The 59818-nt window shown below is 37.9% G+C and overlaps 4 protein-coding genes across 8 annotated transcripts; 2 read left to right on the top strand and 2 right to left on the bottom strand.

Annotated features, from left to right (window-relative positions):
* Nucleotides 1-5549: 5549 nt before the first annotated feature.
* On the top strand, nucleotides 5550-15527 carry LOC127643193 (macrophage-capping protein-like). Its single transcript, XM_052125819.1, has 8 exons — nucleotides 5550-5742; nucleotides 6213-6367; nucleotides 7534-7695; nucleotides 13080-13229; nucleotides 13486-13572; nucleotides 14289-14421; nucleotides 14508-14599; nucleotides 15410-15527. Exons 1-8 carry the CDS (start codon nucleotides 5550-5552, stop codon nucleotides 15473-15475), a joined length of 1038 nt encoding a protein of 345 aa, XP_051981779.1. The 3' UTR covers nucleotides 15476-15527.
* A 4377-nt stretch (nucleotides 15528-19904) lies between these two features.
* Nucleotides 19905-25515, top strand: si:ch211-114c12.5 (zinc-binding protein A33). Its single transcript, XM_052118302.1, has 10 exons — nucleotides 19905-19938; nucleotides 20055-20181; nucleotides 20301-20379; nucleotides 21388-21504; nucleotides 21874-22005; nucleotides 22094-22228; nucleotides 22591-22642; nucleotides 22820-22846; nucleotides 22944-22970; nucleotides 24977-25515. Exons 1-10 carry the CDS (start codon nucleotides 19905-19907, stop codon nucleotides 25513-25515), a joined length of 1269 nt encoding a protein of 422 aa, XP_051974262.1.
* A 968-nt stretch (nucleotides 25516-26483) lies between these two features.
* On the bottom strand, nucleotides 26484-40493 carry LOC127639063 (cellular tumor antigen p53-like). Its single transcript, XM_052120901.1, has 11 exons — nucleotides 40458-40493; nucleotides 39628-39692; nucleotides 39298-39355; nucleotides 39031-39204; nucleotides 32666-32849; nucleotides 32386-32498; nucleotides 30724-30833; nucleotides 29756-29895; nucleotides 29492-29592; nucleotides 27879-27982; nucleotides 26484-27780 (listed from the first exon to the last, which is right to left on the bottom strand). The coding sequence occupies exons 2-11, from the start codon at nucleotides 39681-39683 to the stop codon at nucleotides 27684-27686; spliced, it is 1137 nt and encodes a 378-aa protein (XP_051976861.1). The 5' UTR covers nucleotides 39684-39692; nucleotides 40458-40493; the 3' UTR covers nucleotides 26484-27683.
* Nucleotides 40494-46713: 6220 nt separating this feature from the next.
* Nucleotides 46714-58126, bottom strand: gps2 (G protein pathway suppressor 2). Of its 5 annotated transcripts, none has more exons than XM_052118910.1 (13): nucleotides 57942-58126; nucleotides 57523-57594; nucleotides 57088-57205; nucleotides 56786-56895; nucleotides 55765-55877; nucleotides 55526-55644; nucleotides 55333-55412; nucleotides 54821-54995; nucleotides 54591-54674; nucleotides 53074-53150; nucleotides 52838-52933; nucleotides 52030-52113; nucleotides 46714-50043 (listed from the first exon to the last, which is right to left on the bottom strand). In XM_052118910.1, the coding sequence occupies exons 2-13, from the start codon at nucleotides 57523-57525 to the stop codon at nucleotides 49951-49953; spliced, it is 1152 nt and encodes a 383-aa protein (XP_051974870.1). In that variant the 5' UTR covers nucleotides 57526-57594; nucleotides 57942-58126; the 3' UTR covers nucleotides 46714-49950. The 5 variants fall into 5 exon arrangements, with proteins under 5 accessions (XP_051974870.1, XP_051974879.1, XP_051974888.1 ...); XM_052118919.1 differs by having other exon boundaries at nucleotides 57523-57546; XM_052118928.1 differs by having other exon boundaries at nucleotides 46716-50043; nucleotides 55333-55409; nucleotides 57523-58123.
* Nucleotides 58127-59818: the final 1692 nt, after the last annotated feature.

The following is a 59818-nucleotide window of genomic DNA, read 5'->3' as shown; positions in this document are numbered from 1 at the left end:
TCAAAGTTGAGGCGGAGTATCTCCCTCATCATTGTCTGACTCCGGTTCAAACATATAGGGCTGAACACCACTATTTTCGCTGTCAGTCATAATGCTTATGTCTAGTTATCTAAAGCGGAGATGTCAAAATGCCGCCCTATTCTGGACACCAGCTCATTTGCATTTAAACACACACACACACAAAACAGCTAGTTTTTATTCCCACCCCAAAATTTGCATTTTCAACATGGTATAATAAATTATCTCTAGGGTATTTTTTAGCTGAAACTTCACAGACACATTCTGGGGACACCAAAGATTTAAATTACATCTTGTGAAAAGGGGCATAATAGGTGCCCTTTAAATCCTATTTTTTAGACCAGTACTTTCCAAGAAACTAATCAGTGCTGAGATTGTATTCTGGATTCAAAATATTCTTCAGTGTTAATCCTTGTTCTCCTATCCTCCTCATTTCCTCCAAAAACACTTCTCCCTACAATTAATTCCTACATGTTCCACTGTTTCTTTCAGTCCACACCATTGGCACAGCCCTGTTGGATGTTTGCATTTTATCTGCATTGTTTTATTTAGACCTGTATGCCCCTGTCTTAGTCCTGATATTATATGCTCATCCCTCCTACTACTTCCACTACATCTTCCCTACCCAACTTTGGCTTGTATTGAATATAAATGTCTTCCTTTATTGTCATTTTCGCAATGTTGTTGTTTCCCATTTGTGTTGCATCTCTTGTTTTCCAATGTCATCTTACTGTACTGTGTCTGTAATCAGGGGTGTAGAGTCCAGGGGGTATATGGGGGAGGTAACCCCCCAATAATCAAAACAAATAATCAACACACAATATTTAAACCATGATCAATGGAAGCATGCTTCACGTTGCAACCCCCCAAAGTTCAAGCCAAATCTACGCCCTTGTCTGTAATAAGCATTTAGCCACCATATTCCCTAACGTTTATAATCACTATTTGTAACCACATGACCAACAAAGGTATGGCATACAAAATCTTATTGGCATTTAAACAGTACAGAAAAGCATGTTGATCAGTACCTAAGCTGAGGCATTCTTTTCTTTTCTTCTCTCTCTCCCAGCCAGGATTAATCTCTACCTGTGATTGGTGTGGCCCAAGAGACAGGAATATAAAACAGACCTTCCCATCTACAGGGGAAGCTTTCCTGTTGTTTCCAATTCTGTTGTTAAACATAACTTTGTTGAAATAAACATATTGCATTCCATTTGCCCTGGGCTTTGATTGCCTTGCGGCTGCATCTGTGCATTATGATAGGAAGGTACTGCTGGTATAATATAAATGGACTATTACGTGGGAAACAAAATGCCAAAATTACAGTTTTAAATTATTAGTAATCATTTTAGAGTCAACCCTTCAAACCTTTTTGAAAAATGGTTTTCTTTTCATAAACTACCAACATCAGAAAAGGGAAAATGTGACACTTGATGACCTGATAAACCATCTAGATTGGATTGGTCAACATTTCTCTTTCTCTTGGGTCTCTTGTCTTTCACACATGACACCTGATGAATGTTACAAACCTGCAAATTTCACAATACATCCCAAACATCCACCATATGAGTAATGAGTATGTGTGGGGATTTAGAAAGAGGATGAGATCATCAGTCTAATGGTCCCTAAACCTTGACCAATTTGTCTTTCATATGAATCAACTTCCCTGCAATGTATTCATGTGTGACGTAGGCAGGCAGAGGTTGTGGATCTATGTGCAGCTTTATTAACAAAACAGGGAAAAACTCAGGACAGGGGGAACAAGGACACCTAGTACAGAGCATAACACATGCAAGAACTAACAAGGAAACAAAGAAACTAAAAGGGCTTATATACAAAAAGGAACAAACAAGGGAATAAGGAACACCTGGGGAAATAATCAGGGAAGGAGAACTAATCAGGGGAAAACCAATCATAAAATGAAACTACAAAGGACTACAAAAACCAAACAGAAAACAGGAACTAAACTAAACTTCAAAATAACAGTACAAAAACAAAAGACAACAGAGAACATGACATCATGAGTACTGAGTAAACAAGAGGAATCAATTTGGAGTAGATGTGAGTGTGATTTAGCATTTTCATTCTTTTTTCAATATGTTTTCAATTAATTATTCTTAAAATATGTAAATAAATGTTAGTTACAGACCATTTTAACAGAGAAAGCACTGCTTTCTAGGGGTGATCACTATGATTGAAACCATGTTTTGAAATCTCGAGAACTTAGCACTCAGTAGTTGCTTTTACAGACAAATATAAAGTTTACAGTCTTGTTTACTGTTTATCTCCATTAGAAAATTTGTTTATCAACCATTAATTGCTAATGTGTTGTCAGGTGAGGCCTCCTATTGAAATGTAGCTTTTTAAAGGGATAGTTCACACATAAATGAAAATTATCTCATCATTTACCATGCCATCCCAGATGTGTATGACTTTCTTTTTCTGCTGAACACAAACAAAGATTTTTGAAGAATATGTCAACTCTGTAGGTCCATACAATGCAAGTGAATGGTGATCAAATCTTTATAGCTCCAAAAGTCAAATATTGGAAACAAAAGGAATCCATAAGACGCCAGTGGTTAAATCAATATCTTCAGAAGCTATATGATAGGTGTGGGGGAGAAAAACTTCACAATTTAAATCCTTTATACCTTAAATCTCCACTTTAACTTTCACATCTGAATGTAAACGTGAAAGTAGAGATTTAGCATAAAAAAGGACTCAATATTGTTCTGTTTCTCACACAAACACCTATCATATTGCTTCAGGATTTGTGTAATTAACCACTGTAGCCATATGGATTACTTTTTTGTTTCCTTTATGTTATTTTTGGAGCTACAAAGGTCTGATCACCATTCATTTGCATTGTATGGACCAACAGAGTTTAGATATTCTTAAAAAAAAATCTTAATTTGTGTTCTGCAGGAGAAAGAAAGCTTAGCTTCTTCATAAGAAATGTAATAGTTTATCTGCCCTTAATTGCTATTGTGATGTCAGAGTAAATGCCATTTCAATGCTACGAACATGGGCTTACTTAGCATAAGCTGTTAAAATGATGTGTTGCCTGTGTAGCTAAGATGTTTGTTTACAGTGTGTTTGTGTGTCAAAGTTCTAAACCCTCACTAAAAACCTCCAACAGTGAAAATAATGACAATGGATCATAATGGGACTTATTGCCATATGTTGTGTTGATCTCACATATGAATCCTAAACAAGTGACCTCTGGTGGTTTACAGGTGACGATTATCATGGTCTCCTCATCACTTCATGAAAATAGAACATGGTGTAGTTCATTGGGTCACATTTTCAGACATTATATATAATAACATGGAGTGGTGGTGGTGTAGTGGCTAAAGCACAGGGCTGTTAATCAGAAGGTTGCTGGTTCGAACCCCACGGCCACCACCATGTGTCCTTGAGCAAGGCACTTAACTCCAGGTTGTTCTGGGGGAATTGTCCCTGTAATATGTGCTCTGTTAGTCGCTTTGGATAAAAGCGTCTGCCAAATGCATAAATGTAAATAACTATATACTGTAATTTCTTTCTTTCTTTTTTGCACCTTTTCTCTCACCTCTCACTCTTCCTCAAACTGCCATAAACACAAGCTCACGTTTGCTTATGCAGTTAAAGGGACGTGTTGCTTGTTTAGTCAAAAAGTGTTTGCGTTCATTGTGTACACAACAGATGTGAGATGATGATCAGAATCTCCATGCGGCTTATCATTTGGTTAGCACGCTTTTCCCCTTGTCTTCACACTAAGTGCTCCATACAATCTATGCCCCAATAAGGAGTGGTGGTGGTGGTGTAGTGGCTAAAGTACTGGGCTGTTAATCAGAAGGTCACAGGTTCTAACCTCATGGCCACCACCATTGTGTCCTTGAGCAAGGCACTTAACTCCAGGTTGCTCCGGGGGGATTGTCCCTGTAATAATTGCACTGTAAGTCGCTTTGGATAAAAGCGTCTGCCAAATGCGTAAATGTTTATTTTTATAAGTTAATAATCCTTTATAATCCTTTATTGTATAAGTTACTGAGGGGGAAATGTCAGGAAGTTGTGAGGCAAGTCACTCAACTGTATAGGCAGTAGACAAAACTCTTCAGGCAACTATGACATTTACAATAAGAGCTGTATATATTTACATATATTAACAATATCTCTTTCATTTAGGTATGTTCAGATTCAGAGGGAATTGACTGAAATTTCAATTAAAAATCCAGCCTATCTGAATCAAAGTAAACTGACAAGACACTGATCTTCTATAGATAGATAGATCTATCTATCTATCTATCTATAGAAGAGCATGTTGGCACGTGTGGAGGCATCATGCTATTCTCCTCGGCATCCACGCATAACTCACCACGTGCCCCACTAAGAGGGAACCACATTATAGCAACCACAATGTGGTTACCCCATGTGACTCTACCCTCCCTACGCCAATTTGGTTGCTTAGGAGACCTGGCTGAAGTCACTTAGCATGCACTGGATTCGAACTCGCGACTCCAGGGGTGGTAGTCAGGGTCTTTACTAGCTGAGCTACCCTTTGTTCTCACTTTCTTAGAATTCTGTTTTACTCTTAATACTAGATTTGATCATGGAAATATGGAATTGAAAGAAGGTGGAGTAGAAACTGCTACAACTTTTTGGATATTACCATCAATCATGTGAGACCACTTACAGTCGGATGATGCGTAACTCTCAAGTGGTTAGTTTCTATTTGTGACCTCACATCTGATCGGCTAATGTGATTATATAATCAGTGTAAACATAGTGACTGGGGGACAACCTCTTCTGTTGATCTGTCTGTCTGCCTTTAGTGTACGTGGCTGGCTGTATGTTGATGTGTGTCTTGAATGGCTGTGCAACAGTTGGCCTTATGAATTATTTGTATGGCATGATTGCATCTCATTTTACAGCTCTATTATTTGATCTCTCTGCTCTCACCTTCCCTCTGCATTCCTATTGTGTGTCTCTAATGGAGCATGCAATCCAGTGCTCTGCTTCCATATCTGACCCATGACCTGAAGGGTCCCGCCTCTGCTGTCTGGATCAGGCTTGCCCATCATCATTCTTGCTCTGTTCCACTGTCTACTGCTCTTCTTCTCTTTAATCCACTCCATCACACATATTTTTTTTTCCATATTTCCACTTTCTATATCCTTTCCCACAATCTCACTCCCTAAACTATCTTTCTTACTTTTGTACTTGTCTAACTTTCTCATCCAAATATCCTGTTTTTAAATGTTGTATAATTCTTCAACTACAATATCTAAGAATCTCCTCATATCATTTCCCCTTTTATTTATATCTTTTTGTTCTCTCTATCTCTTTCTCTATTTTGCTAATACATACACTCTCCCTTCTGTCGCTCTCTCTTATCCAGTCTTGCTTTCTCCTCGCTTCATTCCCCCTTTTCTTATTTCACCTCCTCCTCCTCTCTTCACCTGTTGACTTTCACATAATAAAGTCCTATCAGTCCCTCAACATCCATTTGCACACACTCATATCTCTTTTTCTTTCTTGCCCTCAGCAAGATGCTTAATCTGCGGGCAGCGACAAGACAGTTTACCCCAGAGGTGCGAGAGCCTGGGATGTGGATCTGGAGGGTGGAGAAGATGAAGGCTGTGCTTCTTGATTCATTGCAGCAGGGTATCTTCTACAACGGAGATGCATACATTGTCCTCAGCAACTGGGGCAAGAATGGAAGTGACCTGCACATGTGGATGGGTGTGTAATGTGTGTAATTGTAATTGTTATATGAGCTGTTTTGAGAATAAATGGGGATTTGTTATGTTCAATTACTATGTATTATGAACCTGTATGTGCTACATAGAAATTATCTATACTAAAATAGTGTACTAATCAAAGGAATTGTTCACACAAAAATGAAAATCCCGATGTTGTTCCAAACTGTATATTAAAGTCTTTCTTTGGTAGAACACAAAAGGAGATGTTAGGCAGAGTGTTAGCTGCAGTAACAGCCACATTCATTGCTTCCATTTTTCATAGCATGAAAGTTAATGGTGAATGAATATAACTTGCCAAACTTTGTGTTCGACAGAAGAAAAAATTATATGGGTTTGGAACAACATGAGACTAAGTAACTACTGTGTCCCTTTAAGTAACAGAGGGTCCTCGGGTGCTGTTTGTATACATGTTTTAACATTGGAATGTTATGGAATCACATGTTTTTAAAGGTGAAAAGTCATCACGGGATGAGCAGGGTGCTTGTGCCATGCTTGCCACTCAATTAGACAGCTACTTGGGTGGAGAGCCAGTACAACACCGACAGGTGCAAGGCTACGAGTCACCTGAATTCATGAGACTCTTTCCGAAAGGAGTCAGCTACAAGGTGAGAGAGAGAGGAGGGACAGCAATACTGATATACAAAGCCAAAATGCAGCAACAATGTCAAAACTGAATCAGAGAAAAATGGTGTCATAGTTTTCTGATGGCATGAGGTTATTTGCACTCTAGAGCAAATAGTGACAGATACTGTTACACCCCTGTTTAAATACTAATATACAGTATAGTGGCATCACTGCAGCATTTTTATTGTGTTTATTTAGATTCCCTCAGACACCATATGCCAACCAAAACCTAACCATACCTTACAAAAATTAACCATGGTTTTAATAACCATAGGATCATCATGGTATTTTGTAATAAAATCATAATAACCACAAAATTAAACATGGTTACTATATTTGAAACATATTACTGTTGAAACACCATGGTTCATTGCTTAAAAACTACAGTTTGTGCCAAAAAACCTGGTTACTACAATATTACTATAGGAAAACCAAGGTTAATTTTATCCAGATCAAACTCTTCTCTATACACCTCAACCTTTACTGTGACCAAATCACTGTGAATAATCACTTTTATTTCTTTTCATAAGTAGAACTACAGGAAAATTAAGAATGGAGACATGGGGAAAAGTATGTCAGAAAGCGAGATTTGAACCCGTATTGTCAGCATTACCAATCATCTTCAAAATAATTTTTCGGTATACTCTGAGCTACTGCAGCAACACAGACTATTCCACCAGATTATTGGAGTGAAAATAATCACTCTCCGTTCTCTATTTTCCTAACCAATGAAACGTTTAACCCGTTAACCTGTTCAATGTCTCTGCCCCATCGCTAAAAATTCAAATATGCCCGCCTTTATTTGACCAGCAGTTGACCCCTAAGAAATTTGTTGTGGCTGTCTTTAGCTTGGTCTCAACAATGGTGGGCGGAGTAGTGTTAATAGGCAGTTTTTTGATTGTCCAGTCAAATGTGGATTTAAAATAGTCTCAAGCCATTCGAGTCTGAGCATAGTTGAGCTAAACTCATCCGTCATGGGAAAGATCAGAGTCTAAGAGGCCTGAATTTGGTCATAACTCAATTTTGAAAAATTATATAGTTACTGCATTTTGCAACAGCACAATAGAAATAAAACAATAAAAAGGCCAAGGATGTAAGATTGTACACTATAGAAACACGCTCTCACTGGTTTCTCCTTCTATTTAAGGAGGGAGGGGTGGAGTCCGGATTCAAGAGTGCCAGGTCCAGGATTGGCCCAGTTACTCATCTGTATCAGGTCAAAGGAAAGAAAAACATTCGAGCCAGAGAGGTGGAGCTTAGCTGGGGGAGCTTCAACAAAGGAGACTGTTTTGTACTTGATATAGGAGAGGTGTGTGAGTATATGTGTGTGTGAATAATCAAAACAGTAAAAGGCCAATTACAAATTTTATGATGTTGTCTCTTACTCTGTAAAAAGTGGTAACCTGCAGTTTTGACCTTAAAGGGATAGTTCCCCCCAAAATGTAAGCTATCTCATTATTTACTCCCCCTCATGATATCCCAGATGTGTATGACTTTCTTTCTTCACCAGGACAGATTTGAAGAAAAATAGAAAATACCTAAGCTCAGTAGGTCCTTAAAATGCAAGTTTTGATGCTCAAAAACACATTCAGTCAGCATAAACATCATCCATTTGACACCCGCTAGTAAATTAATGTCTTCTAAAGCGACACGATCACATTTGGTGCGAAAAAGATAAATATTTAAGTACTTTTTAAACTCTAAATCATGCTTTTGTTCTGCAGCGTTATGCGTTTGTGACGTAATCACATTGGCATTTGAAACTAATGAGAACTGATACACGTGCGACACAGCCGGATGTGCAACGCTGTTTACAACTGTGTATGAGGAATACTGTACAGAAGTTCTTTGTTGGATTTAGTTTAAATCTGTACTTATCTTTTTAGACTTATGATGACAATGTTATGTCCTTCGCTGCATCAGGCGAGTGGTCAGTGGATGATGCTACCGCCCCTCCCCCCAGTGAGGGCAAGGAGTGTGTATACGACACTGACAAGGAGATGCTTCATGTCCTTTCAAAGGCGGTCGAAGAGCTTGACATCAAATGGTCTCCTCCAGAGGAACCTACACAATCTCGCCTTGATGAATGGTTCCTGCAGTCCGAATGCCATCAAGCGACCCCGTCTTGTAGATCTGCCCCATTCTTCCCTGAAGTTCATAACTAACTGTCAAAATCCTGGCGCTCCCAATTCAGCTCGCCCGCACAGCAATTACATCCTGTGCAATGTGGACTGAAGAGGCGGTAGTGGCACATTTATGCCCGGTGAGTAGTAGGGCATGGAACTCACTCTCCATTCATCTTTCTAAGTCATGTCGATTAACGTCCGCACTGGCTGGAAGAGCATACTCAGTGGCTGGTCCAAACTAGTTCAGCAATCCACGCAATGACGGTGTTCCAAGTTTTCCAAGCTAAGCTCCTCTAACAAATGGAGGAGCAAGGCTACAATCCAAAGCCGTTCAAAGAGCTCTGCACAGCTATGGACTTAGTGCTGCGAACCACAAAAGTCACTGCACAGGCCATTAGCAAGTTAATGAGCAACTTGGTGTTTTTGGATCGTCACATATGGCTGACCCTCACGGAAATGCATGACGTGGGAAAAGCTGCTCTATTTGATGCTCTGGTGTCTCCAGCCGGCCTTTTCAGAGGCTCTGTGAATAGAATTGCTGAGCGCTACATCACGACTCAGCAACAATCACAGGCTATGAGACATTTTATGCCAAAACAGAGCAGTAATTTATCACAACCGGCTCATTCTCACTCTGTCTTGGTCCAGTGCCCAGCTATAAAACCCATACCAGCTGCCTTTGCCCATTATGCACAACTGTGAGTGGTGCATTATATCATGTATGAACATACAAAGATTGCAAAAAGAGTACAGCGCTCACACGAGATGTTTCACACTATTTTCCAATAAGAGCTTTCCGATTCCAAAGCCCACACATCAGCTACTTTGCTGCTTCCAACTGCTTCCCAATGACAAAGATTGTAAAAAATAGTATAACGCTCGTACAAGATGCTCATACTTTTTCAATAAAGGCTTTCTCACTTCAAAGCCCACATATTTTGAACAACCTTGTAATGAATTAAAAAGATTGAAAAAAGATCACAGCGATCGTTACACATGCATGAGATGCTCACACTTTTCAATAAAGTGCTTTCCTACTTCAAAGCCTCACATTATGTGCAACCACATCCCAGTGGTGAGCGGTGCATTATATCATGTTATGAACATACTAATTTGCCCTCTGTCCCATTACGTGGACGCGTGGCGAGCTCTTACTGGCATTCCGACTGGGTGCTCAAAAAACAATCAACATGGTTATACGATCAAGTTTGCACGTCAGCCACCTCGTTTCAGTGGTGCTCTGTCTTCAACGGTTCTGTCCGAAGACGCGCCATTGTTATGAGCCAAAATGCACAATCTTCTTGCAAAGAACACGACAGAAGTTGTTTCATATTAATTAAGAAGCCAACTGTCCCACTGCAAGAATGCGTGGCAAGTCCACGCGGATGTGTCAGAGCTGGTTTTAACTACGATCGAGCACAGTCTGTGGTCTGACCACACAATAGGCCTATGCCAGTGTTGCATGCACAGACCATGACAGACACAGTGGGATTAACAGCTGTTAATTCCTCATTCTGGAGAGGGAAGGGTGGCTTCGGCCCATTCTAGTTCTGAGACGCTTCAATCTTGTGCTTGAAGCGTGTGCTTAAATAGTGTGCTCGCGACGCGCCTATTCAAAATGTTAACTCAGAAACAGATTTTATCGCTCATCCATCCTCAGGACTGATTTGCGTCAATAGATCTGAAGGACATGTGCTTCATGTACCAATTACACAGCGTTAGAGGCAGCTTTTTAGATTTGCGATCGAGGGAACTTCGTATCAAGTTAAAGTCCTTAATTTCAGTCTGTCTCTGGCTCCCCACATGTTCACGAAATGTATCGACGTGGCACTCGCCCTATTGAAGGTATGTTTTGAATTACCTCAGCGATTGGTTATTACTAGCCAATCAGAGGCACAACTGAGCAAACACAGACTTGCTGCTTTGCAATATAGAAAATCTGGTCTAATGTCAACTGGCGAAAAGCACACATTTCCCCAGCCAGTAAATCTCCTTTTTAGGAGTTCATGAGTGCTCACCTCATGAACGCCCATGTACAGACCATTCTTCGGTGTCTGTATCAGTTCAAACTGACGTTTTCATTCTGATATTGTCAATCACCACATTCTGATTTGTTCGGACAACACAACAGTAGTGACGCATATTACCATGACATGCTGGCCCACATATGGCCAGCGAAACGCAAGTATGTGCTTCCCCTGTGTGCCTCCTTTATTCTGTCATCAGCAAAGTCCAAGTGGACATGGACACATTTCTGTTAATTGTGCCGAAATGGCCCAATCAGCCATGGTTTCCAGAAATGATAGAGATGTTATACAGCTTGCCATGGGAAATACCGCTGAGGAGGGATCTCCTCTCTCAGGTGCAAGGCACAATCTGGCATCCAAAGCCCAAGCTGTGGAACCTGCATCTGTGGCCCTTACGCTAAACATATCAGAACTGATGCTTTCAGTCATGAACACCATTTTAAAGGTCAGAGCTCCATCCACGAGACACCTCTATGCTCTAAAATGGAATGTGTTCACTGATTGGTGTCTTTCCATGGCAAAGTTAACTGCCCTATACATGAAATTCTCATATTTCTTCAAGAGCAATTAGACGCAGGACCCACTCAATCAACACTCAAAGTTTATGTGGCGACTCTATCTGCGTATCATGCCTGAAGTCAGCACCCCTATATGCAAGCATGATTTAATCATAAAGTTTCATAGAGGAGCAAGATAATGAAATGCAGCTTGGCCGGCTACAGTCCCTACTTGGGACCTAACTTTGGTCCTAGAAGCACTTGCAGGGCCCCCCTTCGAGCCTTTGGATTCTGTTGATTTGCGCAGACTCTCCATTAAGACCACACTACTGCTGGCTTTGGCCTCAGTAAAACGGGTCAGTGACTTACATATACTTCATGGGTGGGTTCACCAATTTACAGTATCTTTTCCAGTGATTTATTTGATGTAGAGGTTGATGTAGAGGACACCTTAGCCTAGCAAACATACAAAATCAGGAGTTTGGCCTCTGTCTTTCAAAAGCAACTGTCAAACCCAAAAAAGTCTATGTGCCTAAGGTTCTAACCACGGCCTTCAGAGCGCAGGTGGTTCACCTTCAAGCTTTCTTCCCTCCTCCATTTATTTCGGATGAGGAACAATCCTGGCATTTGTTATGGATGCACGAAAGAAATGTCCACCTCCAAGCAAAGACATTCTAACTGGATTGTTGATACGATTGCCCTGTCTTACAAGTCATAGAGAAATATCTGCCCAATTGGTGTTAAAGCACACTCAACTAGAGGCATAGCCTCCTTATGGGCATGGAAAAATGGTGTGTCTTTACAAGATATGTTTTGCAACAGGATGGTCTTCTCAAAACACATTCGCAAGGTTTTACAACCTAGACGTAACGTCTCTCTCAAAAGTCCTCTGTTTAGAGCGCTTGCTATTTCATTTGCCAAACATATACTTATGCCTCTCCCCATAGGTACGGGCTCCCCATCAGTTAATACAACTGCCTGCACCGGCCCATTGTAATTTACCATTAAGTCACAAGCACTTTCATTATAAATAAGCTCCCTACCCAACTGGGTTCGTGAAGGGGTTAATTCATACTATAATACTGTAGTTCATATATTCATTCTGAGTGCTCCCCTCCTGGCCAAACATGAGGGTCACTCACTTGTGGCATGCTCCTGTCGGTCGCCATCCCACAGGACTGCAGCATCATGTTTCCTCTCTGGAAGGTTGTGTTGTGTAGTGCGGCATGATGGGATTCTGTTCTCCATATGTGTTAGCACGCATGCCAAGTGTACTGAGTCATAAGGTACATACAAAACCTTGGTTCCTTGAGATGAAGAGAACGAGACATTGCGAACGCTGGCCACACTACAAGAATCAGAGTTCTTCTGAGGTGCGAGCGATATGCTCCTTGTCCCTCAGTCACAAAATTCAGAGGAATGGTTTGTGGTGCACAAACTTCTGCTTTTATAGTGGACAGCTTGGAGATAGCCAATATTAGAATATTGCCGTTATTGTAGAAAGGTTTCAACAAGGTCGTGTGGAAGGACATTCCCATATGCGTTAGCACAAAATGTCTCGTTCCTTTCATCTCAGGGAATCAAGTTTAAGTACATAACCAAGATGTTTTCCCAGTCCACACTACAACGCGAAGACAGTGTTTTCAAATTTGGAGAGCGTTTTCAAAAAGCTCAGTTTTCGCTGACAAAAACGCTGCCTCAGTGTGGACATAAGGCCAAAACATAGAGAAAAGGATGCGTTTTCAAATGAAAATGTGTTAGTGTGGACGTAGCTTTCACAAAGCAAATAAAAGCTGAAAACACAACGTAATGAAACCACAACAACAAAATTAAGCCACAACATAATGGAAATTAACAACAGCAAAGCAGAAAAACCACATCATATAGTTTTGATGTGGTTTATTTTGTTGTTTTTTCAAGCTTTGTTTGCTTTGCTAATTTTGTTGTGTATTGAACCCACCATAGTTATTTCATGTGTATATTACATATATTACATTAAGTTATATGGTGAGAGGATATAACAAAATGTGTGTATATTCTCAGACCATAGTCGCATGGAGCGGTTCCAAAGCCAACATGTTTGAGCGACAGAAGGTCCGTGAGATTGCAATGCTGATCAGAGACACAGAAAGGAATGGAAAATCTCACATCATTGATGTGACGGAAGGAGAGGAACCACTAGAGATGGTTCAGGTGACACACACACACACAACATTCACACTAATGTACTTTCACCAGAAAGAAATGGCACTATTTGTACATTCATGCAAAGTTTCTTAGGTCTGTAAAAGTCCAAAAGTCTGTAAGGACATTGACAAATGTTGTATTAAATTAGAAAAGAATGCAAAACAGAAGCAGTTTATAGTGGGACTAGTGGTCTCAGACTTTTGGACTCCATTGTAAATGAATAACTAGAAAAGTTAACAGCATCTCTCTATCTACTTGAAAGGTGCTTGGTCCAATCCCAGCTCTGAAGGACAGCACAACAGAAGAAGACACTGAAGCAGACATTTCTAATTCTGCTTCACTTTTCAAGGTCAGGTCTCTCTTGTAGTGGCCCCTGTTTTAGAGATATTTCGACATGATCATGAGCAGAGGGTACTTAGAATAGCAAGTAATATGATTGGTGATAGCCACCGTGTGCTTCATGATGTGTATAAACTTATGTCCCGACACAGACTTTCAAGTCTATTTTCATTCCAAGGTTTTGTACTGTGAAACTGAGATGTTGCACTTAAAATAATGTTATGTGTTCCCTGTCTGTCGGTCACTTCGACGTGTGTGGAATAAGCGACACTAGGGGTCTCTCTTGAGAGCCTCGCGCACCTCTGAACTTGAGAAAAGGCCAATGAGAAATTGGCAGACAGAATTTGCATGTCCTGCCCCCAACGTCACAACGTCTTGTTCCCTCCATCAGGGAACAGAGGTTACAATAGTAACCTAGACAACTTGTATAGTAGACAACGATGACATGTTGTACTAATGTCTTGCACTGTATGATTACCTAGATGATTTATTTTGATATGTCGTATTAATGAACTGTGTATATGTTAATTTAGTTATTGTATGTTTGGATGAGAGGACAGTAATTCTGACGTAAAGGAAATTTCAGAGGAACTGGACAAAAAAAAAAATTATTATTATTGTGAGAATCAATAAAATGTGTTAATCGGAAAAAAAGATCATGTATTAGGCTTCAAATGTAATTCATATAAGGGGAAAGAATAATATCTCACAATGTTTCTTTCTCAGGTGTCTAATGCAACAGGCCAAATGACCTTGACAACACTGTGTGATAGAGGACCTTTCGGTCAAGAGCTGTTGGGGAAGGATGACTGCTTCATACTAGACAATGGGTCTAATGGGAAGATCTATGTTTGGAAAGGTAAATTGTGTCTCTGAGAGAAAACAGTGAGAAACACTGAAAAAGTCCCACATAAAAAGTCCTTGCCTTTATTTATTGATTGACAGGGAATGGCGCCAATGCAGAGGAGAAGAGAGTTGCCCTGAAGGTGGCAGATGAGTTTATCACAAAAATGAACTATCCCAGGATGAGAACACAGGTACACTAAGTAGCAGTAAAAAATTTTTTATAATAATTCTACTCTCGGTTACAGAACTATGATGTCATAGGGCATCTTTTACCATAGTGTGTCTGAGAACAAAAATGTCAATGTATCTTGTGTAATCTCAAAATATCATGGCAGCAGACTGCATGAGAAATTTGGACTTTTCTTAACAAATGTGCTCAGTACAAATGCTTTTGTTTAATCAATGCAATTTTTTTTTTCACCAACTGCAAAAATTCTTGTTAAGAGAACTACTGATTTTATGTTCACTCAACTATCAACTCACATTGCAAGAACTTTCATTTTGTCACCATTTAAGTAAAGTTAACTGCAATCTTTTGCAGAAGAGAGAATTATATTTTGCAAGGCAAGACAATACATTCAAATGTTTAGCATAAACACACAATAGAGCGCAACCCCTTTACACACAAACCTCAATAATGGTGACAATCAACAAATCTCATTAAGTCACAAGACTAGATACTTACATTACCACACAACAATTAACTAACAGTAACACCAAAAAACAACAACATCACCAAAAATGAAGTCAGTAAACAGCTAAAAGTAAGCCCATAACACTAACCGCATAATTTATTCATATTAAAATGCATGCTGGGAACTTGCAAATCAGCAACATTGTTCAATATGAAATTGTTTGTTCAAACAACTCTTGTTAGGCTAGCTGGGACAACAGTTGGGGGAATACTGTTGGTCTAACAAAAAAAAAAGAATCCCATAAGCTGCTTAAAATGCAGTTACATTTTTTACAGTGCAGTCTTCTGCTTTCCTTCTTGTCCTTAGGTGGAAATTCTTCCTCAAGGCCGTGAATCTGTCCTCTTCAAACAGTTTTTCAAGAGCTGGAGTTAAATACACATACCAAGATATGGGGTGCATAGAAACTGTGACTAATTTTGTATAACCACATAGCATATTAGCCATGTGTAATTTTACCTGCCTGTAAAGACTCTTTGCTGTTAGCCAAAAGATTGCTGTTTAATCCTAGGCAATGAGAAGGCCCTTTGTCATTTTGTATGCATTTCTATTAATTTTCTGGTACATACGTTACATCTTGCATTTAAAAAAAAAAGTCTATAACCCAACAGTCAGTTGTTGTTGTTTTTGATTATTTATTTTTTGAGTTCAAAATTCAGATTTTATTAAATCACATGACCTCCATCAACCACTTCTGTAGAATGAGCACCAAATTGGCCCTAATTCAAATACAATGCATACAGGACATCGCACACCAATGCTTATATAACCAAGTATGATCATCTGTGTGATCATCCTTTATCTAGGACAGGTGCATGTTTGCTAGGCTAAGGTGACCTCTACATCAACCTCTACATCAAATAAATCACTGGAAAGGATACTGTAAATTGGTGAACCCACCCATGAATGTGTGGAAAATTGCAGTCCTCCAGTCATTGACTAATTCAGCCAGTCCAGCAGTTCCCTTACTATTATTAGTCTAAGAAACAAATAGGTGGGTATCACATTCACTCACCCTCATGCTGTCCCAGATGTCTATGACTGTCTGCTGCAGAACAAAAGCGATTTTTGGCGATTCACATTCTGTGTACATAACGCCACCTACTGGTTGGGGCTGTTCAAAGGTGGAGATTTATAGTAAAAAAAAAATACTTAAATATTGATCTGTCACCCACACCTAACATGTTGCTTCAGTAAATATGGATTACTTTTATGTTGGCTTTATATGGTTTTTGGAGAATCAAAGTTCTGGTCACCATTCACTTGCATTGTATGGACATACACAGCTATATTTTTCTCAAAAACTTGATTTTTGTTCCGCAGAAGAAAGAAAGTCACACACATCTGGGGAGGCATTAGGGTGAATAAATTATGAGAGAATTTTAAATTTTGGGAAATTGTTTTAAATTTGGACATGAAATGTATTATTTTGCCAATTCAGCATATATTTGTATGCACTTACTCTACTGTAAGCTTCTGAAACAGCTTCTGAAACAACTGCAGTTTCAGGTCTCAGTTTAGGCTTAACGTTTCTTAAAGTTAATATCTACTGTATATAATTACAATGTTATCCTGGAAGCAAACTTGCTTCCTTCTGCTCAAACAATGTTCCCCAACTCTGAGGATTGGTGTTTCCAGCAGGACAATGCGCCAGCCACACAGCCAGAACAATCAAGGTGTGGATGGAGAACCACTGGATCAAGACTCTGTCAAGGCCAGCCCAATCTCCAGACCTAAACCCCATTGAAAACCTCTGGAATGTGATCAAGAGGAAGATGGATGGCCACAAGCCATCAGACAAAGTCGAGCTGCTTGAATTTTTGCACCAGGAGTGCCATAATGTCACCCAATAGCAATGTGAAAGACTGGTAAAGAGCATGCCAAGACACATGAAAGCTGTGATTGAAAATCAGGGTTATGCAAATAAATCCTCTAAATGACAATATTTTTATTTGGAATTTCAGAGAAAGGTTGTCAGTACTTTATAAAGTAAAACAAAAATGTTAATTTTACTCATACCTATAAATAGTAAATCCAGAGAAACTGATAATAAACTAACTTAATTTTTTCCAGAGCTGTATATATATATATAAATATATATACCACAGTTAGTTCCGGCCCTCGAATCTGAATAGATGAGAGATGTTCCATGAGCACTGATAGTGTGACACCATCAACACTCAGACGCTTCACAGTGTGTGTATCACTCCATTCATGCTGTTAGGAGTGTATCTGTTAGGAGTTACTGGTTTTATTTTTGAAATTACATATGTTATCCAGCAGGTGGTGCCAAAAGATAATTTTTGTGTGTAATATGAGCCAGTTGGTGATGTAAAGTGAATCCTTAGTCATTGTTTACATAGAACTGCACTCTGTGATTGCTCGAATTACTACTACATTACCAAAGCTAGGAAATAGCTTTAAATGGACAACTTCAGGATTAAGGCTCATGCTGAGAGACACAACAGACTGATTTATTACAGAACTCAAGTACTTACCTTTTATCGGAGTTTCCACATTGGATACAGACATCACTGTTTCTATAGTGAATGATTCTTACACACCGGCTACTGCGAAATACTCCATCAATGGAGCACCGGTAGAGAGAGTCAGCAGTTTCAAGTTCCTCGGTGTCCACATTACTGAGGAACTCACATGATCCGTCCACACTGAGGCCGTTGTGAAGGCTCACCAGCGCCTCTTACTGAGACGGCTGAGGAAGTTTGGAATGAACCACCACATCCTCACACGGTTCTACACTAGTACTGTAGAGAGCATCCTGACTGGCTGCATCACCGCCTGGTACGGCAATAGCACCACCCACAACCGCAAAGCCCTGCAAAGGGTGGTGCGAACTGCCAGAAACATCATCGGGGTGAGCGTCCTTCCCTCTAGGACATAAATACCAGGCTGTGTGTGAAAAAAGCTCGGAGGATCATCAGAGACTCCAGCCACCCGAGTCATGGTCTGTTCTCACTGCTACCATCAGGCAGGCGGTATCGCAGCATCAGGACCCGCACCAACCGACTACATGACAGCTTCTTTCCCCAAGCAGTCAGACTGTTGAACACTTGATCTATCACGATCAATAATTAGCACTGCACTTTATTCATCTATAATCTCACACTGGACTCTCAACATATTCTCCTATATGAAATATATATATATATATTTCATATACTCTTTACTTATTGTATTGTATATTGTGTATTCTATATTGTGTGTATTGTTTACTGTACATTGTATATAATTATCGTGTTGTGTAAGTATGTGTACATTTGATATGTAAATTGTGTTGTGTAAGTATGTTGTTTACTGTAATTGGTATATGTCTCGTCACTGTCATGACTGCTATGTTACTCGGAACTGCACACAAGAATTTCACCTACTGTTGCACTTGTGCATATGGTCGTGTGACAATAAAGTGATTTGATTTGATTTGATTTGATTTGAATACCCCTGCTTGGACGTCAATTTTTCACTGAGAAAGCTGACTGCATCTCTGATTGGGTGTGGCAACAGGTGATTGCACATGCTCCATCTCTCTCTCTCTCTCTCTCTCTCACTCACACACACACACACACACACACATCCAGCTGTCTATCCTTGTTTATCCAATAACTTGTTAGAAACAGCACAAGCCGTGATAGTATTTCTGAAGTGAACTTTTTGAATTACTAATGGGGGCTTGGACGCATCATTTGTTTTAAACCAGAGATTTAGACCAACGGCAGATTCTGATTTGTCGCGTAAGAAAGTAGTTCCATGCACAAATGCGTTTTTATAATCGTACTTGTTTTTTTCCCATTTTTTAAAAATGTACTTGTTCATTTAAATGTTGTATATAAGAATATACCCACAATACTCGCAATTGTGCAATATGGCCCTACATTGCTGATGTAGGGCGATATCGCACTCTTGCTCGTGTGATATTGCTTAAAAAAAAATATATATATATATATATATAGAGAGAGAGAGAGAGAGAGAGAGAGAGAGAGAGAGAGTACATATAGTATCTTTGCTTGTTTATGTTTTTCAGTCACATAATTTTATTTAAAGAAAAAACAAATTAAAATAATATTTTTAGCTTGCTGTTTGATGGAGAGTATTATCAAATCACACCAGCAAATTTGCACTCTTAATTCAAGCAGTAAACCATTTAATCATTGCAAATTAATTGAATATAAGGGTTTTACTTGAATGTTTTCTTGAACAGAGTTGAATATAGCCCAGAGAGCACAACATCAACACTAGATTCCCAGCCCATATTAATTGATTACATAAGCTCACAATAGTCATGTTCTTATCAGGTTCCCATAGTGCTACAAAACACCAAGAGTCATATATAAGTTAACAGATGAGAAATCATGCGAATATGACTGGGGCGGATTGAGGTGGCAAAGGTCGCTGTCTAGCCATTACAGATGAAATTATACTGCACAAGAGAATTGGTGTCCATGTGCTCTGGTTCCGCTGGTGTGCACCTCGACTCTCTGGACTAGAATGCTCCCTCAAAGGGTAAGGAGAGAAGTGTAAACTTTCTTTCATATTATTGATTTTTTTTTTATGTATTACTGTAATTTCTGTTTATATATTATTTTTGATTTATTTAACAATTATATTGTCGCTTGAGTGAAGAAGATATAGCTACAATATATTTAGCTGATTTATTAAATAAATTGTCATTTTACAGATTCATTTGTATTTTAGTAATTCATTAATTAATCAATCAATCTGTTACGTAATTAAAGTTTGTTCTTTGCTAGTCTGAGTGTCTCAAAAGGTAAATTTGTAAATCAACAACATGAAGAGTATCTTAAAGGACAAGACAAGACTCAGTAAGTTTAGATATCCTATGACTTTAACAATGACACTATAACTCTTAGAACATGAATAAAGTATAAGAAAAAAGTTTAGGCTAAGGGAAAGACGTGTTTGTTTTGATGTGTAACAGAATTTCAGGACCCTGAAGCTGGTCTGAGTAACTCCATAGGGGGTGTGCGCTGGATTCTACCTGATGAGGGTCTTCAGTCTCATAACTCAGTTCCCAGCAAAAGCAGTCAAATCCCCAGACAAAAGGTATAGACAGATCGCTAGATGGATTGATGTATGGATTAATGGATGTATGGATAAAGGGCAGACAGACAAACAGACAGTATTCACTATTCTTAATCGCTATTCTTCTGTTGAATTATAGGACCTTAAATATCTCTCGTAGCTTGCAGGAATGTGTGAAGTTTATCACTCAATGGAAACAGCAGGTGGAACATGTCTGCAAGGTAATATATACATGTAATGCTTAACTTCATGTATGTCAATGTTTGGCTAGTGAGATTTAATTAACAGTTCAACTATTATAGCAAAATCTGTTATACTTTTATATTTGCAACCCAAACTTTACCAATGCAAAGTCATTTGTCATCATTATGAGCACATCTGTGTATATGTGATGTACATACACGTGAGGATTTAAAAATAGTTTTATTCAATTATGGGCATACAGACCCCAAAACCTCTTTATTGAATTTATAGGCACTAGTAGGAACAAATGAAATCATGGTCAAATTAAATTACATGAAAAAAATACAGCATGCATCCGTAAATGCAGCAGTGCAATTTGATCTATTTGCTTATTGCTTTAAAAAGTTTTACTGTTCAAGATTAAGACGTTTCTCATGATACAATTAGTGGATGGATTTTACACAAACCAACTGCTGTTGAGAATGAGTCTTGATATAATGATTCTTTTATCCAAATCCCAAAACTAAGACCAATCTGTATGGTCTTAGTTTTATTCAACCATAAAGTTGGCAGACCATTAGAGCATTTGAAGCGAGCTAATGTGCTGAGACAGGATTTATTACTCATCCACAGAAAGGTATTGATAATACGATACAGATTTGATCAAACAGTGGTTTTAATATTAATGTTATTAAGGTTGCATGGAGACATCTTACACACAGTAACTGTTTATCAGTGTATCGTAAAGCTATTGATAACAAGAAACTAAACCTCTGTCACCCTATCATGATGGTTGAATCTGATTAGACTGTGTTGAAATGCACCATGGAAAGGTCAGGTAGGGTTTCTGTGTTGTGGAACTGGATAAACAGAACATTAACCTCTCTGAAATTGTGACTGCAAATTTGTTATGCATTGAATGCATTTTCAACAGAGCCCTGAGATAGTACTTTAGGTATTGTTTGGGGCAATGGGTGTTTGATTGATTTCATGAAATCACAAAAAAACACAATTGACTGTGTATGTGGGTGCGTGTGTGTTTTTAGCCTGGTACCAATGCAGACAAAGGCCAAAATATCGGTGCGAATGCAGAGCCTCGTAGTCTGGAACAATGCCGAAACCTCATCCTTGAGTGGGCACAGGAGCTCAGGAAAGTTGACATTGTAAGTGCATTGCAATATACAGTTCATTCACAAATTTGAAATATACCAATCCAAGTACACTTTTGCAGAATTTGTCTTTGTGGACATATGTGGGTGATAATGAATTATTTTTGTAAAATAATTTTTCAATTAGTTCTTTCGAAAAACTTGCATATCTACTACACCTAAAAACGAAAGAATACATGAAAGCTAAATTGTTCGAGTTTGGAAATCTAGTCATGAAACTACAGCATCATTATGAATTACTCATGGCAGTTAAATTTATCTGAGGATTTGATTTTTAATGGAAAACCCTTCCCCAAACAACTGATATGAGAATAACACACCATGCTTCATTGTATCAGTCTAATTTTTTAATCCCACTTAAAGTTGTTCAGTGAGAGCCCCTGGCGGCAAGAAACAGATGCATGCTGGGAGCAGAAAGAGAACAAGGTTGACTCTGCCAAGCATACAGAGCAGAAGATCATGGAATGGGCTAAAGAGTTACTGGCTGTGTCAAAGGTGAGGATTGTGGGTGTGACCCCATGGGACATATGTCATAATGTATGTGTATTAATAACCATTTGTATGTTCTTGTATATTTGTGCAGTGTTGTGGTGTAATGAGAGAAGAATTAGCTCAGTTTCTGAGGCTGTTGGAACTGAAGAAGAACAAGAACAAGGTTGCATCTTTGTTGCCTTTTCTGGAGTTCATAACTTGGTCTCTGCTGAAGGAGGACAGCAAGGTGAAACTGAGCCCATATTAGATAAGGGACAAATAATCTTCAACCTTTTATAATCTGAACATCCAGCTAAAGTTCATAGATTAGATTTTATGGTGACACATCAATGGCAATATTAGGACACGTTATAATAAACAGTGTATACATTACACGTTTTGTAAAAATGTATTTGTAGATGGAACATCTATGGCAAGTTGCTTTCCTTTTGCAGGACAATAAATACAGAAAACAAAAGAAAACAAAAACTCTGCCCATTACAAACAGGGGATATCATTCTGTAAATATTATTGAACCAATGAACTTATTCTGATGTAATACTGTTCTTGTTGTTTTCACTCAAATATTTATAATAATGGATTGTTTAGGGCGTTGTTCCACAGCTCTGGCTCCTCAGCAAACAACGTACCTGGAAAATAGGTGAGTCTTTTTCATAATTCAACAAACTGGAAAAACGACTGATTTGTCAAATTACAGTACATTGTATTTAGGAAAGAATTTTAGTTTTTTAATGATTTTGAAACTGCTCATATTTTTCATATAGTTCATATTCATTTCTGATGTGTACAATTCAGTGTTTATAATTTGTTTTGACAGAGACACCAAAGTACATTCCAAACTCAGGTACTGATTTTTGTATTTGTCTTGTTTGTCTAGAATGTCATTACTATAGTCAAAATACTACTTCTTTAATAATAATGTTTATCACTCTTTTCTAAAGTGTGGAGCTGGATCTGCAGTGCATCAGGTATCACTGATTCATAATATTATTCATTACTTTTACATTAGGAAAACGATAACACTACAATAATTTACCATAACTATTTGTTAACATAAGTTATTGCATTAGGTATCATGAACTAAAAATTTTTACAGCATATATTTATCTTAGTTAATGTTAATGAATCAAAATAGTTCACATTTCATTAACTCATCTTAACATATTTTACATTTAATGTAAAAAAAATTGAATATGTGGAAATCAACATTAATTTAGATTCATAAGTGATGTAAAAGTATTTTTTGTTGACTTTAAATGACCAAAAGTTCAGCCATGCAACTCTATGTGGCGCAAGCTGAAAAGTTATCTGAACTGGTATCTGTTTTGCCAATTGGCTTGCTCACATGTGACATGTTAAGCCTATCAGCTTGCATTGTGTAAACTGATTGGTCCTTTAAAGTGTAATTGGGTAGTCAATCAATTTGCATCTCTCTCTTTGTCTAACATTTAAACTGCTCGGTTTTGCAGATAAGCCCGTTTCAGTGCAGTACACTGCAAGAGTTTTTCTCTAAAACTGCCATTTGGTCAGGTGGTTGCTGGGCCTTTTCTTTTATTAGTTTACACAGTGAGGTGCTTTTGGCCATGTCACATAGAAGTGTGCCTTTAACAAGGTAAGCCTTAGCCAAATCTGGCTGGCACACATTGTTATCTTAGACCCTGTTTACACCTGGTATTAAGATGCATCTCGGGTGATCCGATCACGAAAAGCGTGTCCTGTGACCACAAAGTGATCAGATTTGGTGGGGAGGGACTCTGATTCACAATGACATACAATCACTTTGTCAGTGTGTTACTGCATACAATTAAAGCACAACAATTGCAGAAAAAATAAAGCGTGAGAAAAAGGCATGCTGTTTCTCCCAGATGCAGCTGAAAAGCACAAAAGCAACATTTCGAGAAGAATTGTGTTATTTTAGTGGATTACATGTATTAACCTGAGCTGCAGATGTTCGTGCTTCTCATAAGTCCCTGAATGTTGATTTCAGACACACTGTAGATGATCTGTTAAGTCCCTTTTTATATATTTTATTTCAGTTTGGACGGCGATTTCTTTTTAAAGCTGCTTGTAACTGACAAAGAATAAACTCTTGTTTTAGCACAGTGGTTGATTGACCGGAGGGGAGGCACTTCTCTGCTGCCGGGACGCATACAGGATGGATTAGTGTTTACATCTCAAATGTGATAAGGTCACATGCGTTAATGAGCACATTTGTATGTGGTTTTGTGATCTGATCACAAAACGTTTTAGACCCTGTTTAGACCTGTTTTTAGCGCTGACCACATGTGATCAGATCACCTAAAAACCCATCTAAATACCAGGTGTAAACGGGGTCTTTGGTCATTAGATTAAATAAATACACACACAGCTAGTCTACTGTAAATCACTAGTTAAATAAACTCTGGGGTTTCCTGGTTCAGATTTGGTTACTAGTTGTTAAGCCATTTGACTAAGCAGGCAGAGGCACACATAGAAATTCAGTCATTAGCGTTACTCCATTTGGCCAATGGCCAAAGGTACACCTAGCTAGCATACACTTGGTGCACATGGATCTTTGGAGCAGCAGCAGAATACAAGTCATGGCGATAGATTTGGTAGGTTGGCGGTTGTGTTTGTTTGATGTTTTATCCGTTTTGTATTCAACGGCCTGCATTGTTGGGGGATAGTTTGTAGTCTATTTGTGCAGCAGAATGCCATACATTCTCGATGCAGTTTGTCTTGCATTTTGTCTGATTGTACAGCAGCAGAAGCATGCCCACATGCTTAACTCATGTGTTTGTGTATTTTCTAGCATTAGCATGTCTCTTGAGTTGTCATGACTGAACTAATGTTAACAACTACAACCAGTTAAGTGTTTCAGAAAAGCAAATTAAATCATCAATCCATACAGCAAACCTGCCAATGAAACTTACTTATATTGATTAGTTTTGGGTTAAGAAAGATTTACCTTTTCACCTGTACAATTTCTGTTTAGCTGACATTACACTGGACCTCATGACTAACCACCCATGGTTAATGCTCTCAGAGGACAGGAAAAAGGTCCAGGAAGCTCTGAATGAAGCTGAAGTGTCATTTAGCACCCAACGCTTTGACAGCTGGCCTTGTGTTCTGGGCTGTGAAGGGCTCTCCTCCGGTCGTCACTATTGGGAAGTGGATATTGCCAACAAAGGCTACTGGCGCATTGGATTGACCACTGCCTCTTCCAAAAGGCATGGCCGCTTTCCCATGAACCCATCTGAGGGCTTTTGGACAATATGGAGAAGCACACGGCAGTTTTATGCTTGCACCATACCAGAGACTGAGATACCCATGCCACTTGTGCCCAGAAAACTGGGTGTCTACTTGGACTATGAGGAAGGTCAGGTGTCTTTCTACAATGTAGACACACGGTCACATATCTTCACATTTGCAACAAGTTTCCGTGAGAAGTTGTACCCTCTCTTTGCACCACTGGATGGACGTACACTTATCACATTGTCCTCCCCAGATTTCAAGCCAGAAATTTCTGAATAAATGAATGCACTCTCTAAATCTATGTACAATCCTTTCAACTTGACTATTGTCCTCATAAAGGGCTGTTGGGGAGAGTTAAGCTGACTGTTTGTGCAGACCTTAGACCATAGAGTGCATTTAGATATGGCACCCACAAAGTAAAGGTCAATTACTCATCATGTGCCATGCCCGATAAACGTATAAACCGATGTATCTGGACAAACTGACAGCTAGAATTCCAAGGATCTGCAAAGCTGTCGTTGCTGCACATGGAGGAATTTTTGATGAGAACTCTTTGAAGTAGTTTAAGAAAAAAGCCAAATTGTAATAGTAATTTTTCACATTATTAATGTCCTGACTATACATCAATTTTGTTATGGTTGAGGTCAATTAATCATTGTTGCCCACACCTAAAAAAAAAGTCCCTTAGATTATTCGCTAAATGTCCAAAAGCATGTGGACACCCCCTTCTAGGTAATGGATTTGGGCTTGTTCCCTTAATTCCAGTGAACACAAATGCTAATGCCATGACACATTCTTAACAATTGCGAGGAAAAGGTATTTTTTTTTTTTTTGGAAAGTGTTTCCAGAGGAGTGGAAGTCATTAAGGGGGTCCAAGTCCCTATTAATGCCCACTGCCCATGCTTTTGAAATCCAATGCTCAAGCAAATATGGTTGTGGGGTTTGGGTGTCTACATACATTTTGCCCTATTATTTAAAAAATGTTAAATGGAGACTTTTAAGCACAAATAAAAGTGTATATAACCATTTAAATTGTGGACACTGAAAGATTTAAAGGAAAAAGTTATTTTGATTCAGCCCATACAGTTCTGGATTATCTACAAAGAAACATTTACCCTAACACTTAATGTAATATTATGAAAGCATGTTTCATTATAAATCATTTACGCATGCAACTGAATACCATTTTTTTTTTATTACTAATCTCCATGATGTAAAACTGCCCTAATGGTCCCACCAAAAAGAAATCAAGACACATTTTTTTTCTTGTAAAAAGACTGTATTAACAAAGTTTTAGTTTTTTCTTCTTAAAAATACACCCCAAACTACAAACAAGAATAAATGCATATGTAATGGTAAATTTGTGTGTATAAAACAAGAATGGAAAAAAGACAAATAGTATAAAAAAAAATGTACAAGCACTGTACCTGGATCAAGATTAAAAGGAGGGACTTTGAATATGCCCGGAGTATAACAATTTAATAATGCTCATATTTAGGCATATAACCAATAACCACAAACAAAACAAGTCAATTGATTTGTAAACCATGAGTTCATGGTCATATTATTTAAAACAAGTGATCAATATCTACTTCAAATGGCAGGATGTTAGTGGTTGCACAACATTTTTAGACAATAACAACAGTTCCTCTAAAGGTTCATCAATGAAGTCAATCCATGGCATTCAAGTGGTGCTGTAAACAATTACAGATTGTGTATTCCACACCATACACTGCCTCAATGTAGAAATGAGAACAACCTGTATATGAATATAAATGACCTTAATAAAGACACTTTTCTCCAAATATGGAATTCAATGTTTCTTTGTGTGTTTCATTACAGTTAATAGCTAGTAACCAGTTCTAAAGGTTGCATCTAATTCAAAATCTAAACAAAACTTTAATCTGAAAGCAGGTTACAAAATACTGACAACAATTGGTACATTTTAAACAAAATGGCCATTAAATCCCAATTCAGACTGACTTAGTAGTCCTTGAAAATATTGAGAAACTGTTTTTCCAGTTACAAATCTACCAGATAATAGAAACTAAGTATTGGGAGGCAAGTGACCTGCACTGACCTACAGCAGGATAAATCCCACACACTGTGCTGACTGCATGAGTACATAGACAGGCCTTTTTATCTCATTACAATGCCCCATGGTCTACAGAGACATTCACTCATCAGGTCTGAAAAACTATGGGCCGGTATTGCTCCTTCAGTGCAGATGTAACACAATACACCCTCAGCACCCAGCAGTTCCAGCCTCATTCGCATGCTGCTTTTCTGTGTTAACGACTTATAAAGGTTCTGCTGAAGTGAACAATATAAACGATGACATATAGGATTGGGGGATCATATAGCTCTACTGTAAAGCAAACAAAGGCAAAAGGAAGGTAGTGGAGTAAAAACGTTTTCCCCCATTTGTTTCTCAGCATCCCTCAATCTTAATCAGAATCACTCTTCTCGTCCTTCACCATCAGTTTCTTTCCTCGCTTGGGCTCAGGAGCTTGGCCATCCTTCTCTTTCTTGGTCTTGGAGACACTGATGATCAAGTAAAGAATGTAGTTGAATTTAAAGTGTTACGTCAGATTTTAAATTGAAAAGCTCTGTGTGAGTGAGATTGTAGGATGACGACTCACGATTTTTGACGGTATTTGTCCAAGTCAGAAGGAGGCACTATGTCGCTCAATTCCAAACCATCATTGATCTTTTTAAGCATCTCGAATCTCTCCTTACCACGGATCTGCATTAAGAGAGAAGACATATTTTACAGTCATGCTAAAACAAATCAACAGTTGGAAAGTCAAAATGGACAGTTCTCTCAAAAGTCTCTCATGTACTGTAGTTTCTTGTCATTTCAAATTGTAAACATACTTTCTTTTGTGGACATTTTGAAAAATTGCATTGGTAATTTTTTCCATTCAATTAAAATGAATGACTACTGACTACTATTACACCATTAAAGTATAATAAAAGTGGCCCATTCGACTTGTGTACTATGTTCTAAGTCTAATGAAGTCATCTGATAAACTAGTATGAAATATGGACCAAAATTTAAGTCGTTATTCATCAACACTCCAGAGACCTTGAAATTGAATCAGTGATTTGAACTTGAGGTGGATCAGTCAGAATTGTAAATAAATAATTCAAACATCTTGTAAACTGTATCAACATTTATTGAAAAGAACGATTTGTTCACAAATTGAATATTGCTACTTTTTCCATAAACGTGCCAAATGAGAGCTAAAGCAGATTTTCAGTGAAATGTTGTCGGTTTCTCAAAGAATTCTATCGAATGCCTTCAGAAGACATGTGACGAGTTCTGACAAACCATCAGGTTTGGGTCAGTTTTTCAAGTATAGGGCGAGTTAGGGGCTGTTCAAACTTGCTCTTCTGTGCATCTGCGCTGTTTTTCTGTGTACTGTAAACACGCAGGAGAGGCATCTTTGACTGTTTCGTTGAATCTCATCATTTTCTCTTTCAGCGTCTCACGCAGATCGACACATTTTTAGACACCAAGTTAAAAATAACTTTTTTTTTTTTTTTACAAACATATCACAAAACATCTGTGTGACCTTTACACCATTAATCATGATTCCAGGTTGTTTTTCCCCAAGGATAGTTTCAGCGCATTATAAACAGTAAAACAGCATTTTCCTTTTGCTCTAATGTGCACATTTCCATACAGTAGTTCGACAAGTTCAATGCCATTTGATTTTAAACCACTTAAAAATCAAAGCACCCGAAAGAGACTATTTAACTGCAGCACGTACATGAGAATACTTGCGTTCACTGCCTCGAAGGAATGTCAGCCTGCCCGGGCAGAGCGCATAATACATGCTGAGGCAATTTGATTATTTTTGTTTAAGTTTCATGTGAGATTTTAACATTTGAATATCTACGTATTTCTCTATTTAGGCTTATAGCTCACAATGCACTTTATTTGCTGCTATTTTGAGTGAGGAAATTACATTGCAATAAACATTCTTTATTCCAGAGTCTCAACGAAAACAGATCAACCATTCATGAAACCTAGCGGTTAACCGAATGTTAAAAACAGTAACAGTGCACATCCCTAATTAGTACATGAAATATTTTCCAATGTTTGGGTGAACAACTTCTTTAATCTCTTTCATTTAAAATCCTAATAACCTTCAAAACCTCACTATGATATCTATGAAACCACATAAAAATCATATAGATAAAAAGGCTGTTTTGTGCTGTCAATACGTGTTTACACACATGCAATCACCTGCAGGTAATAGATCTCTTCATCGCTGCTGTTACACAGTGTTACTTTGGACTTCTTACTGCCCTCAGGGCGTGGAGTAGATGAGGATGACTCCTTAAAGCCTGCAAGAACAAAGGTCATGATAGCAGTTCAAGATTACAGTAGGATAATGGTGTTACAAAACACTAAACCCACAGACACGCACATCTAAAGCAAACGATACTCATAACCTATAGTATAGAAGGGAGTCTTATGCAGAATTCCACAGCACACATTTAAACTTACTTCGTTTGGTGGCAGAGGAGGTCTTTCCCATGGTTTTGGCCTCCTGCTCTTTTCTAAAGTTGCTCTCCTCACTTTTTCTGTCTCTGCCTGGGCATGCACACACTCGTACCTCAAAAGACCTACGGCCCAGCAACTGGCCACTGTTGGACAACAGTAAAGGCAGATTTGATTATCCTTGGCCTTCACAAGGACCACGTTTACACCTGGTTTTAACATGCGTCTCAGGTGATCCAATCACATGTGGTCAGGTGAGACACATCACTGTTTACACCTGGTCACTCAAATACGTCTCCTATGACCAATTGTTATCAGATTTGGAGGGGAGGGACTCTGCTTCATGACGACATCAATGACAATGTCAGTATGTTACTGCATGATAATACAATCACAATAAAAGACAGAAAAGACAAAGAAAGCATGAAAAAAAACAGCACCATTTCTCTCGGATGCAGACTAAATTTAATCTAAGCACAAGAGCAAAATTCTGAGCAGAATTGTCTGTTGTTTTAGTGGATTACCTTTTTTAACCTGAGCTGCAGAAGTTCGTGCTTCTCAAAAGTCCCTGAATGTTGATTTCAGACACACTAAAGATCTGTTAGTTCTCGTGTTTGTATTCGCTTTTTTAATTTTTCCGATTGAACTGTTATTTCCTTTTAAAGCTGCTCATAACAGACAAAGTTTAAACTCTTGTTGTATCGCAGTGGATGATTGACAGATGAGGGGTGGTGCTTCGCTGCTGCCATGACACATACAGGACGGATTAGCGTTTACACCTCAAATGTGATGTGGTTATAGGTGTTTTTCACCACATTCGTAAGTAGTTTTTATGATCCGATCACAAAACATTTAGACCCCCTTTAGACCTGTATTTAGCGCCAACCACATTGACTGGATCATGAAAAATCTTAATACCAGGTGATCAAAGATATGCAATGCACTACCAGAAGACACAAGCACACGGTACTTACTCCTGAGACTCCAAAGTGATAATGGTCAGAATGGGTCGGCGGTTCATTCCTCCCATGCAGCTACTGTTGCACATGTAATTATAAAGGACAGTAGTGCACTCTGCACCCAACTACATAAAATGAGAGAGAGAGAGAGAGAGAGAGAGACACACACACACTCTAAATCTAAATTGAGACACACAAAGCCTCACAGTTGTGTCAGGAACAATCTTTAAACTGATTTTTACTTGATTAGTCCAGAACTTGTAGTATGCCATGAATTATATTTGGAAAACATAGCTGCAAGCAGCAATGCGATTCCTCCTCAAAATAGCAAATCATTTAAATTGATCAGTAGAGGGTTGAGGTTAAACCCTCCCAATGGAAGAATCCAAAAAAACATCTTTTCAAAAACACGCTACAAATTATGTGTCTTTTCATTTTCTAATTTAGATTTTAGAAGAAAACTATTTTTACTTTGTAATTATTCAATGTTTGGTTAAAATTATATCTGGCATTGAATGATGACAGGCACATTCCCTGTAAGAACAATATCATGGAAATAAGATAACACAACAAACCTTCAGTGCTTTCATTGTAGAGGGCCTCAACAAAACAAACCTGTAACACACTAGTGATGACATGTAGCCATGGAGGGAAAGCCTCCTCACCTACAGTTAAGAGCAGGGCCTCCAGTTCACTACCTTCATGAGAACTAAAGAAGATTGTCTGACTTTATGCATTGCAACTATATGAAAAGAAGAAAGAAGAAATTTTTTTTTTTTTTTTTAAATCTATATTAAACATTACAGAGTCAAATCCAGAATCTATATAATTGTTTTCATGCTCTGAATTGCATGGATCTCTGCCTGGAGTTATCTTCATGATATTTTTATGTGCCCCTAATATCAATTTCTTTCAGAGCCTTTTGCCTCTTTTGCAGTTTCACAGTTTCCCAAGCAGAGCATGCTATCTGTTCCATCAGTGTTTTTGATGGTAGTAGCTCTTCCATGTAAAACTCCCTCTTCACCATATCCTGAGCTGCTTCTTTTTGCCATGTAAAGAGTTTGGAAACAAATTAATTTCTCTTTCAGCACTTCTGAATATTTCTTAAATTTCTGAAGAGCTGCTGGAGGGTAGTTGTGATCCAAGTAAACGTTTTGCTTTCCAGCTGGGACTGTAGTTTTATCATCTTACACTTCACCTGTTCCACATTTTGCACTTGCATTTCTTCTATGCAATTTTGGCATTGTTGATTTGTCTTCTTAATGTTTTGATTTCATCCAGCTGACAATTGTTCTCTTCACGAGAGTTTTGAATTCCCTCCAAAATTCACTCTTGGTTGATTTGCATGGTGTACGGGTGAGATTACTGGTGATTACCATACTGTTTTGAAAGTCTGAGTCATGCAATTCTGTCTGTGCTGTTTCAGGTACACAGAAAGTAGTTTTCTTTCTTCTCTCTCTGGTCTCCATTGTCCCACTTTTACATGTTGACCTTATAAATAACTATTTTGTTACTCAAAGTTTCACTAATTACCACTTTGCTGCGTGCGATTCCTAAAGTGGCCGGAACTGGAAGCCCATACTCAATTTACATATTAATTAACATGTAATCCATCACTTCTTTGTTTTACTGTACTACAAAAATACTTGATAATCCCCATCCCCAATTTAGATTTACCTGTGGAGGTTCATAGGGTACAACTACACTGTGTCTGGAGGTGACACGATCTTCCCTGTAATCAGCACGAGAGTTTCCTTCCACTCGGATTAGGTGTGCAGCAGGAGCCAGTCCTGGGGAAGGAGAAGGAAAGAAAAAAGAAAAAAAGAAAAACAAAAAACTGTTATGGCCTTCAGTGGAACATAAGTAATTGTTTTCCTCTTGACTTCCAGTGGTATACAATGGTGTATGACAGACAATGAATGTGTGTGCATGCATGCATGAGTGCGTGTGTTCTTACCATCACTATCTGGGGTCCTCTCATGGTGGGGGCATCGGCGGACCACCTCAGCCACATGCTCAGACTTTTTGTATATGGCAGTAGCCCTGAGCATTGCGCCCTGGGGAGGGAGCGAGTCCACCACCATCTGAACGGGACAAGTTTTTGCCAACTGGCAAAAGAGCTTTTTCAGGTCTGGAGAGTACTGAATTTAGAGGGTAAAAGAGAGAAACAGGAGAGATGCTTTAACACTAGAAGCACGGAGCAACTGTAACCTACACTTAGCACGATTTAAGTGGTCAGAAGACCACCTAGTCTTCAGACAGGGACACTGCTACTGACACATAATGATCGCTAGATGCCACCTCTTGCGTGTAGCCGATGGATTGGTCTTAAAAATGGCACTGCGAGTTAGGCAGTGGTTGGCCTATAAATACTTATAGACTGAATTTATCGACATTCTGTCTACGGTTGATCCAGATACATTTGTCCTGGTAACGTTGTCTTATATTTATTTTAGGAAATGCTCGTATATTTAGTTTGTATAATTTCGTTCTCGTTTGGCATAAATTACGTTGTGATCGAAGGCCTGTAGCTGGAAGAGTCCATTTCCATGTTTCTACGCCAAGAGGTCTAAATATCAACGAGCGGATGGGAGACATTTTTGTGCAGTGTGATCCAACCTACCATGATATTATCACGTGAGTGATATGCTCTCAACCTATTCTTTTGACAGCGCATGGACGCATATACCCACATTTGTTTTATTGGATAAAATAGTGATTTTTAAAATGTGTACACTTAATTATCAGCTTAATATTTGCAAATGTACCACATGTTTCGATTCGTCGTTCATTAGTTTCAATATGGTGAGGGTGTGAATGAAGCTATAGGTGAAAGTATTTATGTTTGACTGCTTGAGTTATAAAAATTGTGAGAAAGCAATTTACCAAAAAATACCCAGTACATTTCAGAGGGTAAGATTACATAAAAATTTGGCTTTTCACTTATCCATATGGTTTGAAATTTGAAAGCATTGAGGAGATCTGATATGCAGAGTTTAATCCAAACAGCGTTCAGGATATTTTACTGCCAAAGAAGCTATCGAATCAGTAATTTGAACTGTGAATGTTGAGATGTTTGTAACCATATACATTTTCAACATCCCAACCCCCTCTTCGACACACACAAAATTGAATGCTAATTTGGGCATTCAGGTTTCTGGGCACCATCATCTCACAGGACCTTAAGTGGGAGACACACATTGACTCCATTGTGAAAACGGCACATGGTGTAAAAGTGTTGTTGTTTTGTGTGTGTAGTTTACAATAAAGACACGAGAGAGGCTGCATTTTTACCATTTATTGAACTTGAAAAACAACTGTAAAAAAGGAGGCGAAACTTTAAATTGTTCGTGCATTTCTGGCTTTTTGTTAAATAGTAAATATTTAGTAAATGGGGATATAGGCTACAAAAATATATGAATTTTCCAATATACTATACATTCTGCTATAATACGTGAGAAAATACAAATATATTCTACCCAGATAAAAATATATATATATATATATATTTTTTAAATATATGTATTCTATGTGACAGTTTACTCAACAGACAGCCGAAATCTGGAGCACACTACCCCTCCTCAATGACCACATCATGCGTCATTTTCCAAACTAACCAACTTTGTCAACATTCCAAACACACCATTGGTGGCTTCTAGAAGCATGTGCAAGTCGCTTACATGCCTGGCAGATCTCAAAAGTTTAGTTCCCTGAACATCTGCTGACTTGACATTGTCTCCTTTTTGGCAAGCGGGGAAGGGGTTAGAGGAAAAAGTTGCTTCTGTGCTTCTACACCCGCTGCCTTTGCCATTTTTGGATGCACGCAAAGCTCCTTTACCAGCTCAAGAATAAATTGCTTTCTGCTGATGGTTACGTTCATGCACTGTTTGTACACAATGTGTGCATTAATTGCAGCCAGGTCCAAGATGTTTTAAAACACAGCTACAGGCCAGCGACGGGATCCACCCATTACGGAGTACAGTCGTGCCATCTGGTCCATTACATCAACGCCAACTTTTTGCGTTCAACATATATTTTGTTTCAAAATCAGCGGCCACCTAGAATTTGATGCCAAATTTGTCCGGTTTATTGGCCATGTATTGTGTGAAACGACAGCGCACCTTGGTAAGGAACTGTTGTTGTTCAATTGTTATGTTCTCACCGGGCGTGTATGAAGCAATGCTGTTTTTCACATATTTGTCATATCTCAGATATCATGGCAAATCTATCGGTCACAACGCGGACAGCTCGTGTTCTTGTCAAAGCACAGATAGCGCATGATATCATGTAATTTCTGTCGCGACATTGTCTCTTTGAAAAAAAAGTGTCCAAATTCATTAGACCAAAAGTCACCTAATCTAATGCTTTTACCTCCCGTAACATCTCTCACATAAACGAGACCAACAAATGCTTTTAGTTCATCATCTGTCAGTTTGAACTTTTCAACATGATTCCGCATCAGTGTACTTTAGTATATTTTGCCATATTTCTGTGTCAATCTAACACAGTAAGCTGTACAATGGACTTGAAATATTGTGCTTAGCATAAGATTTTGGCCCTGGTGGTTCTCTCGCTATATTGGCCTCTTGGGCTCTACCCTGAGGCTTAACAGGATTTTTGAGTGAGCTCCAGGCAATCTGTGGCTACTTTATAGCTCTCGATACAGTGATCATAATAGCGCAGCCCATTTATCAGCTTACTTGTCAATTGCCCTCAAATAATTTGATGCGTCATTATATATTGAATAGGTGAAATTTGCATGCATATTTTTCACCTTAGCATGTTTGCTAATTGACCTCATATTTCAATTTGTGGTTCATTAGTATGCATTTTATATATTATATATATATATATATATATATATATATATATATATATATATGCACTAAGCATTTATAGGCCAATTTTGTTTTATTAAACATGAAACCTGTTCATTTTATTTTATTATTAAAATTATTGTTTTAATTAATGTTTTATTATTAATTACAGTCAAGGTAATGACTCACAGATGTAGGGCCATATCGCACTCTTGCTCGGTGTGATATTGCTTAAATATAAACTATAGGCCTACTGTCTATATTTTCAATGTATATATATATATATATATATATATATATATATATATATATATATATATATATATATATATATATATATATGTATCTATTGTATATGCTACACACATACAAAATTATTGTAGGACTACAAGTGAGCCCCTGCGCCATCTGCTGAGAGAAAAGAGAACCTTGAACAGCACAAAACAAACATGATGTGGATGCAAGGCTGCCGTCTATTCACAGATTTAGAAGCAAAATGCTTTTAAAATAGATTTTCCTGGTGCGATTTTGAAAATGTAAGCGACTGGGCGATAAAACTCAAATATCTAGGAAAAGTCAAGAAAGTAGGGCCCTGGAATTTGATTGAGTGCAAAGATTTATTTTTTAATTAAAGCACAACGGTCAGATGACCGCATGCTCAGCCATTCTATTGTTAAACACACTAAGTTACAGATCCACCTAAAGATAGCTAGCCTTTGTTTTACAAACTAGAACAGCCTGAGAGATGTTCAGAGGTTTACATGGTATCACACACACGCACACAGCAGACAATAATGAACTTGCACAAATGTTACTGAAGCCTGACACACACAGCAGTTAAAAACTTATTATGATCTCAATGAAAAATTATTAGTATGGAAAAAAACACAAACAAATAGAGCATTCAATTTTTATGTCAAAATTCATGAAAATGCAGATTAACACTTGAGATGGGTCAGGATGGCTAATTTAGTCATCCAACAACTATGACTACTCGATTAGAGCAGCTGACAAGGCTATCTAGACTTTTGTACAAATATTAAGGTAAAAACAACGTATTAGTTTTTAATATGCTGACATCATGCTTGCCAACATTAACTGTAAGAATGCTAAAACTCTTTACATTGCATCTCTAAATTGCTACAGCCATTAAAGCACTGATTAATTGAAAATTCAATGCCTTCAACAATACATTTCAAGACAATTAATGTCAAACTTCAAATCACCTGTTGTAAGCAATATTACCAGTAGCAAGCATAAAATATCTAAATTCTTCTAACTATGATAGCTTAGTAGCCTAATATAAAAAGCTTTTTAAAGACCAACTAGTCATTCAGACAACCCCATTGACAAGTCAGTTTTGAAAGTGTAAGTTTTTTAATAGCCCTTATTAACCCTTAAAAAATGTAGTCACATGTTATGCCAGTAAAACAAAACTAATCAAGCCTATTTGGTCATGGCTAAGGCAGCAAAACCCAATTTATTAATTGGTTAAAAAACAGGATAGCCAAGCATCAACAAATGTCTCAAAATCCAAGCCACCACACAGCTCAGAGATCTTGAATAAAATGCACACTTATTAAATTCAGACACAGATTATTTAGAGTTGAGCTTTTAAAATTCTATTTTTGTCTTACCCTCCAGAGCTTATCCTGACATGTAGATTCTCACAGGATCTGAAACACACCAGTGTGACTGTCTCTCACCAAATCAATCTTTAAACTGTAACTCGCTCTCTTAAAACTCTAGTGGTGGGTTATAGTACCCACTTCTCCCTCCAACACACTCTGGGTTTTGGAACATATAAGTAAACGTTTGCAGGGTAAACTTTGATGGTGTTAAATGGGAGTTCACAGCAAATATTATTTTCACTTACCTATGTGCTTCAAGACCAAAAGAAAAAATCCACTATTACGTTTGAATGACTTTCCAGAAGAAGCAAAAAAGAGAGCAGTGGATTAAGACAGTCAGATTGGAGAAGATGCCAAATTTACTGTCACTCTCTCAGCAGCTGTAATCGAAACCCCCTCGCAGCTGTGGTAATTCCTTTTTTTAAACTAATTCCAGGGTAATATAACACAAAGCATAATGTTATAAATTTACACTCAATATTTAAAAAATTTAAAACATAAAAAAAATTGTGAGATTTACGTTGATAAATAAGGCAGAAATGCTTCAGTCTGTGAAAAAGGTCTATTGTAAGGTTGAAAATTTTGAATGCTAAAAGTCTCTGTTCTGATTGTCTAGTAGACTGCAGTTTGGGTTTGTATATCAGGACACTCCCCTCCCCCACTCCTCTATGAGGACAAGTTCAGACATGTTCAAACTCCACAGCTACATGCTTACTAATAAAAACTGCTGCTCATCTTAAAATTTAAATCAAGGCACCAACAGAAGACACTGAAGTTTAGAGTAAAACCTTACACTGGGTTCCATTTCATCGAAAAAATTGATCTACTGTTTTATCTCATGTCAGATCACTAAAACCAACAGAGATGGATGCATGACTCATTACTAAGGTAATATACATAATTAAGACAGTGTAATCAAGAACACATCCAATATGCAAATAAACTAGCTAAAAAAATTGTTCTGTTTTAACGCTCAGCTTCATCCAAACTAATGTGTGTTGAGCTTTCTGTTCACTTCTTGTAACTATACAGAGTTAAAAACCATCCATCAAGTTCACTGGCTAAACATTCTAAGTAAAATGTGAATATTTGAAAAATCTACACCCAAAAGTACAACAAGAGAAAGAAGAAAAAGAATCAGATTGGGGTGGGGCGGCAGTTCTTTAACCCAATCTCTGCTGATTTTTTTAAGAGCTACACATCAGAACATGCCCATTCATGTCTTCAGACAATGGCGTAAGAAAACGGCAAAGCCAATTTTTTTATTTGCGCTCTCCAGATGTTAAATCGACAAGTCAAATGACAATGGCTATCTTGAACTTGAGTGCCGAATACACAAAATGGGAGGTCTTAAATATTATTCAGGAGAGGAGCGAAGGCAGCAGTGAAGAATGAATGAAGTCTCGTGGTATCCTGGCAACATTTAGATTCAGCGCGCACCAGAAAGAACAATTAGGTTCTCAACATTTCTTCAGGTACATGGGCATCCATAACCCACTTAAGCTACTTGTATACTGTATCCTGAAGTTAGCAGCAATGTAATACTAGGTAATACCAGAGATTCTTTTTTTTTCTCAGATTACACTGTAAATGTAAAACTAACCACCCAACCCCCCCAAGAAAGTACAAATTTGAAACAGACTGAATTTGATGCTGTTTTCTAAAGATGCTAGAAAGTGTAAATATAGTGACTATATGAACTCAGGTGTAAGGTATAATAGGGGTGATCAAACACACTTTCTTTGTAATGTTTTGATGTATTTTTGAGTGTTTTACATTGAGCAATCTATGCATGTATATATATATATATATATATATATATATATATATATATATATATGTACATACATGTTTCAGTGTATTTTTCAACTCACTGTGCAAGTAACCGATTTGGCAGTGCCGGATTGCGGGAATCCCAGTTTGAAGCCATGATCTCCAGGGTAGTCAGTGGCAACCGGGACGGTGGAGGTTGGTGGGGAAGTGGATGGCTGAGGCTGCTCAGTGATGCCATCAAAAATATTTAGGTCAAATGAGTCCCGAAGGTACTGCTAAAAACACACAGGACATAAATGATATACAATTATTACATCAGCACAATTCAAAACAATTGTGTGTACATGCCATTCTTTTTAAAAAAATACCTCATCATAGACTGATGAGTAACAATGGCCACCTTCTGGTGTTTGTATAGGCTCCAACCTAAGAACCAAATGGGAAAGGAAAAAGGATAAGTGAAAGAAATTGTTTAGCTTTTAAACCACACATACAATGCACACATCTGTGTAATGATGTGCAGACACATTAAAAATTGGTGTCTCAAAAAAATAAAAAAAATAAAATTCCCACAAAGTGCACAATAACAGTGACCTCACACTAAACTGCTTGCACCCACATAATACAGAGGACATGGCCAACTCCAGGACACAGAGAGAGGTGGGAAGTTTTATCCTCAGCAGGTGTTGCAAACTTACATGAGGTTCTGCTCCCAGAGCTCAGCAAATTCTTGGCTTGCTGTACTGTCTGCCATGGTCTCTCTCTGTTTCAGGTTCGCAAGATTACAAACAAGACACAAAACCTTAGGTCAGATATACAAAAGAGAACAAGAAAATGTAACGTAGTGTAACGCATCAAGTTTATTGGCAATTTGGAGACGTGTAGCTCGCGCTCGTTTCCTTTTAGTCAAAATAATTTCTAGGTTAAATACCGATTCACGTAGGTAAACATTACGAAGAGATTTGAGGACATATACATGAATAACAACACCGTGAGAATTGTCTTCGAAGCTATAGTCAATATACGCAAAGTTATCGCCAGGCTAGTTAGCTACTTAGCGGCATTAGCTAATGCGCACATTGGCTGTTCCCTTTAAAGTGGGTAAAAGTTTATGTTTGGACACTTGCACAAAATCGAACATCCAAAAACACACTGACTGATGCAGCGAAAACTGTACATGTCAAATCGCGGATTTTCGCCAATTAGTTAGGTAGCCTACCCGCTCCTCTGCTACCCTTGACGTTTCAGTAACGTTTAAAGTGCAGGCCTTCCGAGTATACTTTGCTGTTATTTCATTCGTTTATTTCTAAAATGTAGGGTCGCTCGAAATAAATTTAAAACCCGTTTCATTGCTGACGATCTCATCTCGTTAAAATGCGACCCTAACCCGACAAAAATTTTGAGCGTCAAACTATTTTGTACGTAATGCACGATAACAGTGTAACTGTCTAAAAGCAAACACTTAATAAAACACGAATTTCTGCTCTGACATTTTGCAAATCAACGCCAGATAACTGTCTCTTTTTACCTTGTAATAATGTAATTTGCCGACCTCCTCTCCCCAATTGATAATCTTGCTGCGATGTGCTTCAAGTCTCACACACCTGACCAAAACAACAAAACAAAACGCGGATTTTCAGCAAAGCTAAAATCCCAATGCAAAGAACGCGTGGAGTTTGAGGGGATTCCCCTACAGGAGGAGTCTGTTGCGTTAGTGTGACGTGACTGACAACCGGGCCCACATCATGAATTAAATAAGATCTATAAAATATAATATAACAGAATGTACATTTTATAATACACCTTGAGATTTTTCTCCAATCGTCAATTTTGTATTTATGTGGTATTAACGAATATCGGAACTGTCGTTATAAAACGCGCGGAATCTGGTTAACCAGGAAGTTGTTTTGAAACGTCACTTTCGGCGTCGCTCCTAGTTCGAGCGCGCGCTCACGGTAACTGTAATGGAATCGATTTTTACAAACTCTTTAATGCATATTATGTTTCGTAAATCTAATCTATCGTTTTGGTGCAGAAAATGAATATTTTGTACGGTTATAATGCGCACGAAGTGGTGGAGAGAGCTACCGGTATTGATGTGAGACAGATAACTGATTTTAATGGTTATAAAAACTCACGCGAGCATCTCCAGAGAGCGAATGACAAAATGATGTGGCAGGCATCAAATCCATCTGAATCTCACAGAGCGTAAACTGTAGGCAACTCTTAGATGTACATTGCTTTGTTTAAGATGTGTCTTAATATGATTTATTCTTGGCTTGCAAGACTTACTAAATTATAAGACGAACTGTTCACACACACCACAGCCACTGAATTTCTGTGATTGCTACCTATGAGTTATAAAAGCAGACTTGAAACTTTGGACCAGTCAGTTGAGTTCCCACATCAGTTGCATAATGGAAGATGAGACCTTTCATAATTGAATCATCAGTCAGAGTGAAAGTAGTGTTATGATAACATGAGAGTTACATTTCAGAAACAATATTATAACCAGGGCTGCAATAATGCATGGGATTAATGATCATGGAGTGAAAAGTAGCATCGGCCAGAGGGCAACAGTTCAAAGAGGGAGTGAGCAGGATGCGTGGGGTCCAGAGTGATTCTACCTGCACATTTCCTCACAATGGAGATGTACCGGTTTTGAAGGGTGGGCAGGGGGGCACCAATAATCCTCTCAACGTTCCTGACTGTCCGTTGTAGTTTCCTTCTGTCTGATTTGGTGGCTGAACCAAACCAGAGAGTTACAGATGTACACAGGTCTGACTCAAAGATGGCCGAGTAGAACTGTGACAGCAGCTCCTGTGGCAGGTTGAACTTCCTCAGTTGATGAAGGAAGTACAACCTCTGCTGAGCCATCTTCACAATGGAGTCTATGTGAGTGTCACACTTCAGGTCCTGAGAGATGGTAAAGCCCAGGAACCTGAATGACTCCACTGTTCAGGATGGGGGACGGGGGTGGTTGGTGAGTGCAGGGTGATTTCTCCTGAAGTCCAATATCATCTCCACTGTTTTGAGCATGTTCAGCTCAAGGTTGTTGTGACTATACCAGACAGCTAGCTGATCAACCTCCCTTCTGTATGCCGACTCGTCACCGTTGCGGATGACGCAGATGGTGTCGACTGCAAACTTCAGGAGCTTGAAAGTGAGGTCTTTTTCAGTGCAGTCATTCGTGTACAGGGAGAAGAGCAGTGGAGAGAGAATGCATCCCTGAGGAGCACCAGTGCTAATAGTAAGGGTCCCGGATGTGAGTTTCCCCAGTCTCACTAGCTGCTGCCTATCTGTCAGAAAGCTGGTGATCCATCGACAGATTGGGGTGGGAACTGAGAGCTAATTCAGTTTGGTCAGTTTGGTTGAGAAAAGATAGTTGATAGTCAATAATTGAGTCTTATGTTTTTGCATCCTAAATATGTGGCAACTGTTACTATAAAGAATATTAGGCTATGTTAAAGCCTATCCCTGATTTGCTCAACGTGCTTCTTTCAGAAGAGATCACAAAAGGTAGGCTGTCATTTTAATATTATTTAAATGTTATACTACATATGAAATGGCTAATTGAACTTTACATGTATGTCCAATATTCTTGGATACAGGGGTGTAACATACTTGAGTAATTTTACTTTACTCTACTTAAGTATTATTTTTGGGGATTTACTTTCCTCAAGTGCATTTTACACTGAGTACTTTTACTTAATTACATTTCCAATAAAAAAAATAGTACTTTTTCTCCTAACAGTTATTTAGACTTCAAAAGTATTAGTTACATTTTTGCAGATTATTCCCTTACCGGACAAACCAACAGAAATTTGCTCTTGTGCAATTTAATTTAAATGTTATTTAATCCGCTAATGAAATCCATTTAACATACAATGGCCACAACATCCTCACTCTATTTCATTCCAGCTACGAAAATAAGGACAAGTTAATGTGAATACTTTTTTACTTTCACTCGGGTATGTTTTTGGTTAGATACGTTGAGTTAAATTGTCACTTTAGTATCCAAACTTTCACTTCAGTATAATTTCGGAGTAGGGTACAGCAGGGCTAAAGGCACACCTTAAGGAAAATTAGCTGTATTTCTGGTCATCAGTATTCAAGAAATTCATTTATTTCTATTGAATATTGATTGAGCAAAATCATTTGTGTGAAAAGAAATGACAATAGAAGGTTATTTTGAATCATTCTTTTAATTTTTTTTAAAGGTGGAGAGGGGGATCCCTTACTTGGGGTAAAAGGCCCCCAGAGGGGTTATACTGATATAGTGTAGATAATGGGGCAATAGTTATAGGACACAATTTGTCAACTTATGCAAATACTTTATTACTCATTAATTTCAATCACATTTAACATTTCATTACACCTCAAGAATTCCATAAACAAATTAATATCTGTTATGATTGGATCAGTCAATGTGAGCCCATTTTGAACATTCTTTATAACAAATTTATTCCCCCCATCTGTTTAATGGGGGCCTTTAACAGAGTCTTTTTACCCCAAATACTATCCTTTCATTTATTGGACAAGTATTGATTTTTTTTTATATATATATATATCTCACCTTAGACAAAACTGAAAATGACTATTAAGTATTTAGTCTCAAAATAAATGTGATAATTTCCTGGATATTCATAAGCTACATAAATTTGCAATATTTGGATTAAATATTAGATCATATTGCCTCAAAATCAACCTTTAGATCTAACATGCAATGATCTCATGGAACAGGTATTTAGGAAAGTCCTGTGGAAGTTTTTTCTCTTTGGTGTGTTGGGAGACAATAAAATCAAAGGAGCCTTTTGTCCTGTTGTACCCTACTTTTTACACATCTGCTTGGAGATAAAAAGGACAAATTAGCCACATGTGAAAATGTAATGTAATGCATGTCATTTCTCTTAAGAAGTCAAAACCACTTAATTTTATCTTGGGAGTCGATCATAATTGGTAAGTGTGAAAATATAAATGATTCCACACATATGTAATGGGCAGCCTGTATTGCTAAATGCAGTGGATCAAGTTTTCATATTTTTCTAGGGCAACATTTTCTTTGTAACATGTTTGATACACCCATCACAGTGTAAACAAAAAATTTTTTTACAAAAAAATCTATACATTTTTCTTTATATATATACACGTTACACTTTTCCTGCTAATTGAGTATTGATTTAAATACAAATTAATGACATTATGAGCAATTCATTAATTTGATGTCATCTTTGCCTTTACATTACTCAGAACATCATTCCAGCTGACAAAGTCAGACACATTTCTATGTGTGCTATAATTAAATATGAAAAATGGAAGATTTGATGAGAGATGTGATAAACAATTGAAACAAATGCAAAAAAACTAAACGTCAAATATCATCTTATCTTCTAATGCTGCTTTTATATAGTGCCGATAAAGGGGAGCACATGAGTGCACGCGTGTGTGTGTGTGTGTGTGTGAGGGAAAATTCGAGAACAGCTCTTAAGGCTGCACCTAGGAATCACTCAATTTTAATGTGCTGTCTTTGTCAAAAGAAAAGTCTGCTAAAACTATGCAAAATTCACAACCTTAATGTCCTCTATTCAAATAAAAATAAAACCAACAAATAAACTCTTGGTCAGTAGGCTATTTGGACTTTGCCAGCCCCTTAACCAACTTTTTTTCTGTATAAAAGGCTCTCAAACATCAGAAAACACATCGTACATGTTTTTTTCTTTGGGTAGACATGTTGTGTGATGTTAGTTCTATCCTATATTTTGAATGAATAGGATGAACCTTGTATGCTTAGTTGCAGTACATTTAGAAAAATGTATGTGGCTTGTCAGTATTAATTGTGATACATTTGTCAATATTTATATGCTTAAACATTTAAATGTACAATTTTAATAATTGTTTTTTTTAATGATGGTTAAAACAAGAGTAACACCACCACGTTAGCATGTCCTCATTATTTGTCTCCTCTAAAGTGCAATTTGTAACATGCAAATGACATACTATCATAAAGTTTACCACTGATAAGTTCGAACAATGTTAAAATATGAGGAAAAAATAATCGATTGTATGTTTAAATCAAACGGGAAAGAGAAATAAACTCAGCAGATCTTCTGCATACTCCTAAAATGGCTGACTCTGATACAAGGCATCCCTGGAATTCACAAATCTTCTATAGTGCATTTCAAATAATACATTCATAACAAAACTGATATAAATAATTGTTTATCATAATATTTTTGCGATTAATACAAAGATTCAGTTTTGTTTACTCGTGTATCATAACAGTTCTTATCAAGCACATGTTACTTAGCATTTAGCAGACAGGAACCTGTGCACAGGATAACAACATTTAAAACAGGGCTACATTCGAAATATCTCCAAAATCGCCTAAAGAAATGTCAAAGTAAAAAATGCTACACTCGATTTAGTAATATAGAACACATTTATGTAGTGCTATTACAGGTCAATTACCTTGACACCTACCTGTTGTCACAGTTTGAAGCTTCAGTCCCATAACTTGGAATAAAATTCTCAAATCCTGAAAATGAAGTTGAAGGATATACAGGTTCCATGCTGTAAATTAGTCGTCGATTTAAAATGCGTGTTTATTGTTAATATTGATCAGTTTGAGACCGAAAAAGGTGGCTACATTAATTTATGCTGTGAACTTGCCAAATAAGAACCAAAAACGTCATTAAAGGGGGGTCAAGGGACAACCAATAGATTTTCGTACGCCTTTTTAAATACACGGATGGACTACATACCCTCTAGAATACGCAGTCATATTTTTGTGCCCTATAACATAAATTAATGTAACATTTCCAGCACAAGCCTCTGAAAAGATGTATATCCAAAATACTGTTAAAAGACATGACAAGTAAAATATAAAGACAAAAATATATGTACTCTGATTCTATCTCTTACCTGAGTTAAAGGAAGATCAAACTCTGAAAAAGAAAAACAAACCAAAAAACAAACCATCAATACCCAGTGATGCGGTACTTTCCAGCCAAGAGCCGAAGAGTCAAACCCATTCATTGGTTGCCTCTGCTGTACTTTCAGTTTGACACGTCTTGTATCAAATAAATAAAATGCAATCACAAGCAATATATATAGAATTATCGATTTCAGCAGATGTATTTTTCGTGTTTTTCAAAGTGAGAATCAACTCCATGAGTCATAAGAGGTTAGTTTTCTCTCTCTCTCTCTCTCTCTCTCTCTCTCTCCTCCCTCCCTCCCTCCCTCCCTTCTCTCTCTCTCATAACGGCTCAAACTGCATCGTCAACTTCCGCCCTGCTGTCTCAGTGGCTGGTCTGCATACAAAACCTCCCAGCCATTTCAGTCTGATACGTTTCTCCATTCAAAATAATAATGGAGATCAAACGTGTTCTTTATACTTTTGGTTTGTAGTATGTTGTTCTCATATTTTAAAGCTCACACAGTCTCTTCCGATGAGCTGAATCTTCCCGCCTGTTTAGTCACATGTTGCCTCTCACGTCACTGTCTTTATTTGACTAACTGACCCAGCATCACCCTGTACACACTACATTAAACACACACAGAACAAACACAACACTGAGTGATATGACAACCAACTGTCTTTCACTCAGAGCCTGATTCAACAGCTGAGGAAGTGCTAAGCAGTTTCACTTTGGACTTTTTTCATTCCCTTGAGTTGATTAAAACAAATTTTTGTAAAAGGTTTGGTTTTACTGCAGATTAAAGGGGATCAATGACCGCACTGCTCATTCGTGGGTTAGACAACAAGTGCTAAGTGGCAATAGGATTTAAGCCACTGACTAATTGGTTCATTGTTATTCACTAAGCAAATACAAAGTTAACAGAGATTAAATAAGCATTCAATGTATTTTATAGCCTTTTAAAAAAAAAAAAATAAATAAAAAAAAACTTGCTTTGCTTTATTGTTCAACGTGAGTCACTCAAAGATAATCGCCATATTCATTCAATTTACTTTTGATGGTTGGAGATAGAGAACATATTGAGAAGGAAAACAGCTGACACCAACTGTATGTGGGCGGGCAGGAGGTGATTCAACAGCTAAATTTGTATTCTTTCTTTCACTCACACTCACACCACATTCCCGCTCTATTTCCACAAGCATACTGTATGTGCATAAGATATTGTACCACTAAATTAACAAATACATTTGAATTCTGTTTCTCTCACTCACACAAACATTCTCACAAAACACAAACAGGCAGACACATAGATAAGAGGCATTAAGTACCCAAAGAAATCAGGCAGGTGGTGAAAATCATTCAAATTTTATCCACACATTAAGCACAAACATTTCTGAGTTATCATTAAAATGCATATTTTGTTGCAATCAAATGTAAAATGTGTGTTATACAAATTATTGTATATTTTAGAAATAGAGGAAGTTAAAGATTCTCTTAATATTTTCACTTAATGCCATCTTTGATCTGCAACCACAAAAATGTCACCCAGACACCCCTCAACAAATTTAATGTTGGCAATTACAAAAAGAGGGAGTGGTACGGAAAAGGAGGCAAAGCTGCTTAAACCTACATGATATCTTATAAAAATACACAACTTCCTTCCCAACTTCCTGCCAAGTTTTGTGAGCTTTGATAAACCATTTGGAAGACACTGATGACTAACCACATTCTGGTACTTTCCCCATAGTCACCCATGCCAGGGGATGTCATACCTTGACAAAACTACAGCCAAGATTTTATAGTCTTTATGACAATGCATTTTATTTTTTCTTATGAATGAGAACTTAATGTATATGTGACAAAGAGGAGGGCGTGGCCAGGCAGTGATGATGCAGGACTGGTGCTGAATCAGTGGAAGAGTGAGATAAAGGGGAGTCGGAGGCGATGCACGCAGGCGCATTGCATGTGTTTTTGTCTTATGGTTTATGTTGTTTTATGTTCATTTATATCATTAAACCTTTATTTTGACTGTTCAGCCTGTTCCCACCTCCTCCTTGCCCGTCCTTATGCTGTTATACTGGTGTCGAAACCTGGGAGGGAGAAGGGTTGGGCTGTCGCGGAGTCTTTGCCGCTGCCATCTGCCAGGGGAGCAGCTGTGGCCGTCTGCCTGGGGACGGAGGGGTCGCTGCTGGCCGCCAAGAGCCGGAGGACACACTGCCGTCCGCCGGGGGAGGAGCGAGCTGGCTACCGCTAAAGGGCGAAGGAGCGGTTGAGGACCATTCTTCTATCTGTCTCCGCTCGCCCTTTCCCTCTCCCCACGCCTCCCCTCGTCTCTTCCCCCAGGTTCACAGTAGGCGGGGTGGACCACTGATTGACAGAACGTCCGGAAGGGCAGCGTCTTCCATCCAGAGATGGGGATGGGGGAGTGGAGAGAGTTGATCAGACCAGGCGCCCCAGCCTGAATCCAAAATTCCAAGATGTGTATGACTTTCTTTTTTTAGAAGAAAATCTTAGCTCTGTAGGTCCTCACAATGCTCCAAAAGCATATAAAAGCAGCATAAAGTACGACTCCAGTGGTTAAATCCATATCTTCAGAAGCTAAATTAGTTTGGGTGAGAAACGGATCAATATTTAGGTCCTTTTTTTTTTACTATCAATTATTTTAACTATTTATTTGGTACCATTCACTTGCATTGGTGTGGGATCTACTGAAATATTCTTCTAAAAATCTTAATTTGTGTTCAGAAGAAGAAAGAAAGTCATATACATCTGGGATGGCATGAAGGCAAGTAAATAATGAGAGTTTTAATTTTTGGGTGAACTATCCATTTAACATAAACATTTTTTCCTTGAATTTATTTTTTAATAAAAAGTAATATTGGTTTGTATCTGTGACAGGGCAGAGGGTGGGGCTGGGTCTTGATTCTACACACCCGGCCCCTAATTAGGCTAATCAAGCCTCAAAGAGGGATAAAGGCCACCTGGAAGCTGCAGTGCGAGGGAGAGAGAGATTTACAGGCAGCTGTCTGACACCTTTGTGTGTTTGTCTTTTTGTTTAGTTCTTCATTAAACTATTATTTATATCGTCAAGCCGGTTCTCGCCTCCACCTTTTCAATAATCCCTTTACAGGATCATTGATAAAAGTGATGGAAAATGTTACCATACAATATTCTGTTATTGGGTACTTCTCTTTAGGTTAGGTGGTTTCAATATATCACAGTCTGCCTTATTGCTTAAACTTTAGAGAAATGGGGGCTCTAAAAATAAAACAGAAAAAAATTGCATGCTTTAAAGATGAAGTGGAGTAATATGTGGCCAGTGTGCAGCTGAATACTGTGGAATCCCCCAGTTATTACATAATGCTTTACACAAAAACATAAAAGACAAGTAATTGAACTGAATTGTCTTCATCAAGTTGTTTTACATAGGTCAAAATAAACCCGTCAACCTTTCACTCTACCAAACAATTAGGTTAAAGCCTAATATAAGCCATAGATTCCAAATAAGATGTAAAACAAATCTACACAACTATTTATTAACATTAATATTGTTAACAAGCTCTTTTTAACAGATTAATAATACAATTTCAAGTGCAATTTTTGTGATATTCTGTTGGTCAGCTAAAATGTTACATTTACAATTTAAAATCATATGAAAATATTACTTTCCTGTGACAGCTTGCCTTTTTGAACAAGGGAAAAAGGTGCATACATCAACATTAATGCAAGTTATAAACAGTCCTGAGTGGGAGGCCTGTTACAGAACTTGAGATTAATTGTTTTAAACAATCAGATTTACCTCTAGTTTTGTCATGTATGGTTGCTGTTTTGATGGAACAAATGTTGGTACAGCTGTTATTGTGTTTTTAAAATGAATAAAAAATTTACATTCAGACACATCCCACTGTAATATTTAAGTAAATTGCATACCCTGTTGCAAAGGGAGGTCTTTTAGTTGAAAGATAACAGAGAAAACAACTTGATTGTGACAGAAATACAGTCATGTGTTCTAAATCATAACATGCCAAGCTTGTGTGCTGTGCAAGTGATGGATCTTTTCTTCCTTCCCTAAAATCTTGCATATGGTTAATCTGAACTGGATGGCTATTTGCCATGGTGATAAAACCTCTGCCCTGACTGGCTGTGAGAGAGGTAGGTGTGGCGAGGGGCTGGTTGAGAAGAGCTTTGAAATGTAGCCTGTTCAAGAAAAGGGGAAAAAACATTACAAGCTGGCGCTCTTATGTCACTCTTCATTAGGGTTGCAACGGTTATCATACAATGTACATTTGCATATCTACGGTACTGAAAAAAAAGAAAGAAAAAAAGCTACAGAAGAATATCACCTCTCCTTTCCTCCTCAACTGCAGATACCGATGGGAAGTTCGGACCATTTTACTGACTTTGATCTTTGAGTCTTGTTCAGCAAAATGAACAAATCTTTTTTTCAAGTCATTTCGTTCATCGTGTGACAGTCACAAAGGCTCTACAGGAAACAGAATTTATTAGTTCACCTCCCGAGTCGGTCTTCAGAGTCTTTCGTTCATTTAACACGTGAATTCCAGGCTCAGCACTTGTTCACAATTGACAATTACTGATCTTTTTTCATCATTTTTTCTTGTTGCAGTTGTTTGTAGCTTGACCAGTACGTGTCAGTATGGCAATAAATTAATTTTTAAAATCATAAAAATTGTCATGATGCATTTTTTCATGTATTTAATGCAGGAAGTGTTGACATGATATTTTATCCCAGTTGTAAAATTAGTTAATAAATAATGAATGCTTGTTTGGGTCCATTCCCAACAAGAACATAAGAATAAATAAATACAATGCAGGGGATGCAACATGGAGGAAAAATAAATGACAGTTTATTTAAAATTGTAGTCTATATTTTCTGACCAGAAGAAGATAAAAGTCATACAAAGTTTAAAACATTACTCTTTATTCAATGGGATGGGAAAAAAACAACATGCCAGAAATATTCCCAAAGTTATCAATGGCAAGAAATAAAGAAGCTAAAGGAAGTGAGCTAATCATTTCTGTTTCCTGTACAGAGCTGCTCCAATCGAATGGAACACGAGCACGGATTTTGCGCGTGCGTGGCTGCAACAAAATAAATCACTCTCTGAGACGACTCGTTTTCCCGAGTCATAACATTGAAATGTGTTCATGAACGACCCATCAGTACTGTCAGACTCGTCAACTTGCCCCCCACACACACACATGCAGCGGACAAAATGTCAGAGAGAAGTGAGGCTGATATCACCAATCCCACCAGTGTGGGATAACTTTGGAAATCCCAAAAATGAACAGGGATTGGTCCTCGAGTATAGATATCCAATTTTACAAAATGTGGACGCAAAGTGGCTGCCAAAAGAGGAAACGCATCAAACATGTTCGACAATTTTCGAGAACACCATCAGTCCATCCAGATCAAGGTATGTGTCCCGTTTATAACTTTAAACACTAACAAAAAAATGGCATTGAAATATTTTTCCACATCCAGGCTCCATCTGCGTTGTCTGTCTGTTCGTTAACCTCGTACAAACACACACACACACACACACACACACACTGACCCTGATATGAGAGTGGGTGCTAACATAAGTGAGCGTGTGTGTGTGTTAAAGTTACAGATGGGAGCAGTCTGGCTGCGCTACATTTTTCGCTCCCATTTATATTGTTCAAAAGGAAGTACAGTTTGATTTATTTATTTATAAAGGGATATTACTTTTTTAAAGGTCCTGCTCCTTTTTTCCTCCTAATTTCTTTTGTTCAAACAGGAGATGTACAGCTTTCTTATTTATTAGATTTTTTTTTTTTTTACACGTACTTCCATTAATACATAATTTTTTCAATTATAATAAAGTGTTTGTTCGACCAAAAAAAAAAAACCTTCAGTTTTCATTTGTTTAAGGGTCATTGTAACTGATAATAATAATAGTCGTGTAATACCATATACCATGATATTTTCTGAGACGGTTATCGTACCGTAAAAATCTCATACCGTTGCAACCCTCTTCTTATACAGACTTCTTATTCAGATATCAGATAATTGCAACTATTAATAACTTTAACGTTACTGCACAATTGTATTAATATATGGAGCTTCTTCTTAGTCAGATGCTAAGATATGATGAATATAATATATATATAAACAGTATACTTAGTTCTGACAGAACTCACTGCATGTGTTTGTTGTGTGGCCGTTCCATGCGTGAATGCACCTGGGGAAGCTGGTCTTGGTGGGTGTGCATATGGTAGGGCAGACTGTCCAAAAAACAAAGAATTATTAATAACAAATTGCTTTCTCCCAGCATTAAGGATAAAAACAAAGCATAAATGTCCCTTTGCTTAGTCCACTGAATATCTGTGATAATGCCGTGAGAAGAATTACTTTTGTTCATAATGCACACAAATCTGTTTTAGTTTTCAAATCCAACCTTTAGAATGAACCGTCCACACTGTCACTTTACAAGAATCCATTATTTCAGACAGTGTCATAAATATCTGGTGTATCTACACTGACTGTTATAATAATTACTTAAACGTTAGCATGATGCCAACAGATTTTCTCATTGAACAACTCAGAGTAGCTGACAGTGTAGAAAAGGATGATTGGAAATTCTGCCTTTTACATTTTGTTGCGGTGCTGAATTCACAAGGCATATGAGAGAAGATAAATGACGCATTCATACATATACTGTGTTCAAAACCACATGCTTTTTCACTTAGTCACTATTCACTAAACTAAATGAAGAAAAAGTGGGCGAGAATGAGTGTATTTGGACTTTGTATGACATGTCATACAAGTCGGATCTCTTGAACTCTGATCTTACTGTTCAGAATGAGATGCATTCCATAAAATCAGACGAATATCCTTGTCCTTCAAAATACGCTCGTCAAAATCCTGTATCCTTAAAATAACCAGATTTTTGCTGCTTGTTTGAACAAAGACTCAGTATAGTTTTCATCTAATGGTTTTGCCTCTAACCTTTCCAGGAGGGATCTGGACAGCAATGGAGGGGTTGGGCAGCAAACCTGCAGCACTAACATGTAGAGCCTGTGGATGCATGGGCCTCAGTGGACTCTGAAAAACACAAATGTGAGAAAATGTGTTCCTTCCACACTTACTCATGCAACTAGTGCACCAAGAAATGTAGCTGTTCAAAGCAACTGACTTTCTCTGTCTAGTTTGTGAGAGTGTTTTTCCTGGCCAGCCCTACTTACAGAGTCAGTGAACCCAGACTGCTGGTTGGCATGTTCCAACTGTTTCTGCAGAGGAATCCCAGCACTGGGGATATAACCTGTAGAGAAAAAAAAGAGGGAGAGAACAGCAGTTTTGAGGCAGACAGAGGAGGGCAGAAGAAAGAGATGGAAAAATAAAAAGATCAAGGAGAACACTTTAACACTCATGTGACAATCTTTCGCAAAACCTGACAAGTTTCTTTGCTGTCTACTTTTACGAAGGCAGCTATCTTCAAAGGCAGCATCCTGACCAAAATGGAACCTCATAAGTAATTGGTTTGAAAGATTTTTCACGCGGAGCAACAATGCAGGGCCTGGGTAGCTCAGCAAGACGCTGACTACCACTCCTTGCGTCGCAAGTTACAATCCAGGTGAGTGTGCATGGTGAGTTGTGCGTGGATGCCACGGAGAATAGCGTGAAGCCTCCACACGTGCTAGGTCTCCGCGGTAATGCACTCAACAAGCCACTTGATAAGATTCACGGATTAATGGTCTCAGACACAGAGGCAACTGAGATTCATCCTCCGCCACAATGATTAAGGCGTCACTACGCCACCACGAGGACTTAGAGCGCATTGGGAATTATTATCACCATTCACTTGCACATTCACTATGGACCTACAGAGCGGAGATATTTTTCTAAAAATCTTTGTTTGTGTTCTGCTGAAGAAAGAATTTCATACACATCTGGGATGGCATGAGGCTGAGTAAATGTTGAGAGAATTTTAATTTTTGATTGAACTATCCCATGAATTTTTTTCCAACAAGAGTATAATATGGCAGTATTGTTTGAATAGTTGTAGGCAGAATTGTAAAGAAATTATCAAAAGACATTTTACAAACATTGTTGCTGGGTCACCTGTAATAGTGACACAAGGTACATAATAGAGTATACACACAGTGTTTTTTCTTTCCTTTTAAAAAAATAAACAAATCTTTAAATACATTTTGAGAAGATCATGCTATGGATTAAACTGTATCAGACATCATTCCCAAATTAACATGGTTAACATAAACAAGGACACCTAGATTTGCTCCAAGGTTAATTAAAGCTATAACATGAATTCATTTATGTTTTGATTACTTATTATAGGCAATAAATAAAGAGTTCACAGTATCATAGTGATTGCATTATGAGATGTTATGAGCAGTTCTGTTTACTAATATTATCAGGTGTGTAATGTCAATGTAATGTCAAATGACTCTTTTCTCTTTTCAAGTGACTCATAACTGTTTCCTTAATTCTTATTCACATTCTCCACAGTTTTCAATGAAATTACTGTTATTTAACTATTTATTTAACAAAATACATCTTACAGATAAATATACTTTTAAATGTCATCTCTTCATTCCAGCCCACATAAGAACATTATCAATTCCATTTATTTTTCTTAGAGCAAAGGTAGCCAAGGGGGGCGGAGCTTAGCGAAGGGTAAATAATGCTGCCTACTGTCTGAAACAGCGTTCGAGTGCCTAAAAATGTTGCCCATCATACACACCTGGCTGAGAAGTGAAATGACTGTTGAACGCATAGCCCTGCTGCTGATGGGGCAGGTACTGCATGGCCTGGAATGCTGATGCACCTGATCAACAGAAAAAGAGTGTCATTTTCAAGACAAAAACACACCTCAAAAACGAACATAAGAACCTTCTGATTCTTACAAGCAAAGAATCACACAAATGCTAAGTCTCCAAACATCAATTCGGAGGGAAAATATACACAAATCACCTCTGAGTTGTGAACCACTGGCATAGTTGGCTGACACCGGCTGACTAGAGGCAAAGGGTGATGTATGCTGTGATTGGTTTACTCCATAAGGGCTGTGACTGGGCTGGGTTCCAGAGTATTGACCATGCTCTGTTCCACCTGCACTAAATCCAGGCTGAGACTGGAAATGGCGTGGCTGGAGAGGTGACAAGCAGACAATTCAGTTCTTCAACACACCAAGTAAATACAAAAAACTACTGGCTACTGAAGCAGTCATGGGCTTTGACTGACACTTGGTTCCAGCAAAATATTGAAATGAGGATGCTATAGGATAAGCCAGATGACTTTCCACATTTTGAGTAGGTCAGGTTTTTTAGCTATTATTTTATATGATATTTTGTAGAGCCAACACCACTTACATGTCATAAGCACTAGCCTGATCTGATCAATGGACATGTCCCTCATCATTGAAAATAAGTGTGTGTTTGCAACATTTATTTTTAGGCATAATTAGGTTAATTAAATTCACTCACAGGCATGACTGGAGAATGGAAGAGCTGTTTACTGCGTTCCCCAAGAAGAGCCCCTGGACGCCCATGACTCACCTGACCTGCTTTGAGAAAACGAGATGAAGAGAAAGTGTCGAAATTGTAAGCCCATTCCAGAATAACAAAGATTGGGTTTAAATGACAAAGATTGAGTCTAAATGACAGTAAAACTTTATACTTCTTAGAGAGATCACTGAAGATGCCGAATAGGGGTCACCTTGCATGCTAAGAAGGTGCTGTCCTGTGTGGATGGCCATGTTTTGCTGGTATGTTGCCGAAGTCAGAGTTGTCATGTCACTGTAAACATTCATAACATGAGACAAGTGCATTATAATTCCAATTTCAATTATGATTAGGAAATGTGAAATACTGTTTCTGATTAAAGCATGAAAGTCTTTCAATCACATATTTTTCTACCTCTGTTCTTTGCGTCGTCTTTTCTCCTCCTCGTGCAGGACTTTCTTCAGCTGCAAGAATAGCTGGTGCTTCTCCTCTTGAAGACACTGCAGCTTCTCTCCCATCTTCATTATCTAGGAAAGAGAGAGAGAGAGAAAGAACTGGTCAGCAGTCTTGAACAGTAAGGTCTAAATACACAGGGTTGGGAGGGTTACTTTTGAAATGTATTCCACAACAGATTACAGAATACATGCTGTAAAATGTAATTTGTAACATATTCCATTAGATTACTAAAGGTCAGTAACGTATTCTAAATATTTTGGATTACTTCTTCAGCACTGGTAGATTTTTTCACTTGTTTTGACTATAAAAACTCTGCCAGTACAGTAAGACAAAAAACATGTTAAATATACATTCTCTGAAAAACCTAAATATATCTAAAACAATATTAATCAAATTGATCTTGTTTTAAGGATTTTTAGATATTTTTACAGGGAAAAAAATATTATTATAAAGAATATGATTTTTGCCCTAATATCAAAGGTTTTACTAGAATAAAAGAAATTATGATCCAACGTGAATTTTCTTGATAAAACAAAAATGATCGTACCTGGTAACATTTTAGCTTAGCATAAAGCTGACAATTTACACAAGGTTTATTTCTATTTATTTTGCTCCAAACTTACTTCAAACTTACTTCTCTGTCTGCTTGTATGAATGTAACTCATCATTAGAAAGAGTTTCACCGCTGTTCAAATGCACTTTGGATCGCATCATTTATATGTATAAATGTTTTCCATCTGAAAGGACTAAATATTAAATGAAACAAATGACAATAAAATGTAAAGTAATCTCTTCAGTAATCAAAATACTTTTTGAATGTAACTGTATTCTAAATACCAATTATTTAAATTGTAACTGAAGTGGAACACAGTTACTTATATTATGTACTTTAAATGCGTAATCCCATTACATGTATTTCGTTACTCCCCAACCCTGTACATAAATTCAAATCCATTTTGTTCAAATCCACAAAACTCACCTGCTCTTTGGTCTCCTCTAAGGACATCCTCTCCTCCATCTCTTTCTTCCTCTTCCTCTCTTCCTCTTCTTTGAGTTTCTGCTCCATCATTTTGTCAACCTCTTCCTCCTCTGAGATAACACAAAGGGTAATTTTTCAAAGCACACAAGATGTAACAAATTGGCAAGACAACATGACACACATTTTCAACATCCCTATGCTTCAGACAGTGACAAGGTCATAGAATCGGTAATGATTGCAGATATTATTTTATTACTATATAGCGTTGGTTAAAATAGTACACCGCTGTTTGCAGGGCTCACCCTGCCTCTTCCGCTCCCTCTCTCTCATAATGTGCTTGTGTAAGGCACGCGCCATAGCATTGGACAGTTTGGGCCTCTCCAGAAGAGCCGGCATGATGGTAGGGATTGGTGGTGCCAGCTAGAGTAAAGATGTCAGGTATCAGATATTAAAAACCAAAGACACTTGAGAACATGAAACACAAATATCTTTATCCAGAGCCTTCTCATAAAGATTGGATTACTATTTTAATGAGACGATCATACAACTGATTTTATTTAGAAAATGTAACCTTGTTAATAACATCATAATGAGAACCAAATGATAACTGATGTATAACAACCAATTCAGATCAATTACATTGGCTTCAGAGAAGTCCAGGATGACACATCACATACACAACTAGGGCAGCTGTCAAAAAGTTGACAAGCTTTACCAACGTGATTACACCAACTTACCATTGCGATTCTAAAAACCAAAGACTACGAGATAGAGCAAAATATAAATGAGTAGAAACGAGTTGTGATCATCTGAGAAACAAGACAGTGAAATAAATATTCAAACTCCCTGCACTGGGTTAGCTATTGCACGATTTGACAAGCTAGCTGGCTATGCTTGCCAATGCCTGATTATCTTGTCAGTCGTTTCACTTCATCTGTCCACGTTAATGGAAAACAATTGTGCACAGGTATGATTTTGATCAAAGAGAGAATTATTTCAGTTTCTTCCAGTATGTTGCATTAACTGCTGATCACTCGACTAGCAGGCTAATGGCTCAAGTGACAGCTTAGTCAGCTAGCTTGCAAAAATCAAATTTAGCGATCTACATAAATCTGAGCTCTTGTAATGAAATTCTTGGAATCTTCATGTAACGCACTTTTGTCCGCTTCAGAGAAAAAAAGTATGCTGAGCTTGTCAGAAGGTTTTCCTTAAAAAGATAGATATTGATCTACATAAAAATGACAGGAAACCCAGTGGCCGCACTTCCGTTGTGGGCGTGTCTTCGTGACGCAAAGCGTCAGTGAGTAGGGGCCGGATTCACGAAAATGTTCTTAAGAAAAAAATTAAGTTCCTAAGTGCAGTTCTTAAGAAGTTCTAAAACATTTTCTTAACATCTTAATTTTTATCCTTAAGAATAAATCAGCCTGCTCATAGAGTTGCCTTATCTAATAGCCTACAACAAATTCAACACTGGTAAATCGTGACGATAAACGTATCTATCAACTTTTTTTGTAATACAATTTTGTATACATAGCAAGCACCTTGCGATAATTTTTTTTGAATGTAAATTGCGTGAGATGTGTTAGATTAACGTCATTAAACCGTCAAAGGAGAAAAAAAATGTATCTGCTTTATAATGACGTTTCTATGAACCCTAAAGATCGGAGAGAGAGAGAGAGAGAGAGAGAGAGAGAGACGCAGCGCATCCGTTTCAATAAGCATGATTGGTCACCACAAATTCGTTAAACATCTTAACTTTTAGGATTTAAGACATATGTGAGGTTATATTAACTAAGATGTTCTTTACGACGATTTTTAAGAAGAAAAAAACTTTCGAGAATCTGAATACCTCTTAAGGTTTTTCTTAAGAACAATCTTAAGAAAAAAAGATAAGAACTTCCTTAAGAAGTTTTTTTTGGGGGAATACAAAATATTCCTAATTTTTTCTTGAATTAGAAATTAAGAAAATTGATTTAAGAAATTTCTTAATAACGTTTAATCAATCCGGCCCCAGGACTGTAGACAGTTTTGAAAGGCAGAATGACCGCCTTTGACTTTCATTGTATGAAAGAAAAAAAAAATGCAGTGAAAGGGAATAGCACTGAGGCTGTCAGCCCCAACATCTCTTTATTTTCCATAGGAAAGAAAAGTGAGAAATGTCAATTTCTTGTACAGTCTCCTTTAAACAATTATTGCTTTTGCTTAACCACATTAATTAGTGGTTTAGTTTCACCAATGTATTGTAATAAAGTCCTTCGTTTTCGTGATAAGGGAGGAAGCGGGAGATGGCGAGATCCAACTTAAAGGTCTTTGTTTCACACTTTTCAGTGGTCACACTCAAATAAACCGTTTCAAAACAAATCGTACTCTGCTCCGTGCAGCTCTCTCCCTCACTAGTGTCTGGCTCGCTCTTAAATGCCCATCTTCATTTTCACTGCAATGACAAACAGCTGTTAGAGACAATCATTGCCAGGCGATGATCCTTACCGTTCTCATCTCTGATAACAAACCGGCGCTTAACCACACCCCCACCACCACAGACATCAACAAGAAAACTCATGGGAGCCATTAAACAAAAGCATGCTACTGACCTGCTCGGTGCACTTTTTGGAGGCACTTTCATTTTTTTATCAGTCAAGTGTTTTAAATTATTACTGATTATCTGTTTAGTTAATATTCAAACATTATATCTATAAAGAGCAAAAGTTGATTCTTTTTAGAAACAGAACATAATGTATTAAGACCTGTGAGAAAAGTAGTACTCACCATCCATTAAAGACACACAGGCAGAGTTTAACATCAGGTTTATAATGGTGGTACGCTTAAGATTGGTGGCCACATGACAATTAAAGCTTTCATGGATAAAGAACCAAAACACACCAATCCATATTTCAAACAAGTGAAGACAAATTAGGCCAGCAATTGGTGAACATATTAATAATGATAGGAAATAAAATGGAGAAATAAACAAGCAATCGCCTACACCAGGGGTTTTAAAACTTGGAACCGGGACCCCCCTCAAGGGTCTTCTAG

This window comes from Xyrauchen texanus, chromosome 4 (genome assembly GCF_025860055.1).
Source record: "Xyrauchen texanus isolate HMW12.3.18 chromosome 4, RBS_HiC_50CHRs, whole genome shotgun sequence".
NCBI classification, from domain to species: Eukaryota; Metazoa; Chordata; class Actinopteri; order Cypriniformes; family Catostomidae; genus Xyrauchen; species Xyrauchen texanus.
Note: the sequence above shows the minus strand (reverse complement) of the source record. Positions and strands in the feature narration are given on the sequence as shown.

Coding starts and splice junctions, on each gene's coding strand:
- LOC127643193 (XM_052125819.1), top strand. CDS start 5,550: ATGCTTAATCTGCGGGCAGCGACAAGACAGTTTACCCCAGAGGTGCGA. Junction 7,696..13,079: donor TTGTACTTGATATAGGAGAG/GTGTGTGAGTAT, acceptor GTATATTCTCAG/ACCATAGTCGCATGGAGCGG. Junction 13,230..13,485: donor AACCACTAGAGATGGTTCAG/GTGACACACACA, acceptor TCTACTTGAAAG/GTGCTTGGTCCAATCCCAGC.
- si:ch211-114c12.5 (XM_052118302.1), top strand. CDS start 19,905: ATGAAGAGTATCTTAAAGGACAAGACAAGACTCA. Junction 20,380..21,387: donor AGGTGGAACATGTCTGCAAG/GTAATATATACA, acceptor GTGTGTTTTTAG/CCTGGTACCAATGCAGACAA. Junction 22,229..22,590: donor TGCTGAAGGAGGACAGCAAG/GTGAAACTGAGC, acceptor TGGATTGTTTAG/GGCGTTGTTCCACAGCTCTG.
- LOC127639063 (XM_052120901.1), bottom strand. CDS start 39,683: ATGGCAGACAGTACAGCAAGCCAAGAATTTGCTGAGCTCTGGGAGCAG. Junction 27,983..29,491: donor AAGAGATCTATTACCTGCAG/GTGATTGCATGT, acceptor CTCTTAATGCAG/ATCCGTGGTAAGGAGAGATT. Junction 27,781..27,878: donor GACAAATACCGTCAAAAATC/GTGAGTCGTCAT, acceptor CTTGATCATCAG/TGTCTCCAAGACCAAGAAAG.
- gps2 (XM_052118910.1), bottom strand. Junction 55,645..55,764: donor AGACGACGCAAAGAACAGAG/GTAGAAAAATAT, acceptor GAATGTTTACAG/TGACATGACAACTCTGACTT. Junction 52,934..53,073: donor AGTCTGGGTTCACTGACTCT/GTAAGTAGGGCT, acceptor TGTGTTTTTCAG/AGTCCACTGAGGCCCATGCA.